The sequence below is a fragment of the Pinus tabuliformis genome, chromosome 2_2 (assembly GCF_031772625.1).
Source record: "Pinus tabuliformis cultivar Carrire ecotype Pingquan chromosome 2_2, CPIR1, whole genome shotgun sequence".
NCBI classification, from domain to species: domain Eukaryota; kingdom Viridiplantae; phylum Streptophyta; class Pinopsida; order Pinales; family Pinaceae; genus Pinus; species Pinus tabuliformis.
In genome coordinates, this window is record NC_142300.1 from 470325697 (window position 1) to 470397785 (window position 72089).

Below are 72089 nucleotides of genomic sequence, written 5' to 3' on the forward strand. Positions count from 1 at the left end.
ACCTGAATGACATTGGCATATGAACCATTATTTGACCTAAGACTCCTCAGAACCATTAGCAAAGCCTTCAACATTATAGAGATCGTGAATTGTAGCTAGTGTACGAGTAGTGGAAAATGTGGCCTTTACATCCTTGTAACATTTCCATAAAAGAAATAGATCCGTATTGAATGCCATGAATACTAGAAAGATCAAGATAACTTTAAATTATCTCTCAACTATTTCCCTCATTCCATATCCATTGATAAGAAGTTATGGAAAATAACATAATAGTATAAATAGGTACCTAGCTCATTATCTGAATCTAGGGGCATTATTTTTTTGTGGAATGTGAATCACATTCAAACCTGAGTAAACCAAGAGTTAGAAGAGCTATAACCATGTTATTTACACCAAATGATGTTATGTATAATTAATAGAAATGTGTTGCTAAGTACAGAATTGTGTGTCCAATAATTGATCGATGAAAACTGTGATAACCAAAAAAGTGACACAACTATGTCAAATGGACTAAATGTCCTATCTGAATGGATCATGTTTCAAAAAGAAACATTGAAAAAATTAGCATAGTTGAAAAAGAGCATAAACAACTATCAAATCCAATCATATAGAGAACACCAAAGAATTATAGAAACGTGATCTTATTATTAGTTGGAAATCTAAATTTCATTGTAGCCTAAAATCTATATGATTTGATCTAACCATATTCAACCATAGAAGCAAATTTCATAACATAATACATGTGAAGACAATGCCTAAAGCACAAGTAAAATACAACTTAAAATATCAAAAACTTTGTAAGCAAGAGACCAGGAGCTACTTCACCTTAATCCCCCTCCTCTTTCTTACCTTCTTGAGATGAGGTTCCCATGAGGCCACCATGAGACAATGGCTACTAGATGATAGCATCTGAGAGAGAAAAAAGATAAATTCAAATAAATAGAAACCTACTTCAAAGGTTATCAACCTTTAATAACCTTAGACGAAGTTGCTATGAAAAAGAAAGATTCCCAAAAATGAATATTTTAATTCCAAGCATTAAAGTTCAACATTATAATAGTTACACACTTATCTACAGTGGTTCAACATTATAATAATTACCCAATTATTTATAGTTAGTTTGCTTGACCTCTGAATAATGTTATATACTCGAGTTTGTACACCTTGTTCTTACAATTTCCTTGGAATTATGGGTTAAGTGTACAATAATTTAATGTGACATATAAATCTACACTGGCATAAAAATTATCCATACCATTCTTTAAATTTATAATGAGAATGGCACTTGCAATTCATTTCACAAATTCTGAGAAATATGTACTATATTGATCTTGGAATATCTATTGAAAATGAAGGTTGACATATAAATCTACATTGACACGAACCCTATCTATACCATTGTTTAAATTTATAATGAAAATGGAACTTGAAATTCATTCCACAAATGCTGAGAAATATGTACTATATTGAACTTGGAATATCAATTGAAAATGAAGGTCTCACAAACCCAAAGGAAGCTCATGTGTAGCTATGATTCATTCTTTCTTATTAATATTATCTATATGGAATGGTAATGCTTCTGAAAAAACTGAGGAATGTGAGTGGACACTACATTCATGAGACATCATAAGGAACAATTAAACATCATTTGTCCATAAGAAGAAATGGAGTGTCCAGTAGAAACATTGAACATTCCACAATTCTTCCAAAAAAATATTCTATATTAATTAAAACTATATTAAAAACTGGAGTGTCCACTAGAAACATTGAACATTCCACAATTCTTCCAAAAATATATTCAATATTAATTCAAATTATATTCAAATTATAAATACTTACACTCACTAATATTATCTATCAACTCATTTAAAAGAAAAAGAAAAAAAAATACCATGCCCATTTGATAAGAGTCAATTCTAATTAAATGTCGCACCCATTCGATAAGAGTCGATTCCAATTAATATCAATATTTATCTGAAAACCTAAATATGTTGCCTCCCCTTACCATATTTATAAAAAAAATAATTTATTTTTCTTTTAATATAATAAAATTGTTAAAATTTAAAATAAGCTTTTAGATGGTATAGATAAAAACTTCCTTGACCAAGGTAAAAGACTTATTTTTCTTAATATTAAAGACTTAATTTTTCATCGTATTCTATTTTAGTTTTTTCTTCTCTCGTAACAAATTATATTTTCAACGAAGTTTCCTTCTACTAAGGAAAATAATTCTTAATATTCGTACTCAATCTCCATGTAAGTTGTTCATATAGAAATTCTCTGCAATACACTTTTACAATTCTTTTGGAGTAATATTCATTTGATTTCTTGTCTAGGTTTAATTTCCTACTTTGTTTGTGTTTCTAACAAGACTCTCTTTCATTTTGTTGGATATGGCTGAAAAAATTCTAATTTCCATTGGGTTCCCTTCTGCCGAGTTGACAATAGATTTTCTAATTTTTCCTGAATAACCATACAACCAGTTAATCTAGAATTCTCTGCAACACTCCTTTGCATGTCCTTTGGCTTTAATTTCGCATTTACTTCCTATTTGTAACAACTCTATTTTCATTTTGTTGGATATACTTGAGAGAAGTAATACACGAAGAATTTACACTTCAAAAGCCTATGTTCTTAAATATTTTTAATATAGGCTGGAGTGCGTAACGGGGACTTCCAGAAGGTCAGCTTTGGTATGAGGTTAGAGGGACTATTAAGCTCAACTTTTAACTATAGGCATTTTTGGACAAACATAGGTAAAAACCAAATCAAAATGAAAAATTTAGTGTTGGAACTGCATTGTACAATCGCTGGTATGGCCCGGGAAATGCATTTCCAGCGACTGAAATGTGTTTCCAACATGAGGGATTTTTCAAGGATGTACAACACACGTTTCTGGAAACGAGCCTGGTATGGTCCTGTACTGTAAGTTTCTTGGAACATAGGTGGGAGGACATGATCCATTGCTTCATCTGTGAAAACCAACCATCAACAAAAAAAATAACAACCTTTTCCAGCTAAAAGTAGCTTCAACTACAACAAAGGCCTGTGATCTAGACAAATAGACTTATGATTCCTTTCCAAAAATGTATGAGGCTTCATAGAGTTTGGTGAGGCAATACTATGTGAGGGAACATCTGGCCAAGATTACCAACTACAGTGCCAAGATTACAATTTTTTTTACTTGTTACACCTGTCCTGAGTTTGATGAACTAGAATCATTTACTGTGTTGTCTATATCATCTTCAGAAAGAGAATCTGCTAATCTAGGTCAGTGAAAGTACATAAACATTAAAAATAAAACCATACAATATTTTCTTATTTCTGCTCATCTATGAACTCATAATAGCGACATTAGCATTCTGTGAGAAATCATTCCATAAAAGTCTATACTTGAATCTCTTTCCTGCTTTATTTCTTCATCTGAACTTTCTATATTATGCTTGCTAATGCCAAGTTTCGGCTTGAAATCGGCTTTGTCGCAGCAACACTTTTATTGTGCTATATCCTCTTTTAAAGTCAAACTCTACATGCTTCTCCTGAACATATGTAAGAAAAATAATGAATTAACAAAGATCTATTTTAATGTTCTCTCATACCCAATACTGAAAAAACTACCTGCCAAAGTGGGCATTTGAGAATTCGATCGCGAATTCCCAGAACCCGTAGCCTTCCGACCGCAAGCCTGCAAGTAGTACAGTGATGGTGTCGTGCCACTCTGGGTTCCAGACAGCCAAAACAAAATAAATGAAGGGGGAAACTAAGCCTATTACCATCTGAAATATAAACCCTATTTGTTCGATGGTTTCAAGTCTCAGATTTATAGAACAACTCAATCCAAACAAAATAAATGAAGGGGGGAAACTATGCCTATTACCAGCTGAAATATAAACCCTATTTGTTCGATGGTTTCAAGTCTCAAATTTACAGAACAACTCAATCTAATCAAAATAAATGAAGGGGGGAATTATGCCTATTACCATCTGAAATATAAACCCTATTTGTTCAATGGTTTCAAGTCTCAGATTTATAGAACAACTCAATCAAAACAACAATGTGTGCATTATGATCCAAACACAGAGCAAAGGGTTATAAAAATGCACACCAAAAACATAACCCATCCAATAAGATAGAAATAAATTGACCCAACAGCTCAATCACAATTTCTTTTTTATTGGGAATTTCTGATAATTCCAAAACAAAATGAATAGAGAATAATGCTTTGTTTTTAACACAGGAAACAGAGTTTTACACACAAAAGGAAACTTGTATTCATTAATAAGATTGTTGTTACAAAATTCATACAATCACTAGAGCCCTCTACCTCTGCACTGTTGTGCATTACAAAAAAAAGCACTCTGTCTTTCACTACAAAGATTTACACTGCTGTGTGTAAAATTTTTTCATTCGCGCCCTGCTGCGTATTGCATTTTCATTCTCAACAAAAAAGAACAGGGCATAACTTTACGTTTTACTTGTGCCATAAAAAAACAATAAAATTAAAGTCTTCACCTACGTTTACCAACCGCAGTAAGTTTCCATTAATTACTTCACATGGTGATATATATTTTTATTATTAACCGTAGATTTTACTCCACGTTAATCAGACAATTTTCAGTCAAAATCGCACATCTCTTTTTATCTAACTTTACGCGCCGAGGAAAGTTGTTTTTGAAAAACCACTCAGGAACGTGTCAGTTGAAGAATGTTCTCGCTACCCTCGGAGAAATACCATTGTTTCATAAACGGCAGCGCGGGGAATCCTCAGACGATTTTCCAAACAAAATGTTGTAGTTGAAAATAATGTTTCAACACTCCCCTTTAATTTCAATTGCTGGGTTATCAATCATACCTAGACATTTCCTCAAAAGCTCAAAACTTTTCTGCCCCAATGGTTTGGTCAGAATATCTGCAACCTACTCCTGAGTTCTGCAGTGTTCTAAAACAATTTCTCCATTTTTTACCAATTCCCTAATTTAATGAAACTTTGTGTCAATGTGTTTCGTTCTCTTATTGAACACAACATTCTTGGACAATGCAATAGCTGAACTATTGTCACAAAAAATCACAGTTCCTTTTTCTTGCTCTTGGCATAAACTCCTTAACATACTTCTCATCCAAATTGCTTGACACGTTGCTACTGTGGCTGCCACATATTCTGCCTCTACTATAGACAATGCTACAATAGGCTGTTTTTTAGAAGCCCATGAAATGGCTCCTAAACCCATGTGAAAAATAACCGGATGTGCTTTTTCGACCATCTACACTTCCAGCCCAATCACTATCAGTGTATCCAATTAAATCTGAACATTCTGAAGCAGTATATAAAATTCCAAACCTTTTAGTACCTTTAACACACCTCATAATCCTTTTTGTTGCCTGCCAATGTGCTTCTTTTGGCCTCTCCATGAATCTGGAAATTAAACTAACAGCATGCATTATGTATGGCCTAGTTGCAGTCAAATAGATGAGGCTGCCAACTATGCTCTTGTACAAACTACGATCAAAATCCTTGCTATTGTCCTCTTTGCTGAGTTTTAATCCCATCACTGTGGGAGTGATTGCTGCTTTGCTCTCCTGCATATTAAATCTTTCCAACACTTCATTAACATATTTCGCTTGTGAGATAAAAATCTCATTTCCATTTTTTTCTACTTCTATTCCTAAGAAGTATCTCAGCAAACCCATGTCAGTCATTTCAAATTCTTCTTTCATGACTATTTTGAAATTTTCAATAAGATAATCATCATTACATGTGAAAATAACCTCATCAACATATAACACAACAATTAGTATTTTACCATCCTTCTCTTTGATGTAGAGGGTGGGTTCTCCCTCACACTTTTCAAATCCATTTTCCAGTAGATAGGAATCTATCCTACTGTACCACGCTCTTGGTGCTTGCTTTAGCCCATAAAGAGCTTTCTTCAATCTACACACTTTGTGCTCTTGACCTTTCTTTTCATAGCCTAGAGGTTGTTCAATGTAAACCTCTTCAATTAACACTCCATTTAGGAATGCTGACTTCATGTCCATTTGGTAAACTTTCCACTTGTTTTGTGCTGCTATGGAAAACACTGCTCTCACGGTTTCCATTCTAGCAACTAGTGCAAAAGTTTCCTCATAGTCTCTCCCATACTGCTACTTATATCCTTTGACGACAAGTCTTGCCTTGTGTCTTTCTATTTTGCCTTCAGCATTACTCTTAGTCTTGTGTACCCATTTAACTCCAATGACTTCCTTTCCTTTTGGTAGTTCAACTAAATCCCATGTCTTGTTTCTTTCTATGGCATTGATCTCCTCATCCATGGCTTCTATCCATTTCCTATCCTTAATTGCTTCTTCAAAATGAACAGGGTCATCAACATGACAACATAAAGCAAATAAAGAGTTCATACCTTCATTTGTTGCCTCTTGTTCATAAATGTCACTTAAATTTCTGAACTTCTTACCTCTTTCATTTGGTGTACAAGTGCTTGAAGAAGCACTTGAATTTCCTCCTTATGGTGTGCTTGGAGAAGCACTTTCATTTCTCCTCAAGGGTGTCTCTTGCTGCCCTTGTGTTAGTGCTGCTGTTTGCGGATGTATTTCAGCCATCTCCTCATCATCTTCATCATGTGACAAAGAGTTTTTGACATTCACTATTTTCTCTATGCTTCCATCCCAAGCTTCCTCCTCAATGAACTGAACATATCTACTCAGAATAAGATTCTTGGTGGATGGGTTATACAACCTATAAGCTTTGGATTCCTCACTGTATCCAATGAAAATACATTTCTCCCCTTTGTTGTCCAACTTCTTCCTTAGTTGATCTGGAAAGTGTGCATAAGCCACACATCCAAAAACTTTCATGTGGGTGACTCCTTGCTTTGTCCCACTCCATGCTTCTTAAGGCACTCTGTTCATGACTACTTTTGTAGGGAATCTATTCAAAATGTATGCTACAAAGTGTACAGCTTCAACCCAATAATCATTTGGCAAATGCTTTGCCTTTAACATACTCCTCGCCATATCCATGATTATCCTATTCTTTCTTTTGGCAACTCCATTTTGCTGCAGAGTGTACCTAGTGGTAAACTATTTATGAATTCCATTTTCTCTACAAAAATGTAGAAATTCTTTGGACATATACTCACCTCCTCTATCAGTTCTTAGAACTTTGATATGCAACCCGCTTTGGTTTTCTACAAGTGCTTTGAAATTGCAAAATCTTTCAAACACTTCACTTTTGTTCTTCAGAAAATAAACCCAAGTTTTTCTAGTAAAATCATCAATAAATGTTAAAATATAGTGGCTACTTGCAAGTGATGGAGTTTGCATCAGTCCACATAAATCTAAGTGGACAATCTCTAAGGGTGCTTTTTCCCTTATGCTTTTCCTAGATGGAAAATTTTCTCTGTGTTGTTTCCCCAAGATACAACCTTCACAAAGGTTGTCTGGTTTCTCTAACAATGGTAATCCTCTTACCATTCCTTTTCTATTCAACAAGTTAAGACCTCCAAAGTTGAGATGTCCAAATCTCAAGTGCCACAACCAATTTTAATCTTTTGGTTCGCTTTGGAAAGCCTCTTGTGTCATTACTGCTATTTCTTCTCCATTTTTTAAATCTTCTTTCATTCTGAGAGGGAACATCCTGTTCTTTGTCATCTTCACTTCAGCAATACATTGTTTGTTGGGTGTTTTATCCATGATGTTACATACATCATCCACAAAGAAAACATTGTACCCTTTTTGAATAAGTTGTCCAATACTTATAAGGTTACATTTCATTCCAGGAACATAATAAACATCCGATATTTTTTTCTTTTCACCTTTCCTTGTTAAGACATTTACTTCTCCTATTCCCATAACATAAACTTTATTATCAGTCGCTAGTGTGACTTGTGACTTCACACTCTGATCTAAAATAGAAAACAGGGCTATGTTTCATGTCATATGGTTACTGCAACCGGAGTCTAGAAAACATATATCTTCACTCTTTGCTTCAGTCATATCATAGGCTAAAAACAAATTATCTTGGCTGATATTTTCTCTAGTGAAATTTGCACTAGCTCTATTACTCATATAATGCTACTTCTTCCTACATTCATTTGCATAATACCCATATTTTTTACAATAATGAAATTGGCCATTGGATTTATCATACCTTTGTCCTTGAGCATGATGTTGTCCACTTTGTTGGCTGCTACCTTGGCCTTGGTTCTGATTTAGATTATTGTCCCTTTCTTGAGCATTTGCTGGACCATTTCTTCCACCTCTGTTTTGGCTTCTGCCTCTTCCTCTCTTGTTTCCTCTGCCTTGACCTCTTCCTCTTCCAAAGAACATCTGGGTCTGAAAGGCATGCTCTAGAGATGAGTTCCCGTTTCTACTCAATCTCTGCTCATGTGTTATCAGTGACGCATGTAGTTCATCAACTGAGAAGTTTGTGAGATCCTTTGTCTCTTCTATGGTGGTGACAATCACATCGAACCTTGAGGATAGGATCCTCAATAGTTTCTCCACAATCTTCCTATCTTCAAGAATCTCTCCATGAGACCTTATCTGTGTGACCAGACAAATCACATGTGTGAAGAATGAGTCAATATTATCTGACTCCTTCATGGAGAGAGTCTCAAAGTCTCTCCTCAGGAACTGTAGTTTTGTTGTCTTCACTTTTTCCATGCCTTGATAGGCTATCTTGAGAGTTTTCCATGCTTCTTTGGATCTCTTAACTGCTGTTATCCTTGGAAACACACTCTCATGCACTGCTTGATACAAAAAGTAGATGGCTTTAGAATCCTTCTTCTTATTGCTATTCAATAGATCTTTCTATGCCTGAATCAAATTATTAAACTCATCTTCATCTGCTGGTTCTTCAAAACCATCCTCAACAAATTCCCATAAGTCTTGGGAAGCAAGCAAAGCTCTCATAGTTATTGCGCAATAGTCATAGTTTTTTCCATTAAATTGTGGGAGCTGAGTATTACAGATACCCATGCTAGTGCTAGCTCCAACCATTCTTGCACTCTTAACTATGCTTCAAAATACTTGGCTGTGTATTTAAAATAACTGACTGTCCTCAATAGTAATACAAAAAACTAACTTGAGAAATACCTTGGATTCTTTCTTGACTGAGTCTTCACTCTGCTGGAGAAGCTGCTGCAACAAGAAATCCTTCCTTCAGCTTCTTTGACACCTTCATAGAGCCTGGACAAGCTCTAATACCATGTTGGGAATTTCTGATAATTCCAAAACAAAATGAATAGAGAATAATGCTCTGTTTTTAACACAGGAAACAAAGTTTTACACACAAAAGGAAACTTGTATTCATTAATAAGATTGCTGTTACAAAATTCTTCCTCTCATAGAGGGATTCTTCTAAATAAAACTAAAAAAAAAAAAAAAAAAACTTTCAACCAACAAGTGAAACCCAAATCCTCTGAGCTCATGGAAGTAGCAAATAAAAAATCAGAGCGTTGCACACCTGTAAAAAAATTCATACAATAAATGAAGCCCTCTGCCTTTGCACTGTTGTGCATTACAAAAAAAACACTCTGTCTCTCACTACAAAGATTTACACTGCTGTGTGTAAAAAAATTTCATTCGTGCGCTGCTGCATATTGCATTTTCATTGTCAACAAAAAAGAACAAGGCATAACTTTACATTTCACTTGTGCCATAAAAAAACAATAAAATTAAAGTCTTCACCTACATTTACCAACCGTAGTAAGTTTCCATTAATTACTTCACATGGTGATATATATTTTTATTATTAACCTTAGATTTTAATCCACGTTAATCAGCAATTGTTAGTCAAAATCGCACAGCTCTTTTTATCGAACTTTACGCGCCGGGGAAATTTGTTTTTGCAAAACCACTCAGGCACGTGTCGGCTGAAGAATGTGCTCGCTGCCCTCGGAGAAACACCATTGTTTCATAAATGGCAGTGCATTGAATCCTCAGACGGTTTTCCAAACAGAACGATGCAGTTGAAAATAATGTTTCAACATTTTTCTCCATAATCTTCTACGACAACTAGTTTCGTAACTGGAAATTCACTCTTTTTATCATATGTTCTATTAAATAAATGGGGAAGCAAATGGAACAATCCATTCTATAAAATTTTAAGCTGCTTTGCAATAGTTTTACCTTTAATTTTTCATTAATAATTCACTGAAAATGTGGAAACAAAAGTAAGATCAAAATCTGCGCCCAACAACTGTAGATCAAAAGAGGTTTTGAAAGAATATGCATGTTGGTCTCCTCTTTACCGGATTCCATTTGGGATTGCGTGTGTGGGAAGACAACAGAGCACTGGAGGAGACATTCTTCTACTATCCACTTAAGTGGACTGATGATCTGAATGGAAAATGGCATCAACCCATGGTACTCATCCACCCATATTATTCATTGACCCATGGAATTTACCCATGGTATTGTAAATGGCATTCGCCCGTGGTATTGTAAAATCAACCCATGGTACTCATCCACCCATATTATTCATTGACCCATGGAATTTACCCATGGTATTGTAAATGGCATCTGCCCGTGGTATTGTAAAATCCACCCATGGTATTCATTCACCCATGGAATTTACCCATGGTATTGTAAATGGCATCTACCCGTGGTATTATAAAATCCACCCATGGTATTCATTCACCCATGGAATTGACCCGTGGTATTGTAACTAAAAAAAAACTATAAGTAACAAGTCACATTTTGTAAAAGGACAGATTGTCTGCCACAATGTAGCCTTTACAGTTCAGAAGCATGTAGCCACACATCTCTTCTCAGAGATAAGCTACCATCGCCTTAGCTCTGATACCACTGATCCGGATCTTGAGGGGAGGCCCCTAAGATCTAAAAGATTGAAATGGATCTTGGGGGGAGAGACCCTCAAGATCTGAAAGGTTAAAATGGATCTTGGGGGGAGAGACCCCCAAGATCTGAAAACTTGCAATGCCAGAAGAAAAAAGAGGAGAATGCCCAATAAACAAAACCACAAAGAAACTTTTATTTAAAATAGTAATGAAAATAAACCAGCTAAGGCGATGGTATCTTATCTCTGAGAAGAGATGTGTGGCTACATGCCTCTGAACTGTAAAGGCTACATTGTGGCGAACAATCTGTCCTTTTACAAAATGTGACTTGTTACTTATAGTTTTTTTTTTCAGTTACAATACCACAGGTCAATTCTATGGGTGAATGAATGCCATGGGTGGATTTTACAATACCACGGGCAGATGCCATTTACAATACCATGGGTAAATTCCATGGGTGAATGAATACCATGGGTGGATTTTACAATACCACGGGCAGATGCCATTTACAATACCATGGGTAAATTCCATGGGTCAATGAATAATATGGGTGGATGAGTACCATGGGTTGATTTTACAATACCACGGGCGGATGCCATTTACAATACCATGGGTAAATTCCATGGGTCAATGAATAATATGGGTGGATGAGTACCATGGGTTGATGCCATTTTCCATTCAGATCAACTGAATCTTTGTTTCCACTGGCAGAATATGGCGTGTTGTTACTCTGTCGATACAAAGAGATAACAGGAAGCAAGAATGCACCTCTGTAGCTCCTTAGAAGAAGAATGTGGAAGAAATAGAAGAAGACCACAGTCCTCTGTTGTCCTTGGGCACCACGCAAACCATAATGGAATCAAATTTCTCCCACGCCACTGGAGCTTTGCAAACCAGTCACTGATTCTTCTGAATACTAGCAGCATCATAACTCATCTCTTTCTTAATATTCTTCTCACACTGGACACTGATTATTCTGAATACAGGCAGCATGGAAACTCATCTCTTTCTTCATATTCTTCTCACACTATCGAGTAAACTTGTGGCTCAAAGTCGTCGAGCATGGACACCACAAGCTTAATCCTTCACGATGACAAACTATTCACATCGGTCCACCTATCTCTGAAAACCTTTACATAGATCTGTGCAATGAAATACAAAATCAAAAGTATGTCATAAGTATCTCATATTTATAGTAGGAGGATAGCTCATTTCAAGTGGGTCTAATTTACATTTTTTTAATTGGAAATCAACAAAAATACACTGAAACACTAATTTTTTGGACAAATCTATTTAAAATTTATTTAAAATGTTTAATTTGGTAACAATATCTCAAAGTACAGGGATAGGTTATTACAAATTGGGAAGAACATGGTCCAACTCCCACATTTGATTGGAAAACAACAAAATACATTGGAACAATAATTCCTTGAAATAATATATTTCTATGTTCAAAATATGCTCAAAAGGAGACTGATGTGTTCCATTTAGTAACAGTGTCCCATCATTATGGTGATGGGAAAAACATGGTTCCAACTCACACATTTTATTGGAAAACAACATAATAAATTGGAAGAATAGATTTCTATCTTAAAATTTTGCTTAAAAAGAAATTGATGTGTTCTATTTAGTAATAATATCACATATTTATAGTGATGGGATAGCTTATTGCGAACAACGTGGGTCCAACAACAATTTTTATTAGAAAACAACAAACATAAATTGAGACACCAATTCGCGAGAACAATCCCATATTTATGGTAATGGGAAGAATGTGGGTCCAACAACAATTTTTATTAGAAAAAACATTGAGACACTAATTGGTGAGAAGAATACATTTCTATGTTCAAAAATTGTTTGAAAAGCTATTGATGTGTTCTATCGGGTAACGTGGATCCAATTCACTTTTTATTGGAAAAAAAAACTAAATACATTGGAACACTAGTTACCAAAAGAGTACAATTCTATGTTCAGAAATTGCTTTGAAAGGGACTAATGAGTTCCATTTAGTAATAGTATCCTATATTTATAACATATAGGTTATTACAAATTGGGAGAAATTTATTGGAAAACGATTAAAATACATTGGAACACTAATTCATAGGAGAAACAAATTGCTTAAAAAGAGATTGATGTGTTCCACTCACAAATAGTATCACATGCTTTTAGTAATGGGATGTGGGTCGGATAAGATATTTACTGGAGAAACGATGCGGGGGAGGGTTCGATCGCGGAGGTTCTTGCCGGAACCAGGTCCTGACTGATCAGGGCTAGGGTTTACCTTGGGAGCGTCGACCGGAGGGCAAGTGTACGACGCGCAGGGTATTCAGAAGTGAGCGAAAGGAGAACGGGCAGCTGGAGGTATTATTTTACTGCTCAGGGTGGACAGCTGGGAACAAGGGTAAAAAATACTTTGACCCTTGTGCTGGCAGACAAAACTAGCTTTGCGAACAACCCTGTGAACCGCACAGTAACCATGGTAAACTCCAACGAGCTTGTGGATATGGACCCGGTTATGGAGGATATCCTGTCGGTATGGGGTAAAGACCCGACAACAAAGAACATTGAACGGTATTTTGGAGAGACTGGGTCTTTCAGATCTGGAACCCTCTCGCCAGAAACGCTCAGAATTAATTAATCTTTCCTTCAACTGACCCAGGGTTACGATGAGAATGCTCTGCTTCATCAAGATTTTCACGTCTCTCAGCAGCCAGCCAAACCAGGTGAGGGTTCACTGCATGCAGGTCTCCGCCATCCGAGCCATGGCAACAAAGGGAAATCGTCCGCTGTGGATCCAGTGCTATCGGGGGGTTTTGAGGACATAGTTAATTTCATTACAAGCTCCGAGCAGTTGGGTGAAAAGAAGGTTGGAAGAGTCTCAGCGTTAACAAGGGCTTCCATTGGGAAAGATCAGGGCATTTCAAAGGGAAATGGAGGTCGGCCGGAAGATGCGACTGTTTCATCCTCAGTTCCACAAAAGGCAACACTTGCAAAGGACCCGGGTCGTCAGGTAACTCATCTATCTCCTGATAATTTCTTCCGGGAGACTGTGGATATTCCAATTTCTTTTAGGCCCGAGTCTGGTTTCAATCAAACAAACCCTAGTTTGGAAGGGCCCGATTTTAACAGGGAGGTAAGGGAGGAAGACACTGGCGGAAAGAAAAGAGGTGAGAAGCGGAAAAAACAAAGACCCATAGGCGATCAGGAATTGGAAGGGAACCTGGTTTTGGGAATGGAGGTGAGAATTGAGGAAACTTTGGAGGTGGCAGACTGCACTGTGGTGGGTAGGGCGAGAGGGAAGAAATTTTCCTCTAGTTTCCTCCAAGAATGGGGAGAAAAGAACTGGATGTCAGGTCAAGAAAGGGCTTTCGAAGCCTCAACTTTGGCGAAAGGATGGTTTATGTTTCGGTTTGAGAAGAGGCAGCTGATTGGGTGACTGCAAGGAATTGGGTCATTGGGAATATCCCTGTTCTCATGAAGAAATGGACACCGTTGTTTGATGCTGGCCGTGAGAAAACGGATGTCTACCCGGTCTGGGTCAGGGCTCCGGGTTTGCCATCATTTTTATGGACCGAATCTGTCTTCAAAGCCATAGGGGATAGATTGGGAAATTTTCTGGAAGCCGACATGTCCTTTCTGAAAACCCGGAACAAAGCCATGGCACGGATTTTAGTCAGTTTGAACCCTGGCAAAGGACTTGCAAAGAAGATAAACCTGCAATACAAGGACATGGTGTTCGAACAGATTTTGGATTACGAATATCTGCCCTTCAGGTGCCACAGATGCCACGAGTATGGGCATCTGGCAAAGGAATGCCCCCTTGGAAGGCGTAGGCGGCGATTTCAAAGGGCATCGGCTCAGTGGGAGACTGTTTACAGTCCAATCCATCATTCTCAGGGACAGGAACTCCCAGCTGATCAGATAAATGCTGATAAGGAGACTGCGGCCCAGATGGAAGTGCAGCCGACGGAAAAAGCACAACAGGCTCCTCAGCCCATCTCTCCGGATAAAGAATTGGAACTGGAGAATGCCCCAGCAAAGGAGAAGCTTCATGAAGGGTCGACACTGCCTACCGAAGGAGCAATGGGTATGTGTTTTGAATCATCCACTCCTCCTGTTCAAATCTCTGAATCTATGGATGTTTGTATGGAGCAATCTCCTCCTCATAAGCTTGTTTTTTCTAATATAAATGATAAATTAATAAATCATGATGAAAACATTGAGGGATCTGGAATATAAGACATCTCAGCTGCTTTGCCCTCCCTAGACCTGAACAGTGAAGGTGTTTCTCTTGACCCTGGCCCCTCGGCCATTTTCCCTTCATGCCCCTACAATCTTCGATCCCTCGACCAAAAGCCTGTTATTTCCGACTCTGTAGGAGGTATTGGTCCGCTCCCCTCCCAAAGCCAATCAAGGAAAAAAAGAGGTAGAAAATCCAACCTCTCCATGGCTCAGATAAAAGCTAAGTTTGATGTAGCCGATGGAAAACAACAGTCTATCACTGGGGCTCTTAGAGCAGTGCAGGCCCCGGAAGAGGTTATAAAATGATCTTGACCTCTTGGAACTGTAGGGGTTTAGCCAGTAAACCCAAAAAACTGGCCATTCGGGAGATGTTTCTAAATTCAAAAACAGACATCCTTTTTCTCCAGGAGACCCTTGGAAGTGGAGTTGAAGTGGAGACAGCGTTAAATGCTCTGTTGCCTGGCTGGAGATTCATAGCAATTGATTCAGAAGGTCACTCTGGAGGATTGGCAATAGGCTATAGGGAAGGAAGAATTAAGGTTTGCAATCAGTGGGGGACGAAACAGGCATTGGGAATGGAAGTTTAGTCCACGGAGTTTGCCTTTCCCCTATCCATCTGCAATGTATATGGCCCCTGTCAGGATAGGGTGTCTTTCTGGAATGATCTGATGTCAAAATCCTTCTTGAAGGGCAAAAACTTGGTGCTGGGAGGGGATTTAAACTTCTCTATAGGTAGAGCGGAGGCATGGGGTCCTTCGGCCAGGGAAGACCCCTTGACAGACTTTTTCTTAAATATGTTCACTGTCAACAATCTAATCGACATAAATTTGCTCAAATTAAAGCCGACTTGGAGGAACAGGAGAACAGGGGATGCTAGAGTGGCAAAAAGGCTAGATCGTTTTCTCATAAATGATGAGTTAGCGGCCAGGATTCCTATGTTTCGCCAATGGATTGAAGAAGGAGGGCTCTCAGATCACTTCCCTATATTCTTAGAATTCTCCACTCCCCCCCCAAAGCCCCCTGCACCCTTTAAATTTAATTCTTCTTGGTTACAAGATGAGTCTTTTATCAATCTTTTCAAGCAAACATGGAAGCACCCGGAAGCCAATGCACAAGAGGACAAAGGCTTCTTGTTTATGGAAAATCTCAAAAGACTGAAGAAAGCCACCATAAGCTGGGCAAAGGCTAGGAAGGAAGCCCAGAACGAGGATTTCATTAAGATATGTGAGGAACTTAGAAAGCTGGAAAGCATAGAGGAGGATGGATACTTGTCACAGGCTTCAAAGGATAAAATTCTTCATCTTGAGAAACTCAAGATCAAAATTCTTCTGGATAAAGAAGAGGAATGGAGACTAAAGAGTAGAGCAATATGGCTTAAAGCTGGAGATGAAAATACCAGGTTTTTCCACAACTATGCCAAAGGGAGGAAATCGACAAACACCATCTGGGCCCTAAAAAACGAAGAAGGAAGGGAAGTGCAGACTTTCAAATCCTTGTCAGAGTTAGGACAAAGACACTTCCAAAAGCTATTTGCAGATCCAGGAGAGACCACTATTGCTGAGGTAATAAAGACTGCTCAATGCTTCCCAAGATTCCTGGAGGAGGATGAAGCGGAGGACCTATATTGCGAGGTATCAAAGGAGGAAGTGGAATCTACAATAAAATCTATGGCAAAAGAGAAAAGCCCTGGACCAGATGGATGGTCTATAGAACTATTTCTCCACTTCTTTGACCTTATAGGAGCTGAAATCATAGAAGTGGTGGAGGAGGCCAGGAAAAAAGGTGAGGTCTATAGCCCTTTTAATGCTACTTTTATAGCCCTCATTCCAAAGAAGGAAGTCCCGGATTGTTTTGAAGACTTCAGGCCAATTTCGCTATGTAATAGTATCTACAAAATCATAGCAAAAGTGATAGCGAACAGAATCAAACCAATCTTGTCGCGGCATATCTCAATGGAGCAATTTGGCTTCTTATCGGGAAGACAAATTCATGAAGCCATAGGAGTTGCTCAGGAGGTCATGCATAGCCTGAGACAGAAGAATAAGAAGGGTGTTGTTATTAAAATTGACTTATCCAAAGCATATGACAGGATAAATTGGTTATATATCAGGCTGCTTCTAACTCATCTTGGTTTTAAACCTGACTTCATCAGCTGGATTATGGGCTGTATCTCGAATGTAAGTTATGCAATACTCATCAATGGAGCAGCTACTCCTTTTTTCAAAGGTCAAAGGGGCCTGAGGCAGGGATGCCCCTTGTCCCCTCTTCTTTTCCTGTTAGTTGCAGAGGGCCTCAGCCAGCTGATCCACAAGGCCAGAAGGGAGGGGAAGGTAAAAGGTATTGAAGTAGCTACTAATTTATTTATCTCACATCTCCTTTTTGTTGATGATATTTTGATCTTCACAAATACTGAGCAAATTGAAATAAAGGAATTAAAATCTATTTTAGATCTGTTTCTGAAAGCAACAGGCATGCAGATAAACTACAGGAAATCCCAGCTGATAATGATAGGTATAGCAGCACAGCAGAGGGAAAGGCTTCAATCTGTCTTACCTTTCCAGCCTAGTACTTTGGATCTTCCTTTCAAGTACTTAGGTTTCTGGCTAAAACCAAATGCTTACAAGAAGGAGGACTGGAACTGGCTGATTGCAAAGATAGAATCCAGGATTTCGCATTGGAGTTTCAAATGGCTCTCTAGAGCGGGGCGATTGACTCTTATAAAATCAGTGCTTTTGGCCATACCAGTATACTGGGCAGCACTAACGTGGGTTCCCAAGGGTATCATGGAGAAGATCAGAAGACTATGTAGCAGATTTTTATGGGATGGTTCCAAGGAAAACTCGGTGCTTCCATGGGTTGGCTGGGACAAAGTGGCAAGGTCTAAGGAGTGGGGCGGTTGGGGGATTAAAAATCTTCCCGACTTTAGCCTCTCTCTGGCAGCAAAATCGGGTTGGAGACTTATAAAGATGGAAAACCTATGGACCAGAGTGGTAAAAAGAAAATATATAGACCCGGTTCCATTGGAGGATTGGATAAGAAATCCGGATAAGAACAAGCAGAATGCCTCTGTTATATGGAAGGCAACGGTGGAATCTTTCAAGGTAATTGAACAAGGTTTGGCATGGAAGATCGGGAATGGAAGGAATCTGAAGATCGGGAAAGATCCTTGGATAGGATGCAACAAAAACTATGCCTTATCACCTGGATTAATCAGGCATTTAGAAGGAAAAAACATATTTACTCTAGACCAGGTGGAAAAGGTAGGTCATTCAAGCTTGTGGAGTCAGGCATGGAAAGATGGAGGGGACCTTCAGCTGGATCATAGGTGGTGGAATGAATGGCATTCTTTCACTCAAGAACTTGTTCGCTCCAATGTAAGGATAAAAGACAGTCCGGACAGTCTGATTTGGGCCCATGGAGAAACTGGAGATTATTCTCCAAAAGACGGATACAAGTTCATTCTATCCAGGAAAGGATGGGGAGAACCAGAGTGGTGGTCAAAACATATTTGGAAGCTTAAATGTCCAGCAAAGGCCAGACTCTTCTTCTGGTGCCTTCTCAGAAGGAAAATTCCATCCTGGGACATCCTCCAGGCCAGATACATGTATGGTCCTGGGAGGTGCACCCTTTGCAAGAATGAAGAGGAATCAATCAACCATCTTTTTCTATATTTCTCTGAAACTACAAAAATCTGGGGGGAGGTAGAGAAACTGATGAATAAAAAGTTTCAGTGGGGAAATGGGAATCTGGACGAGGCATGGTCAAAATGGTGGCAGCAATATCCGGAAGGGAACTTGAGAAACCTTCCGCCCATCATCTGCTGGGGAGTCTGGCTCGCTAGAAATAGAAATATTTTCCAAGATAAGGGAACCCCACCAAATGCCACTGCCATTCAAGCGGTTTCCATATACACTTCTATCCCAGAACCAGAGGAAAAAAGACCTCAAAATATAAATAAGACAGTGCAAATCAAAGAAGGCATTCCCTGGGCGTTCTTTGACGGAGCCTCTCAAAACAACCTAGCAGGTGCAGGAATCATCATCCATCTAAATGCAAACCACTCCCTCAAAGCCTCAGTCGGATTGGGGTCAGGATCAAACAATTTTGCCGAATTGTCAGCACTGAGACTCCTCCTATGTTGGCTTATTCAAAGAAACACCTTCACTATTCAGATCTTTGGAGACTCTCTCAATGTTATAAATTGGGTCAATGGAAAAAGCTCTTGCAAAAACCAATTCTTGAAACCCATGCTGGAAGAACTGCAGGTATTAAAAACATCTTTTAACATTTTCTCTATATGCCATATCTACAGGGACAGCAATGACGCCGCGGACAAGCTTTCTAAGGAAGGTTTGCAGCAAGCTTTGGGAGGGTGGAAAATAGTGGAAGACTGTCAAGGACAGGTTCTATCATCAGATGTGCCGCCATATGCATAATCTTGAGTTGTTGTTTTTGCTTATCTTTTTATCTTTTTTTCATGCACAGTATTATACCACAGACTTCTCTTTATTTTAACCAACTGATCTTTATGGTTCATTATACTTTTTGTGGGTTGTTTTCCTCTCTGTTGAGGAGACCCAAAAGATATGATGTATGTTTTTATATGTGTTAAAACTGCCTCTCTAGGGGAGGACATATTTGGATCATGGCTGTAAACATTCACAGCTGATTACTACAGCAAAATTTTGCTCTGAAAACAGTGGAACAAAAAGACAGTAAGGAGGTTTTTGACTGATTGCATGGTCAATCAATCAGCAGTATTGGAAATGCTCAACATATGCAATGTAACTTTTTATTTTCTTAATAAAAAGTTCGCTTTTTCTCGGAAAAAAAAATGGGATGTGGGTCCAACTCACACATTTTATTGGAAAACAATAATAATACATAAGAACACTAATTCAATGGAAGAAAAAAGTTGCATAAAAAGAGATTGATATTTTCAACTCACCAATAGTATCCCATATTTATAGTAAACGTATCACTGATTATGAGTTGCGAAGAATGTGGGTCGAACTCACACTTTTTCTTGGAAAACAACAAAAATACATTGGAATACTAATTCATCGGAAAAATAGATTTAAATTTTCAAAAATTTGTTATTACAAGTGAGTTGATGATGTCACCAACCATTTTCTTTGAAAACAACAAAAATACATTGGAATAGTAATTCATGGGAAAATTAAATTTAAATTTTCAAAACTTTATTATTACAAGTGAGTTGATGATGACACCTACCTCACAATGCCTCATTTTTAAAACAATAATACATTGAGGAAATACATTTCTTCACATTATCTCCAACAACATAGAGAACCACTCCACTAAATCCTCCAGCCTTTCTTATGATGTGGTTGAAATGATTCATTGTTTTCGCTTTTAGAATTTTTTAGAGATTGTAAATAAATTAATGTATGATATGTATGAAAGTAAGTGAGTTACTCCACAAATTCTAAAAGTTTCTACATAGAGTATTCGTTATGTTGAAATATAATTGCCTTAAAAAAACATTGAAGTAGAAAGTGAGATAGGCCTTCGCTTGCAAGTCTGTGGTCAAAAGTAGTGAGCCATTCCATTTGGCTCATTACCAATTTACAATTAAATTTTACACATCCTCATACCACCCAAATGTGACAAATTTAATTCCAAATTTGTAATGCCCCATGTTCTACCTCCACGTGGGATGACCAACAAATTTTGGCTGCAAACCACTAAATATTACAATGATTATAAAATATCATATATGTTATAAAATTTTATCGAGAAAAAATTAAAATTAATATAATTATTATACTTTAATTCCTTTTAATAATTTATTTCATTTTTATTTTATATAGAAATTAGTTAACATTATATTTATAGAGAAAAATCTTGTCATCTTTCATGCAAAACCTTGGATCAGGTAAAGGTGTGTACAATGCTCATGTGGGTCTTTTCTAAACACAATTTATAGAGCATATAAGAATAATTCATACTACTTAGTTTGGTTTTGCTATCTTAGTTTCACTTCATAGTTTTAAGTTCAACATTGTAATTTTTTATTATTCAAAAACATTTAGGGCGTTGATAGTTGGATTGTCAGCACTAATTTGGAAATATTGAATAATAACACTAATAGTAATATTACCAGTGCTAGTTTTTAAAATTATCCAAGAAAACCCCAGATGCGGGTGACATCAGGGACGAAGGAGGGGAGCCACATGGAGGCCATGTGTGGCCTCACGCCTGAGACAGGTTTTTAATGCGATCCGCTGCCGATGATTTTAAGTGTGGGTACTGGGACGGAATTTCAATGCATAGTCCGGAGTTCAAGTGTGATCTCAGAGCGCAGTTATGGCGTGTAGATTACGAGGAAATGCTGAAGAGGTTAAAAATGATGAGGGGATGGATCGCTCTATGTTGTTTAGAGCTCAGAAATTGGAGCCTGGCTCATGGTTCAGGAAGAGTGCCTCTGTTGTGTTTATGGTTCGCGGAGCTGCTGCTCACGCCATTCCTCTGTCAAGTAACTGCGGCTTCCAAGTGGAAAACGCGAGAGGTGGACGCCTCAGTCTCCCCAATTCCTCCCTTGCGATTCTGTTCTTCCCTCCGGGTATTAGTGGGAATATGGTTCGGCCACGGCAGTGCCTTCTCAGCCGGCGCGGCACTAGCCGAGGCGGGTCTTCACGCCCCTCCGAGGCTTCAGCCCAATCAAGCTGCTGTAGATGCCTCTGCCACAGAGTTGCAGAAGCTCACCCCATTCAAGCGAGTCAATTCTTGGACTCGAATAGCCCAGAATTGGAAAAGGCACCTCTACCAGTGTTTGGCACGGCTGTCTTCTCTTTCAGCAGCTCCCAAGAGAATTCCCGCATCAACGCCCATGTCTCGGTCCTTTTCCTTGAGGAACCGAAGGATGAGAGCGAGGATCACCCCAGCAAGAAGAAGCACCAGGCAGGAAGCTCGAGGGATGTTGAGGGACCACCAGAGGCTGCTCCAGAACAGGCTGCCAGTCCACCTCTGTCTCAAGCAGTGCCTTCTACAGCGGAAGACAAGAAAGAACAGGACCCGCTCCCTGAGGACTATGGCTGGTATCCAATTGTCGAGGAGGAACCGGAAGATTAGCCGTCCTCTTACTCAGAATCGCTGTTCAGGTTCTCCTATGTTATGCTATGTCTGCTTAAGCCTTCTGTTTATTTTTGCTGTTTACGTTTGGTTCGAAAGAAGTTTTGTTAAATGGTTTTTGAGGCCCCTGCGCGGGTTCCTAATGAAGGTCTCCCTTTTCCCTTTAGAACCCCTGCGTGGGTTGTCAAGTCTGGCTCGGATAACACTTCCTTGGTTTAGAACCCCTGCGCGGGTGGTTTGTTTCAGTTGCGGTGCCCCTGTGTGGGCTGCTTTTGCTGTTAAACTCCAATCCAAAGTGCCATCCATGGCCTTGGACAGTATGACTCAACGGCTGTAATTGTTTTCCTGTTTTGTATATAATAGAATAGCATAGTATTAACGATAAAAAAAAAAAAAAAAATTGTCCAAGAAAAGCGTTGACAACAAGATTATCAACGACAATTGTAAAATTGATTTATTTTTATCTCAAAATCAAAGTCAATACAACTCACATGTCAGCAAAGGAGCAAACACATGATAAAGAGAGCACTGGATAAATGAATGGTGACATGTTGTTTCATTACTTCACATTGGAATATTTTCGCCACTGGATTTGGTTTGCTACAACATGACTACCAACCTAAGGTCACTATTATTTTATTGCATTCCTTTAAAATAAGTTGCAAACCATTCATTTTCATATATAATATTTTTTTAATATTATTTCATTTCCTCAAAACAAGTTGCATATCATTCACTGCCATCTATCTAATTGATCTCTCTGAGCAAAGAAAAGAAAAGAAAATCAATGACAAGTGACAAGTGAGTTGCCGCAATTAGCCTTCACCTCTAACAACCACTACTAATAATAATGCTCCACAACAATGACTAGTGTTGATGTAATGGTGGCCCAAATAAGTGTCATAGCGGAAACTAACTGGTCACCATTGCTACAACTCTCCGGAACAACATCCCAGAGCAACATTTGAGGTAAAATGCATATAATTTGTAATTTACAACTCTAAAGATAATTTGTAAATTTGAGACCAAAGAAACAGTAAAATTACCTCTCCAAATGGTCACCCTGTCTCACTTGGCAGAAGAGAAATGCGCTCGACAACATTGTTGGAAACAATAGGAAACTCGCCCTTTGAAAATAGTGGGCGACCCTGATAAGTGTTGTAGTAGCAACACATTGGTCACTGTCGCGGCAACTCACTTCTCACCCTTGCAGCAAATACTAGCACAACATCTTGGAGCAAAAATTCTCAGCTAAAATGCATATAATTTGTAATTTATAGCTCTAGAGCTAAATTGTAAATTCTAGAGCTAAAATATAGTAAATTTACCTCTACACATGGTCACCTTGTCTCACTTGGCAGAAGAGAAATGCACTTGGTAGGATTATTGAATGTAGTACGAAACGTTCCCTCTAAAAAAAATAGGCAACCCAGATAAGTGTCGTAGTGGCAACTCACTGGTCACTGTTGCAAAAAATCACTTGTTGTTTTTGCGAAAACTCCTAGAACAACATCCTGGAGCAAAAATTCTCAGGAAAAATGCATATAATTTGTAATTTATAGCTCTAGAGCTAATTTGTAAATACTAGAGCTAAACAAATAGTAAATTTTCCTATGCAAATCGTCACCATGTCTCTCTTGGTAGAAGAGAAATGCACTCAACAGGATGCTAAAAATAGTAGGAAACTCTCCCTCTGAAAACAATAGGCAAAAATAGGCCTTTGGGAAAATCCATGAAGTCCACCTGCAACTCTCCCCTGTTTTTCTCTCGCTCGACGGAACTCTCCCCAGTTTCAATGGAACGGTTGTACTCGTAGGTTTCCTCTTGACTAAATGGTTGCACTCACCCCTGCTTCCTATCAACAGAATGGTCGCACTCTCCCTTGCTTCTTCTCGAGGAAATGGTTGCACTCTCCCTTGTTTTCTCTCCTCACTCGACAGAATGAAAGGTTGTCTACCTCTCCCCTATTTTGAAATGAAATGAATGCACAAAAAATTGACTGTACGTGGCATTATTTGACCTGCCACGTGCGATTGGATTTGAGGATTTACAAACATTTACGGTCATTTAATCCCCACTCTCCTCTAGTTAATGGGGTTAATTGTTGATGGATATTGGTGGATTTTCTTATTCAAATTTGAAATCCATTCGAAATTGAAGTCGTCACTCCTATCCCTCTATATACATATCGTAATTCACCAATGGTGTAGATAAGTTACTTGTGACTTCGGCGAGTGTGTGGTTGTGTTCCTTCGGTGAGCTGTCGTGTCATAACTGGCATGGAATTAGGTGTTGGATGAAGAAACTTGAAAAAATTGTTAAATGGCAATGAGATCTGGACACAGATGTTAACATTAATGTTTGTGACATTAGTTGCTTGTTGTTAACATTGGGACCGAGTGGCCAAAATGGCCTCACTTGTGGTGAGGGGGTGCAAAAAAGCGTGTTTCATCGACCCATTAGTCCACTCCACTTGATTTACAGAAAAACTCAATCAAAACAACAGTATGCACACATTATGATTCAAACACAAATCAAATGGTTATACAAAAGCACACCAAAATCATAACCCATCCGATAAGATAGAAATAAATTGAGCCAACAACTCGACCACAATTTCTCTCTCCATAATATTCTACAACAATGACTAGTTTCATAACTAGAAATTTGCTCTTTTTATCATGTGTTATATTAAGGAAATGGGGATGCAGACGGAATAACCCATTCTATAGAATTTTAAGCTTCGTTGGATTAGTTTTACCTTTAAATTTTCATTAATAATTCACTGAAAATGTGCAAAAAAAAGTAACATATTTGGTTTCTTCATATGTTAGTGACTGTAGATAAGAATTTGTGCCCAACAAGTGTAGATCATAGGAAGCTTCAGAAGAAGCTGTAGGTTGTGTTCTACTCTTTACCAAATTCCATATGGGATTGCGTGGTGCGTGAAGACAACAAAGCACTGGACGAGACATTCTTCTAATATCCACTTAAACTTCTAGCTGCTAGAGGTGCCAAAGTGGGTGTGCTTCTCGTTAAGTGGACTGAATCTCTCTTTCCACCAGCAGAATCTGGCGTTTTTTACTTTTTCGGTCCAAAGAGATAATAGGACACAAGAATTCACCTTTGGAATCTCGTAAGAAGAAGAATGTGGAAGAAATATAAGAAGAATTCCAAACTCTGGCGCTCTATTATCCTTGTTCACCACACAAACCATAATGTTAGAAAAAGAAGAAGAATGTCGAAGCCAATAGAATCAAATTCCTCCCACGCCACTAGAGCTTTACAAATTGGGCACTGATTCTTTTGAATACTGGGAATGTGATAACTTATCTCTTTTTTCATATTCTTCTCACACTCTCAACAAACACTCAATTCTACTCTCACATACTACTAGAAAATGTTATTCATAAACATTCATTTCTATGGGCCCTCTAGAAAGAATTTTGAACTTGTTTTATTGGAAATCAACAAAATTATATTGAAACACTAATTCATCTTTCCATGTTCAAAATTTACTTAAAATGTTGAATTTGATAACAATATCTCAAAGTACGAGGATAGTCTATTACAAATTGGGAAGAACCTGGGTCCAACTCACACATATTATTGGAAAACAACAAAATACATTGGAACACTAATTCATCCAAATAATAGATTTCTATGGTCAAAATTTTCTTAAAAAGAGAGTATTGTGTTCCATTTAGAAATAGTATCCCGTATTTATAGCCATGGGATAGCTTATTACAATATGGGAACGTGGGTCCAACAAACACATTTTATTGGAAAACAACAAAATATATTGCAACAATAATTCATCAAAAGAACAAATTCCTATGTTACAAAAATCCTTGAAAAGAAATTGATGTGTTCCATTTAATAATAGTATAAGATATATATAGTAATGGGATAGCTTATTAGAAGTTGCAAAAAGCATGGGTCCAACTAACAATTTTTATCGAAAAACATAAAAAATACATTGAGACACTAATTCATCATAAGAATACATTTATGTGTTCAAAAATTGTTTGAAATGGTATTGATGTGTTCAATTGGTTAATAGTAATGTGGGTCCAACTCACACTTTTTATTCGAAAAAAATACATTGGAACACTAATTATTGAAAGGATACATTTCTATGTTTACAAATTACTAAAAAAGGGAGTGATGTGTTCCATTTAATAATAGTATCTCATATTTATAGTAACGAATGGGTTATTACAAGTTGGAAAAACATGGGTCTAACTCATACTTTTATTGGAAAACAATAAAAATGCATTGGAACACTAATTCATCAGGAGAAATAAAAATTGCTTAAAAAGAGATTGATGTGTTACATTCACCAATAGCATCCCATATTTATAGTAATGGTATAGCTTATTACTAGTTGGGAAGAACATGGTTCCAACTCACATTTTTCATTAAAAAACAACAAAAATAAATTCGAACACTAATTCATTGGAAGAAGAAATTTCTAGGTTGAAAAATGGCTTATTATAAGTGAGATGATGATGACACTTACCTTACAACACTTCATGCCTATTAGAAAATAACACTTTAAAATAATGTGTTAAAACAATAATACATTGAAGAAACATTTATTCACATTATCTCTAACAACATAGAGAACCACTCCACTAAAGCCTTTGGCCTTTCTTATGATGTGGTTGAAATAATTAATTGTTTTTTCTTTTAGAAACTTTTGAAGATTGAAAATAAATTCATGTATGATATGTGTGAGAGTAAGTGAGTTACTCCAAAATTTTTGAAAGTTTCTACAAATGCTATTCTTTATGTTAAAATATAACTAGCAATTGCACTAAATGTTGCAAAGGAAATGTCGTAAGGCCATAGCATATAACATTAATTTATGATTCTTTGATAACTATTGAAAGACAAAGAAATATCAAGAAAGAGACAAGACATGAAGCCAAAGAGATCATAACTTCAAAGCATGAAGAAGAGGAAACTTCTGCCTAGGTATCAAATGCATGTGCTATTATTGTGGAAAACCTGGTAATTATGAGAAGGATTGTAATAATGAAGTATGGATTTTCTAATGCAAAGTGTGAAGAGAAGAGAGATCTTAAACTCTTTATTACTTCACTATTGACCAAACATATGCTCAAGGAGATATTAAATAGCCCACATGACACTAAAAAAATGAGTGGTTTGCCTAATTGAATGAAAATAAAATTCATCAATAAAGTATTACTTCAGAGATAAGAAGACATGGTGAAAGGCAAAGGAACAAATCGAATGAAAGTGCATAATGGAGGTGTTAAGGATATGGAGTATATATGTAGTGGGCCTAAAGAAGAAACCATATCCAACAAATGTTAAAGCATCATTCCAAGATTAATTATAGTGGAAAGTTGTACCACCAAAATAGGCTACATAATTATTTACCAATATATTTATAACTCGACAACTAACCTCTATATCAATATATCTATCACTTGACAAGAGACTTCTACAGGAGCATGATGAGTGCTACCATAAAGAAATGTGATAGAAGCAAGATAGGCTGCCATTTTATTTGTGGGGTCCTTCACTGTAGCTGCAAAGAAGTCTTCCATTTTTCCACTTCTTCACACAAAACAAGGAAAATCATTATTGATCCCTACCGGTTACTTCATAATTTGACCAAGTGTGGGAGGAGAAACATAATCCCAATGTGAACAATCCTTTAGATCCGACATCATAGGTTATTTTAATTAGAACTCCAAAGAATCATCATTGATCATGCGATCAAATGCTCCAGCCTTTTACATAGGCTCAACACTCAAAATTGAGTACATTGGTACAGATGATTCAATTAAATCTTAAGGACGAGGTGACACCTCACAATCATTCCCTTTAGATACATGAGAAATCCATGCCTATTGTACAATATCAGGAAGTGTATTTACAACTGAAATAAATAAAAAGTGAGAGCTCATGCTATTAAGAAAGATTATTGAAGCCCTTAGAAACAATGTATATCTTTTTTTTATGTCTTTTTTGGTGATCATGGTTGTTTCTAGTATTGGTAAACACGAGTGCTAGCGTGTCTCTAACATTTTCATTTAGGAATGACTCCAACGCCCTTGACATGTTCTACAATGAATATATGAATCGTTTATAAGCCTTCTTTCAATATGGGCTTTTACAAGTTATCTAATAACTCTTTTGCAAAGTATTCTTTAATTATTCCTTGCAAATGAGAGCAATGATGATGGAGGTCGTCTGGATGTAACACAAATGGTAGTGGTAAATAAATTTTCTTATTATTGATATAATCACATTTCCTTCACCTGAATGACATTGGCATATGAACCATTATTTGCCCTAAGACTCCTCAAAACTATTAGCAGAGCCTTCAACATTAAAGAGATCATGAATTGTAGCTAGTGTACGAGTAGTGGAAAATGTGGCCTTTACATCCTTGTGACTTTTCCATAAAAGACATAGATCCATAGTAAATGCCATGAAGACTAGAAAGATCAAGATAACTTTAAATTATCTCTCAACTATTTCCCTCATTCCATATCCATTGATAAGAAGTTCTAGAAAATAACATAATAATATAAATACAAACCTAGCTTGTTATCTCAATCTGGGGCCATTATTATTTTGTGGAATTTGAAGCACATTCAAACCCGAGTAAACCAGGAGTTAGAAGAGCTATAACCATGTTATTGAAACCAAATGATGTTATGTATAATCAATACAAATGTGTTGCTAAGTACAGAATTGTGTGTCAAATAATTGATCGATGAAAACTGTGATAACCAAGAAAGTGACACAACTATGTCAAATGGACTAAATGTCCTATCTGAATGGATCATGTTTCAAAAAGAAACATTGCAAAAATTAGCATAGTTGAAAAAGAGCATAAAAAACTATCAAATCCAATCATATAGAGAGCACCAGAGAATTCTAAACACGTGATCTTATTATCAGTTGGAAATCTAAATTTCATTTTAGCCTAAATTATATATGATTTGATCTAACCATATTCAACCATAGAAGCAAATTTCATAATATAATACATGTGAAGACAATGCCTAAAGCACAAACAAAATACAACTTAAGATATCAAAAACTCTGTAAGCAAGAGACCAAGAGATACTTCCCCTTAATCCCCCTCCTCTTTCTTAGCTTCTTGAGATGAGGTTCCCATGAGGCCACCATGAGACAACGACTACTAGATGGTAGCATCTAAGAGAGAAAAAAGATAAACTCAAATAAATAGAAACCTACTTCAAAAGTTATCAACCTTTAATAACCTTAGACGAAGTTGCTATGAAAAAGAAAGATTCCCCAAAATGAATAGTTTAATTCCAAGCATTAAAGTTCAACATTATAATAGTTACACACTTATCTATAGTGGTTCAACATTATAATAATTACCCACTTATTTACAGTTAGTTTGCTTGACCTCTGAATAATGTTATATACTTGAGTTTGTACACCTTGTTCTTACAATTTCCTTGGAATTATGGGTTAAGTGTACAATAATTTAATGTGACATATAAATCTACACTGGAATAAACATTATCCATACCATTGTTTAAATTTATAGTGAAAATGGCACTTGCAATTCATCACAAATGTTGAGAAATATGTACAATATTGATCTTGGAATATCTGTTGAAAATTAAGGTCGACATATAAATCTACATTGATACGAACCTTATCTATAGCATTGTTTAAATTTATAATGAAAATGGAACTTGAAATTCATTCCACAAATGCTGAGAAATATGTACTATATTGAACTTGGAATATCAATTGAAAATGAAGGTCTCACAGACCCAAAGGAAGCTCATGTGTAGCTATGATTCATTCTATTTTATTAATATTATCTATATGGAATGTTAATGCTTCTGAAAAAAATAAGGAATGTGAGTGGACACTCCACTCATGGGACATCATAAGGAACAATTAAACATCATTTGTCCATAAGAAGAAATGGAGTGTCCAGAAGAAACATTGAACATTCCACAATTCTTCCAAAAAAATATTCAATATTAATTCAAATTATATTAAAGAATGAAGTGTCCACTAAAAACATTGAACATTCCACAATTCTTCTAAAAATATATTCAATATTAATTCAAATTATAAATACTTATACTCACTAATATTATCTATCAACTCATTTAAAAGAAAAAGAAAAAAAATCCCATACCCATTTGATAAGAGTCGATTCTAATTAAATGCCGTACCGATTCTAATTAAATGTAGTACCCATTCGATAAGAGTCGATTCCAATTATTATCAATATATCTCTGAAAACCTAAATATGTTGCTTCCCCTCACCATATTTATAAAAAGATAATTTATTTTTCTTTTAATATAATAAAATTGTTAAAATTTAAAATAAGCTTTTAAATTGTATAGATAAAAACTTCCTTGACCAAGGTAAAAGACTTACTGGACTTATTTTTCTTAATATTAATTAAAGACTTAATTGTTCTTCGTATCCTATTTTAGTATTTGCTTCTCTCGTAACAAATTATATTTTCAACGAGGTTTCCTTCTACTGAGGAAAATAATTCTTGAAATTAGTCCTCAATCTCTATGTAAGTTGTTCATATAGAAATTCTCTGCAATACTCTTTTACAATTCCTTTGGAGTAATACTCATTCGATTTTTTTCCCGGGTTTAATTTCCTACTTAGCTTGTGTTTCTAACAAGACTCTCTTTCGTTTTGTTGGATAAGGTTGAAAAAATTATAATTTCAATTGGGTTCCCTTCTGCGGAGTTGACAATAGATTCTCCGATTTTTCCTGAATAACCACACAACCAGTTAATCTAAAATTCTCTGCAACACTCCTTTGCATGTCTTTTGGGTTTAGTTTCGTATTTACTTCCTATTTGTAACAACTCTGTTTATATTTGTTGGATATAAACGAGAGAAGTAATACACGAAGAATTTACAATTCAAAAGCTTATGTTCTTAAATAGTTTTAATATAAGGCTGGAGTGCATAACAGGGACTTCCAGAAGGTCAGCTTTGGTATGAGGTTTGAGGGACTATCAAGCTCAACTTTTAACTGAAAAATTTAGTGTTGGAACTGCGTTGTACAATCGCTGGTATGGCCCGGGAAATGCATTTCCAGCGCATGAAATGTGTTTCCAACATGTGCGATGTTTCAAGGATGTACAACACACGTTTCTGGAAACGAGCCTGCTATGGTCCCGTACTGTAAGTTTCTTGGAACACAGGTGGGAGGACTTGATCCACTGCTTCGTCTATGCAAACCAACCATCAACAAAAAAAGAACAGGCTTCTCCAGCTAAAAGTAGCTTCCACTACAACAAAGGCCTTGATCTAGACAAATAGACTTATGATTCCTTTCCAAAAATGTATGAGGCTTCATAGAGTTTGCTGAGGCAATACTGTGTGAGGGAACATCTGGCCAAGATTACCAAGTGCAGTGCCAAGATTACAATTTTTTCTTTTACTTGTTATGCCTGTCCTGAGTCGGATGAACTAGAATCATTTACTGTGCTGTCTATATCATCTTCACAAGGAGAATCTGCAAATCTAGGTCAGTGAAAGTACATAAACATTAAAAATAAAACCATACAATACTTGCTTATTTCTGCTCATCTATCAACTCATAATAGCGACATTAGCATTCTGTGAGAAATCATTCCATAAAAGGCTATACTTGAATCTCTTTCCTGCTTTATTTCTTCTTCCAAACATTCTATATTGTGCTTGCTAATGCCAGGTTTCGGCTTGAAATCAGTTTTGCCGCAGCAACACTTTTATTGTGCTATATCCACCTTTAAAGTCAAAATCTACATGCTTCTCCTAAATATATGTAAGCAAAATAATGAAATAGCAAAGATCTATTCAATGTTCTCTCATACCCAATAATGAAAAAACTATTTGCCAAAGTGGGCATTTGAGAATTCGATCGCGAATGCCCAGAACCCGCAGCCTTCCGACCGCAAGCCTGCAAGTAGTACAGTGACGGTGCGGTGCCACTCTGGGTTCCAGACAGCCGAAACAAAATAAATGAAGGGGGGAAACTATGCCTATTACCATCTGAAATATAAACCCTATTTGTTCGATGATTTCTAAGTCTCAGATTTCCAGAACAACTCAATCCAATCAAAATAAATGAAGGGGGAAACTATGCCTATTACCATCTGAAATATAAACCCTATTTGTTCGATGGTTTCAAGTCTCAGATTTACAGAACAACTCAGTCAAAACAACAATATGTGCATTATGATCCAAACACACACAGAGGAAAGGGTCATAAAAATGCACACCAGAAACATAACCCATCCGATAAGATAGAAATAAATTGACCCAACAGCTCGAACACAATTTCTCTTTCTCCATAATCTTCTACGACAACAACTAGTTTCATAACCGGAAATTCGCTCTTTTTATCATGTGTTCTATTAAAGAAATGGGGAACCAGATGGATTAATCCATTCTATAAAATTTTAAGCTGCTTTGCAATAGTTTTACCTTTAATTTTTCATTAATAATTCACTGAAAATGTGGAAACAAAAGTAAGATCAGAATCTGCGCCCAACAACTGTAGATCAGACGAGGTTTCGAAAGAATATGCAGATGGTGGTCTCCTCTTTACCGGATGCCATTTGGGATTGCGTGTGCAGGAAGACAGCAGAGCACTGGAGGAGACATTCTTCTACTATCCACTTAAGTGGACTGAATCTCTGTTTCCACCGGCAGAATATGGTGTGCTTTTACTCTGCCGGTACAAAGAGATAACAGGAAGCAAGAATGCACCTCTGCAGCTCCTCAGAAGAAGAATGCGGAAGAAATAGAAGACCCCGGTGCTCTGTTGTCCTCGGCACCACGCAAACCATAATGGAATCAAATTTCTCCCACGCCGCTGGAGCTTTGCAAACTGTTCACTGATTCTTCTGAATACTGGCAGCGTCATAACTCATCTCTTTCTTAATATTCTTCTCACACTCGACACTGTTTATTCTGAATACAGGCACCGCAGGCTTAATCCTTCAAAATGACAAACTATTCACATCGGCCCACCTATCTCTGAAAACCTTTACATAGATCTGTGCAATGAAATACAAAATCAAAAGTATCTCATATTTATAGTAACAGGATAGCTCATTTCAAGTGGGTCTAATTTACATTTTTTTAATTGGAAATCAGCAAAAATACACTGAAACGCTAATTTATTGGACAAATCTATTTAAAATTTATTTAAAATGTTTAATTTTGTAACAATAACTCAAAGTACAGGGATAGGTTATTACAAATGGGGAAGAACATGGTCCAACTCCCACATTTTATTGGAAAACAATAAAATACATTGGAACAATAATTCTTTGAAATAATATATTTCTATGTTCAAAATATGCTCAAAAAGAATGTTGTGTTCTATTTAGTAATATAAACAATAAAATACATTGGAACAATAATTCCTTGAAATAATATATTTGTATGTTCAAAATATGCTCAAAAAGAATGAATGATGTGTTCTATTTAGTAATATTGTCCCATTTTTATGGTGATGGAAAAACGTGATTCACACATTTTATTGGAAAACAACATAATACATTGGAAGAATAGATTTCTATCTTAAAATTTTGCTTAAAAAGAAATTGATGTGTTCTATTTAGTAATAATATCACATATTTATAGTGATGGGATAACTTATTGCGAAGAACGTGGGTCCAACAACAATTTTTGGAAAACAACAAAAATACATTGAGACACCAATTCACGAGAAGAATCCCATATTTATGCTAATGGGAATAACGTGGGTCCAACAATAATTTTTATCAGAAATCAAAAGAAAACATTGAGACACAAATTGGTGAGAAGAATATATTTCTATGTTCAAAAATTGTTTGAAAAGGTATTGATGTGTGTGTTCTATCGGTAACGTAGATCCAATTCACTTTTTATTGGGAAAAAACTAAATACATTGGAAAACTAATTATCAAAAGAGTACAATTCTATGTTCGGAAATTGTTTTGAAACGGACTAATGAGTTCCATTTAGTAATAGTATGCCATATTTATAATAACATATAGGTTATTGCAAGTTGGGAAAAATTTATTGGAAAACGATTAAAATACATTGGAACACTAATTCATGGGAAGAAATAAATTGTTTAAAAAGAGATTGATGTGTTCCACTCACAAATAGTATCCCATGTTTACAGTAATGGGATGTGGGTCCAACTCACACTTTTTATTGGAAAACAATAATAATACATTAGAACACTAATTCAATGGAAGAAAAAAATTTCATAAAAAGAGATTGATGTTTTCAACTCACCAATAGTATCCCATATTTATAGTAAACGTATCACTTATTACGAGTTGCGAAGAATGTGGGTCGAACTCACACTTTTTCTTGGAAAACAACAAAAATACATTGGAATACTAATTCATCAGAAAACTAGATTTAAATTTTCAAAAATTTGTTATTCCATGTGAGTTGAGATGCCACCTACCATTTTCTTTGAAAACAACAAAAATACATTGGAATACTAATTTATGGGAAAACTAAATTTAAATTTTCAAAACTTTATTATTACAAGTGAGTTGATGATACTAATTCATCAGAAAACTAGATTTAAATTTTCAAAAATTTGTTATTCCATGTGAGTTGATGATGCCACCTACCATTTTCTTGGAAAACAACAAAAATACATTGGAATACTAATTGATGGGAAAACTAAATTTAAATTTTCAAAACTTTATTATTACAAGTGAGTTGATGATGACACCTACCTCACAATGCCTCATTATTAAAACAATAATACATTGAAGAAATACATTTCTTCACATTATCTCTAACAACATAGAGAACCATTCCACTAAATCCTCTGGCCTTTCTTATGATGTGCTTGAAATGATTCATTGTTTTCGCTTTTAGAATTTTTTAGAGATTGTAAATAAATTAATGTATGATATGTATGAAAGTAAGTGAGTTACTCAACAAATTCTGAAAGTTTCTACATAGACTATTCGTTATGTTAAAATATAATTTGCTTACAAAAACATTGAAGTAGAAAGTGAGATAGACCTTCGCTTGCAAGTCTGCGGTCAAAACTAGTGAGCCATTCCATTTGGGTCATTACCAATTTACAATTAAATTTTACACATCCTCATACCACCCAAATGTGACAAATTTAATTCCAAATTAGTAATGCCCAATGTTCTACCTCCACCTAGGATGACCAACTAATTTTGGCTGCAAACCTCTAAATATTACATTGATTATAAAATCTCATACATGTTATAAAATTTGATCGAGAAAAAAATAAAATTAATATAAGTATTATACTTTTTTTTTTTTTTGTAAGGCTGGGGTGGGACTCTCCGATTTACATGTCCATTATGTACCCCTCTACGGGGGCAGGGTAGCCCAAGATTTGAACCCAAGACTTCCGGTTCGGTGAGACTTCATTTCCACGGCCCTTGCCGCTTGAACTAATATAATTATTATACTTTAATTCCTTTTAATAATTTATTTTATTTTTATTTTATATAGAAATTAGTTAACATTATATTTGTAGAGCAAAATCTTGTCATCTTTCATGCAAAACCTTGGATCGGGTAAATGTGTGTATGATGCTCATGTGGGTCTTTTCTAAACACACTTTATAGAGCATATAAGAATAATTCATACTACTTAGTTTGCTTTTGTTATCCTAGTTTCACTTCATAGCTTTAAGTTCAACATTGTAATTTTTTATTATTCAAAAACATTTAGGGCATTGATAGTTGGATTGTGAGCACTAATTTGGAAATATTGAATAATAACACTAATAGTCATACTACCAGTGCTAGTTTTACAATTGTCCAAAAAAAGCGTTGACAATGAGATTATCAATGAGACTTGTAAAATTGATTTATTTTTATGTCAAAATCAAAGTCAAGACAACTCACATGTCAACAAAGGAGCAAACACATGATAAAGAGAGCACTGGATAAATGAATGGTGACATGTTGTTTCATGACTTCACATTGGAATATTTTTGCCGCTGGATTTGGTTTGCTGCAACATGAGTACCAACCTAAGGGCACTATTATTTTATTGCATTCCTTTGAAATAAGTTGCAAACCATTCATTGTCATATATAATATTTTTTTTAATATTATTTCATTTCTTTAAAACAAGTTTCATATCATTCACTACCATCTATCTAATTGATCTCTCTGAGAAAAGAAAAGAAAATCAATGACAAGTGACAAGTGAGTTGCCGCAATTACCCTTGACCTCTAACAACCACTACTAATAATAATGCTCCACAAAAATGACTAGTGAGTTGTTGTAATGGTGACCTAGATAAGTGTCATAGTGGAAACTAACTGGTTACCGTTGCGGCAACTCTCTGGAACAACATCCCAGAGCAACATTTCTGAGGAAAAATACATATAACTTGTGATTTACAACTCTAAAGATAATTTTTAAATTCGATACCAAAGAAAAAGTAAAATTACCTCTCCAAATGGTCACCCTGTCTCACTTGGTAGAAGAGAAATGCGCTCGACAACATTGTTGGAAACAATAGGAAACTCGCCCTCTGAAAATAGTGGGCGACCCAGATAAGTGTCATAATAGCAACTCATTGGTCACCATCGCGGCAACTCACTTCTCACCCTTGTAGAGAATAATAGAACAACATATTGGAGTAAAAATTCTCAGGTAAAATGCATATAATTTGTAATTTGTAGCTCTAGAGCTAAATTGTAAATTCTAGAGCTAAAATATAGTAAATTTACCTCTACAAATGATCACCTTGTCTCACTTGGCAGAAGAGAAATGCACTCAGTAGGATTATTGAAAATAGTACGAAACGTTACCTCTAAAAATAGTAGGCAACCCAGATAAGTGTCGTAGTGGCAACTTAGTGGTCACTGTTGTAGAAAATCACTTGCTGTTGTTGTGAAAACTCCTAGAACAACATCCTTGAGCAAATATTCTCAAGAAAAATGAATATAATTTGTAATTTATAGCTCTAGAGCTAATTTGTAAATTTTAGAGCTAAAAAAGCAATAAATTTTCCTATGCAAATCGTCACCCTGTCTCTCTTGGCAGACGAGAAATACACTCAACAGGATGCTAAAAATAGTAGGCAACTCTCCCTCTGAAAACAATAGACAACAATAGGCCTTTGGGAAAATCTATGAAGTCCACCTGCAACTCTCCCCTGTTTTTCTCTCGCTCGATGGAACTCTCCCCTGTTTCAATGGAATGGTTGTACTCGTAGGTTTCCTCTTGATGGAATGGTTGCACTCTCCCCTGCTTCCTCTCAACAAAATGGTCGCACTCTCCCTTGTTTCTTCTCGAGGAAATGGTTGCACTCTCCCCTGTTTTCTCTCCTCAGTCGACAGAATGAAAGGTTGTCTCCCTCTCCCGTGTTTTGAAGTGAAATGAATGTAGAAAAATTTGACTGTACGTGGCATTATCTGACCTACCACGTGCGATTGGATTTGAGGATTTACAAACATTTACGGTCATTTAATCCCCACCCTCCTCTAGTTAATGGGGTTAATTGTTGATGGATATTGGTGAATTTTCATATTCAAATTTGAAATCCATTCGAAATTGAAGTCCTCACTCCTATCCCTTTGTATACATATCGTACTTCACCATTGGTGCAGATAGGCTACTTGTGACTTCGGCGAGTGTGTGGTTGAGTACCTTCGATGAGCTGTCGTGTCATAGCTGGTGTGGAATTGGGTGTTGCACGATGAAACTTGAAAAAATCATTAAATGACAATGACATTTGGACATAGATATGTCGGTGACTATAGATAAGAATTTGTGCCCAACAAGTGTAGATCATAGGAAGCTTCAGAAGAAGCTGTAGGTGGTGTTCTACTCTTTACCGAATGCCATTTGGGATTACGCGGTGCGGGAAGACAACAAAGAATTGGAGGAGACATTCTTCTAATATCCACTTAAACTTCTAGCTACTAGAGGTGTTGAAGTGCGTGTGCATCCTGTTAAGTGGATTGAATCTCTCTTTCCACCAACAGAATCTGGCGTTTTTTACTTTTCCGGTCCAAAGAGATAATAGGAAGCAAGAATTCACCTTTGGAATCTCCTAAGAAGAAGAATGTGCAAGAAATATAAGAAGAATGCCAAACTTCGGTGCTCTATTATCCTTGTTCTCCACACAAACCATAATGTTAGAAAAAAGGAAGAAGAATGTCGAAGCCAATGGAATCAAATTCCTCCCATGCCACTAGAGCTTTGCAAATTGGGCACTGATTCTTTTGAATATAGGCAGTGTGATAACTTATCTCTTTTTTCATATTCTTCTCACACTCTCAACAAACATTCAATTCTACTGTCATATACTACTAGAAAATGTTATTCATAAACATCCATTTCTATGGGCCCTCCAGTAAGAATTTTCAACATCTTTTATTGGAAACCAACAAAAATATATTGAAACACTAATTCATCTTTCCATGTTCAAACCTTACTTAAAATTTTGAATTTGCTAACAATATCTCAAAGTACAGGGATAGTCTATTACAAATTGGGAAGAACATGGGTCCAACTCACACATTTTATTGGAAAACAACAAAATACATTGGAACACTAATTCATCCAAATAATAGATTTCTATGTTCAAAATTTTCTTAAAAAGAGACTAATGTGTTCCATTTAGTAATAGTATCTTGTATTTATAGCCATGAGATAGCTTATTACAATATGGGAAGAACGTGGGTCCAACTCACACATTTTATTGGAAAACAACAAAATATATTGCAACAATAATTCATCAAAAGAATAAATTCCTATGTTCAAAAAATACTTGAAAGAAAATTGATGTGTTCCATTTAATAATAGTATCAGATATTTATAGTAATGGGATAGCTTATTAGAAGTTGCAAAAAACATGGGTCCAACTGACAATTTTTATCAAAAAACATAAAAATTACATTGAGACACTAATTCATCATAAGAATACATTTCTGTGTTCAAAAATTGATTGAAAGGGTATTGATGTGTTAAATTGGGTAATAGTAACGTGGGTCCAACTCACACTTTTTATTGGAAAAAAAATACATTGGAACACTAATTATTGAAAGGATACATTTCTATATTTACAAATTACTTAAAAAGGGAGTGATGTGTTCCATTTAATAATAGTATCTCATATTTACAGTAATGAATAGGTTATTACAAGTTGGCAAAATGGGGTCTAACTCATACTTTTATTGGAAAAAAATAAAAATACATTGGAACACTAATTCATCAGAAGAAAAAAAATTTCTTAAAAAGAGATTGATGTGTTCCATTCACCAATAGTATCCCATATTTATAGTAATGGTATAGCTTATTACTATTTGGGAAGAACATGGGTCCAACTCACATTTTTCATTAGAAAACAACAAAAATAAATTCGAACAATAATTCATTGGAAGAACAAATTTCTACGTTAAAAAATGGCTTATTATAACTGAGATGATGATGAATCTTACCTTACAACACTTCATGCCTTTTAGAAAAGAACACTTTAAAATAATGTGTTAAAACAATAATACACTGAAGAAACATTTATTCACATTATCTCTAACAACATAGAGAACCACTCCGCTAAAGCCTTTGGCCTTTCTTATGATGTGGTTGAAATAATTAACTGTTTTTGCTTTTAGAAACCTTTGAAGATTGAAAATAAATTCATGTATGATATGTGTGAAAGTAAGTGAGTTACTCCAAAAAAAATTAAAGTTTCTACCTATGCTATTCTTTATGTTAAAATATAACTAGCAATTGCACTAAATGTTGCAAAAGAAATGTCGTAAGGCCATAGCATATAACATTAATTTATGATTCTTTGATAACTATTGAAAGACAAAGAAATATCAAGAAAGAGACAAGACATGAAGCCAAAGAGATCACAACTTCAAAGCACGAAGAAGATGAAACTTCCACCCAGGTAGCAAACACAAGTGCTATTATTGTGGAAAACCTGGTCATTATGAGAAGGATTGTAGAGATGAAGTATGGATTTTCTAATGCAAAGTGTGAAGAGAAGAGAGATCTTAAACTCTTTATTACTTCAGTATTGACCAAACATATGCTCAAGGAGATATTAAATAGACCACATGACACTAAAAAAATGAGTGGTTTGCCTAATTGTATGAAAATAGAATTCATCAATAAAGAATTACTTCAAGAGATAAGAAGACATGGTGAAAGGCAAAGGAACAAATCCAATGAAAGAGCCTAATGGAGGTGTTAAAGATATGGAGTATATATGTAGTGGGCCTAAAGAAGAAACCATATCCAACAAATATTAAAGCATCATTCCAAGATTAATTATAGTGGAAAGTTGTATCACCAAAATAGGTTACATAATTATTTACCAATATATTTATAACTTGACAACTGAATTCTATACCAATATATCTATCACTCAACAAGAGACTTCTACAGGATCATGATGAGTGCTACCATAAAGAGACATGATAGAAGCAAGCTAGGCTGCCATTTTATTTGTGGGGTCCTTCACTGCAGCTGCAAAGAAGTCTTCCATTTTTCCACTTCTTAATACAAAACAAGGAAAATCATTATTGATCCCTTCCGGTTAGTTCATAATTTGACCAAGTGTGGGAGGAAAAGAATGATCCCAATGTGAACAATCCTTTAGATCCGATAGCATAGGTTATTTTAATTAGAACTCCAAAGAATCATCATTGATCATGTGATCAAATGCTCCAGCCTTTTACATAGGCTCAACACTCAAAATTGAGTACATTAGTACAGATGCTTCAATTAAATCTGAAGGACGAGTTGACACCTCACAATCATTCCCTTTTGATACATGAGAAATCCATGCCTATTGTACAATATCAGGAAGTGTATTTGCAACTGAAACAAATAAAAAATGAGAGCTCATGCTATTAAGAAATCTTATTGAAGCCCTTAGAAACAATGTATATCTATTTTTTTGATGTCTTTTTTGGTGATCATGGTTGTTTCTTGTATTGGTAAACACGAGTGCTAACGTGTCTCTAACATTTTCATTCAGGAATGACTCCAACGCCCTTGACATGTTCTATAATGAGTATATGAATCCTTTATAAGCCTTCTTTCAATATGGGCCTATACAAGTCATCTACTAACTCTTTTGCAAAGTATTCTTTAATTGTTCCTTGCAAATGAGAGAAATGATGATGGAGGTCGTCTGGATGCAACACAAATGGTAGTGGTAAATAAATTTTCTTATTATTGATATAATCACATTTTCTTCACCTGAATGACATTGGCATATGAACCATTATTTGACCTAAGACTCCTCAAAGCTATTAGTAGATCCTTCAACATTACAGAGATCGTGAATTGTAGCTAGTGTACGAGTAGTGGAAAATGTGGCCTTTACATCCTTGTGACTTTTCCATAAAAGAAATAGATCCATAGTGAATGCCATGAAGACTAGAAAGATCAATATAACTTTAAATTATCCCTCAACTATTTCCCTCATTCCATATCCATTGATAAGTTCTGGAAAATAACATAATAGTATAAATACATACCTAGCTTGTTATCTCAATTTAGGGGCATTATTTTTTGTGGAATGTGAAGCACATTCAAACCTGAGTAAACCAAGAGTTAGAAGAGCTATAACCATGTTATTGACACCAAATGATGTTATGTATAATTAATAGAAATGTGCTGCTAAGTTCACAATTGTGTGTCAAATAATTGATCGATGAAAACTGTGATAACCAGAAAAGTGATGCAACTATGTCAAATGGACTAAATTTCCTATCTGAATGGATCATGTTTCAAAAAGAAACATTGCAAAATTTAGCATAGTTGAAAAGAGCATAAACAACTATCAAATCCAATTATATAGAGAACACCAGAGAATTCTAGACAGGTGATCTTATTATCAGTTGGAAATCTAAATTTCATTTTAGCCTAAAATCTATATGATTTGATCTAACCATATTCAACCATAGAAGCAAATTTCATAATATAATACATGTGAAGACAATGCGTAAAGCACAAATAAAATACAACTTAAAATATCAAAAACTCTATAAGCAAGAGACCAGGAGCTACTTCCCCTTAATCCCCCTCCTCTTTCTTAGCTTCTTGAGATGAGGTTCCCATGAGGCCACCATGAGACAACGACTACTAGATTGTAGCATCTGAGAGAGAAAAAAGATAAATTCAAATAAATAGAAACCTACTTCAAAAGTTATCAACCTTTAATAACCTTAGACGAAGTTTCTATGAAAAAGAAAGATTCCCAAAAATGAATAGTTTAATTCCAAGCATTAAAGTTCAACATTATAATAGTTACACACTTATCTACAGTGGTTCAACAATATAATAATTACCCACTTAATTACAGTTAGTTTGCTTGACCTCTGAATAATGTTATATACTTGAGTTTGTGCACCTTGTTCTTACAATTTCCTTGGGTTAAGTGTACAATAATTTAATGTGACATATAAATCTACACTAGCATAAGCATTATCCATACCATTGTTTAAATTTATAATGAAAATGGAACTTGAAATTCATTCCACAAATGCTGAGAAATATGTACTATATTAAACTTGGAATATCAATTGAAAATGAAGGTCTCACAGACCCAAAGGAAGCTCATGTGTAGCTATGATTCATTCTATTTTATTAATATTATCTATATGGAATGGTAATTCTTCCGAAAAAACTGAGGAATGTGAGTGGACACTCCACTCATGGGACATCATAAGGAACAATTAAACATCATTTGTCCATAAGAAGAAATGGAGTGTCCAGTAGAAACAATGAACATTCCACAATTCTTCCAAAAAAATATTCAATATTAATTCAAATTATATTAAAGAATGGAGTGTCCAATAGAAACATTGAACATTCCACAATTATTCCAAAAATATATTCAATATTAATTCAAATTATAAATACTTATACTCACTAATATTATCTATCAACTCATTTAAAAGAAAAGAAAAAAAAAATCCCATACCCATTTGATAAGAGTCGATTCTAATTAAATGTCGTACCCATTCGATAAGAGGTGATTCCTATTATTATCAATATTTCTCTGAAAACCTAAATATGTTGCTTCCCCTCACCATATTTATAAAAAAATAATTTATTTGTCTTTTAATATAATAAAATTGTTAAAATTTAAAATAAGCTTTTAAATTGTATAGATAAAAACCTCCTTGACCAAGGTAAGAGACTTATTTTTCTTAATATTAAAGACTTAATTTTTCTTCGTATTCTATTTTAGTTTTCGCCTCTCTCTTAACAAATTATATTTTCAACGAGGTTTCCTTCTACTGATGAAAATAATTCTTGAGATTAGTCGTCAATCTCCATGTAAGTTGTTCCTATAGAAATTCTCTGCAATACTCGTTTACAATTCCTTTGGAAAAATACTCATTCGATTTCTTTTCTGGGTTTAATTTCCCACTTATTTTGTGTTTCTAACAAGACTCTTTCGTTTTGTTGGATATGGTTGAAAAAATTATAATTTCCATTGGGTTCCCTTCTGCGGAGTTGACCATAGATTTTCTGATTTTTCATGAATAACCACGCAACCAGTTAATCTAAAATTCTCTGCAACACTCCTTTGCATGTCTTTTGGGTTTAATTTCGTATTTACTTGCTATTTTCATTTTGTTGGATATACTTGAGAGAAGTAATACACGAAGAATTTACACTTCAAAAGCTTATGTTCTTAAATATTTTTAATATAAGGCTGGAGTGCATAACAGGGACTTCCAGAAGGGCAGCTTTGGTATGAGGTTTGAGGGACTATTAAGCTCAAATTTTAACTACAGGCATTTTTGGTCAAACGTAGGTAAAAACCAAGTCAAAAAGAAAAATTTAGTGTTCGAACTGCGTCGTACAGTCGCTGGTATGGCCCAGGAAAAGCATTTCCAGCGAATGAAATGTGTTTCCAACATGTGGGATGTTTCAAGGATGTACAACACATGTTTCTGGAAATAAGCCTGGTATGGTCTTGTACTGGAAGTTTCTTGGAACACAGGTGGGAGGACATGATCCACTGCTTCGTCTGTGCAAACCAATCATCAACAAAAAAAAATAAGAGGCTTTTCTAGCTAAAAGTAGCTTCAACTACAACAAAGGCCTTGATCTAGAAAAATAGACTTATGATTCCTTTCCAAAAATGTATGAGGCTTCATAGAGTTTGGTTAGGCAATACTGTGTGAGGGGAACATCTAGCCAAGATTATCAAGTGCAGTGCCAAGATTACAATTTTTTTTTTTTACTTGTTACACCTGTCCTGAGTCTGATGAACTAGAATCAGTTACACCTGTCCTGAGTCTGATGAACTAGAATCATTTACTGTGCTGTCTATATCGTCTTCAGAAAGAGAATCTGCAAATCTAGGTCAGCGAAAGTACATAGACATTAAAAATAAAACCATACAATACTTGCTTATTTCTGCTCATCTATCAACTACTAATAGCGACATTAGCATTCTGTGAGAAATCATTCCATAAAAGTCTATACTTGAATCTCTTTCCTGCTTTAGTTCTTCTTCCAAAAATTCTATATTGTGCTTGCTAATGCCAGGTTTCGGCTTGAAATCAGTTTTGCCGCAGCAACACTTTTATTGTGCTATATCCACCTTTAAAGTCAAACTCTACATGCTTCTCTTGAATATATTTAAGCAAAATAATGAAATAGCAAAGATCTATTTTAATGTTCTCTCATACCCAATAATGAAAAAACTACCTGCCAAAGTGGGCATTTGAGAATTCAATCGCGAATGCCCAAAACCCTTAGCCTTCCGACCACAAGCCTGCAAGTAGTACAGTGACGGTGCCCTGCCACTCTGGGTTCCAGAGCCGAAACAAAATAAATGAAGGGGGAAACTAAGCCTATTACCATCTGAAATATAAACCCTATTTGTTTGATGGTTTCAAGTCTCAAATTTACAGAACAACTCAATCCAAACAAAATAAGTGAAGGGGGGAAACTATGCCTATTACCATATGAAATATAAACCCTATTTGTTCGATGGTTTCTAGGTCTCATATTTCCAGAACAATTCAATCCAATCAAGATAAATGAAGGGGGGAAACTATGCCTATTACCATTTGAAATATAAACCCTATTTGTTCGATGGTTTCAAGTCTCAGATTTACAGAACAACTCAATCAAAACAACAATATGTGCATTATGATTCTCTCAAAAACTCCCTCAAATTGCCAAAATCGCTCAAAATTTGCAGTGTACAAGTAAGTTAAGCCCTCTCATTGCTAGTAAAAGAGTTTTTCTTGGAAATTTATGGTGTTCGTGTGAAAGAAATCAAACCCTAATACCTTGCAATTTCTCCAAAGCCATTGCCTAGGGTTTGTACTTGTCATTTTGCTACCAAGTTTATTCTACCCCTCCTTCACTTTTTCACTCCTCCATTCATTTTCTCAGCTTATCCACCCATTCCCTAACTCCCATATTCAGTCATCCCTATCCCCAATTCCCATTTTCCAAAATCCTAACTACAAATCCACAAACCCTATTTATTGTCCCTAAAGCTTACATATTACTCCCTAATCCCCTATTTCCCAAACAAAACCCTGTCCTAAACAGTCCCAAAACCCCTCATACTCTCTCCCCCCACAGTCCATCATATATTTTTACCCTTGGTGGAAAAAAATAAAAAACACCATAAATCTCCTATTACTCATCAAGAAAACTCACCCACTAGCAAACATGGAGTCTGATCCTTCATATGACCATGATGAAGAGACACACAGTGACTCTCCTACAGAGGTACATGCACCAAGGAGACCTCATAAGGGTGGAAAACATATACGAGAGGAAGCCTACTACACTCGCCGAGCTGCAGGCCTGCCCTCTTGCTATCACATGCTGCCAACACCAATCCTGCTATGAGTTCTTTGAGATGGTTGTTAGAGTCCAGTATCATCATGAGTTGGCCCGGTTGTTTGTGCTTTATCTACATAATGGCCAAACCACCCTAGCTGGTGTAACATTCACTTTAACACCAGAGTCTATTTCTCTAGCAACTAGCATTCCTAATATTGGAGAGCAATGGAACAAAAGGCAGCAAATTGACAAGAAACATTATGAACCATACATCAAGCTCGGTTATTTGTGACAACTCAGCAAAGATTTTCCCTTTTGGTATCTGAAAGATTCATATGCTCCTTTGATGAAACTGATAATGAAATATTTCAGCTGTGAGGGTCGGTTTTCATGCCTATATGCCTACCATCAGACTATTGAGGCACTTTACCAGGGTGAGAATGATGAATCTCCCCTACTTCATGTGCCGAAATATTGAGAAGATTACTACCCTAGTACAACAAAAGACTCCTCAGCAACAGTTCAACAGTATATATCATTTTGCTCTCATTAAGATTGTGGTCATGCATCAGCATGGTTTGCAGGGCATCTCATGGGAGGATTTCATTTCTCATGAGTTCTTCAGAGCTCCTTAGGGACCTCCAAAGGATTTTCATGAAACAAGTGGACCTTCACATTAGCTGGAGGGTCCTGAGACACAGATCGCTAGTGTGCGGGTGTTTGTCACCTATCAAAAGGGCACTAGACGGTTGTTTGCAACAGCGAAGCGGGTATTATCTCCACCCAGGGTGGAAGGGGTCTCGCTTCCTTCATCAACACAACAGATTCAGGACAAGGGCAAGAGGCCATTACAGGATGAGGGGCCTTCAGGTGAGTAGGAGACTAATTTCATTCTCATTGAGGGTGATGATATTGAATTGGGCCCACAAAGCTCAAATCTCAAAGAAGTCATCCAAGAGCGACAGGCGGACATCAATGCTTTGTCCCTCAACTTAGAAAGAGCTAAGTAGATAATAAAGTACCTGGAGTAAGGAAACAAGCAGCTTGAGGATCAGCAAGTGATTATGGAGTTGCAAAACATACGAGAAAACTTCCAAGCTGCCATAAATAGGAAGGTGAAGCTCACATCGCTTGAGCAAGAAATCAATTCCGATCAAAAATCATGGCTTGAAAGAGCTAATATCCACTTGGAAAAGTTGTTAGATAAGGCCAACAGGGAGAAGACATTGTTGAGGTATATGGCTTATCATTACATGGCGAGAAACAAAGTCTGCAAGGCAAGAATCAGGAGCTTGAAAGCAAAGTTGAAAAGGGCATCGAGGAGGTGAAAGGAGGAAGATAGGCTTCAGATATTGGCTGAGGCTTCCTTGGCCCAACACAACACTTGATGGAGGACACGCAGCCCAAATTTCAAAAAATTTGGGACACTTTTTGCATTTTTGAAATTTTTGGACTAAAACACAGAACTTTTTGCCCTATGCACCGCGCCACCTGGCGCTCGCTTTTGATGGGAGCCTCCAAATGAAAAAAAATCACCATTTTTGGATTTGGCATGAAAAAATATGATTTCCTACCAATGGCCAAGAAATTTTGACAGGTTTTGAGCCCTAAATAAGGTCAAAAACACTCAAAAACTGACCTTACTGCCCCTATTTTGACACACAGGAAGCAGTGTTGGGAGAACTCCGTTTTGGAGGGGCAAATGGAGGCCAAATCCAAAAATTCCACTTTTTCTAGAAATTAGATAGGCAGACCTTTCGCACAAGCACACTTGGAGCAAATTTGGACACCAGGAAGTCCTCCAAAGGTGGCAGAAAATAGGCGCTACACATAGGGAAATCAATGTGGTGCATCGGGGAAATTTTGCTCAGTTTGACCAAAAATACTCTGTTTTTCGCCTAGTTTCTTGACAGTTTGACTTTTCTCCTTCTTAATGTCAAACTCATGATGTTATTTAATGTAACTTGATGTATTTTGATGTAATTATGTCAAATTTTCACTCATGGAGGTAGATTCATCTATCAAAAAGTTGTTTGCAACTGAATGAATCGGTTCCCTAGTTTCTAGAGGCAAGTTGTTCCATTGCCTAATTTCTAGTTCTCAGTTTAGAATTAGTTGGAACAGATCCTAAACTTATGAGCTCGACCCCTAGAGGCTAGGATGAGTTATGTTTTGTCTATATCTTGTGATTTTTCAGTCATTAGCATGGTTGGACTTTTGAGAAAGCTTAGAGCTTCATTGTATACTCATCTTAGCAGTTTTGGCTAAGGAATAGACCAGGGTTTGCAGCACCTTATGGGATTCATGTGGAATATTTCTTTGGTATTGTGTTTCCTTCTGTAATTTTGAGTTTACTTATGTTTTATGTATGCTATTATCTATCTTGTTTCTTCTTAACTAAAACAAACAAGGATAAAGGTAGAATCCATTGAAATTACAGTGCTCTACCTAGGGTTTGCTTAGTTATTGATGTTTTCAGCTGTTTGAAGAGGATCCTTAAGTTTCCTTGCCCTCTTCAACTCCTCACCTGTCTTATCTCTCCATCTCATTCAATTTGAAGTGCCAAATCAGTTGCCCACCTTGCCCCATTGAGATCTCTGCAAAACTGAGCCTCAATCCCTGCACCCAAAATCTTTCCATTTGAGCCAACAAAACATCATTATATTCAATCAAACTCTTTTGCACACATACCTAGCCTAAGATCGGTATTTACATCAGTCATCTCAAACCCTATTGACTATATTTTGCTGAGATTGACAAGGAGAGAGCCCTCTCTTGACCTAGTAGGGCTAGCTACCAGGTTAAGCGTGGTTTGATGTTATCCTAGATCCTACCTTTCTCAGCCTGAGATAGATTTAGGCACTAACATAGTGGCGACCATACTGGGGAAGAAAATTTTATTTGTTTGTTAGTGTTCTTGCTTTATAAACTACAGATGGAGCCTAAAGTTAGCTAGGTAGCCTTCGAAACGCTCTTGCTTTGCATTAGCAAAAGTAGATGAATGTTGCTTTAGTCAATCTCCGGTCTAGTTTATAAACTGAACATCTGATCTAAATAATTGCCCCAGTACATGTATCAAGTTAGATCTGATTGTTGATGGTGGACATCAGTCAGACACATATGAAGGCTGAAATCATTCACCTGGTGACTCCAGTGTTGAAGAATCCCAAGGTTCATAATTTTAATGGCGACTCTACCCTTCAAGAATCAGTAGCCTAAAGAATTTCTTGGTGAATTCATTGTTATCAAAATGGTTTCACTGGATCGAAGGTATGCTCCCATGAGCCGAGATCAGATTCCATGTTTTCCAAATAAAATTCCGAAGGTAAATTGGCAAAGGAATTTGCCTATGTTTAAAGATGATGATAGGAATAATGCTGCTTTACATCTGGTTAGATTTCACATACATATTTGCAAGTTGAAGGTTGATTTTCCTGAATATTTCTTGATGAAGATATTCATGGCCACTCTCGAAGGTGAAGCCTGATCTTGGTATGAAAGTTTGCGGCCTGCTAGTATTTACTGTCTGAAGGATTTTCATGCCATGTTCTTTGAGAGGTATAAAGAATATTATCCATCCTTAACCTTAGTTTAGGACTTTTGTAGCCATGTTCATAATTTTATTGAAAATCTTGAGAAAGTTTATGAAGATGATGACTTCATGGATGATGAGATCATGGAAGCCCTGTACGAAAATCCATTTCACCAGCATAAAGAGGATACTTATCAGGTGCGCAGGAAAATTTGCAGCTAAATCAAGATCTTAGTACAATGGAAAATGATGAAAGAGAAGGTTTTATTTAAGATCTGTCCATAGAAGAGGACAGCGTGCATGAAAGTCAAGTTTCAATTTCAGAATGTGATAAAGTCAAGTTAGCTATTTTAGATCGTGATGATGAAGAATACCTTATTTTGAATCCCATGAAGGAGAGATCTGCTATTGAGATCATCTGGAATGAAGAAGATAGAGTTATTGACCCAAGCCTTCATGAGGAGGTAATCTAGTCATTTCATGAAAAACAAGATGAGATCTTTGTTCAAGTAAGTGAAAAATATTCTTTCAATAACTCAGTGGTAAATGATAATTTAGATGGTTTGATTGCCATGTCATATGAAGATGATCAACAATGTTTTCAAATTTCAGAAGACCAGGGAATCAAGGACTGTCATTCAGGAATTTCATGTTTTGAAAAGTTATTTCAAGAAGACAATAATTGCTTGAGAAAAAGAAAACAAAAAGTATTATCTCCTTTGTCTGAAGATGAAATAGATCTACTCCTGAAAGGTCAAGTTCTATCCCAAGCTATTGCAGGTCTGCAGTGTGCACATGGTTAAGAAGGTGCTGGCGAAACTTCTTCTTCTTTTGAAAATGATGACAGTCTTGATATTATATTTATAGATCAACAAACAGATAATATTCTCTTTCATGAAAATGATAAGGTTGTCATGTTTGATAATCTTGAAGATTGTTTTCTATTTAAGAATGACCTAGACCATGAAATTGAGGAATGTGAGTCTGAGAGACACAGTATGCCAAAATTCAAGTCAGTTACTATCAATCTGCAACCCATTGTTCTTTTAGATCATAATAAAGGGAGTACTTGTATTTTCGCTGCTAGATCTCAAGACAAGATAGTGCTTTGGGATTATCAAGATCCGTTTGGCATTCTTTTGCAAGCATTAGAGAAAATGAATGTTGACTCGTTTGTTAGCATAAGCCTTGGTTTTAGTTGTTATTATGCGTTGCCTACATGTACATTGTTCTACCTTCTCAGGGAAAGTTAGAGCAGAATTTCAGTATGTAGCCAGCTGTTGGATTGGTTACATTGGAAGGCTCACTACACATGATTGTACAAAAATCATCAATAGGCACGTGGTTATCATCATCATTTGAAGCCCTCAAATCTCAATCCTTTGCTGCCATTCAAAAAGCTTTGTAAGTAGTTGTTTCAGTTAAGTAATTCTTGAGTCATTTTTTGTTTTAGTCAGTTGTTTGAGTCAATTTTGAGTCATCAGTATTCAGTCATGTAATTTCTGCTTGAGTTTTTTATCCATAGCCCAATGCACGAAGGCACTACTTGCTTTCCCAGAGATCTGTAGTTCTTGGAACCTCCAAGGAGCTACAATCCCCATTGGAGCCAATGTTAGTGTCGGTATCTTCATCCCTCTGTCAGAGATCAAATTCTCTTGTTGCATTGCATGTTAGGTGTCTCGCTCGGTCAGCTGCATTCCATTAGGATTATGGATCATCTGATGGTAGTGGCTTGTTGTACATTTACCCTCATGTCCTTTACCTGCTAGCCCATTTCCATTCATCAAGATCATCTGCAGTTACTTTTTGTCTTTAAAATTCCAAGAGTCACTTTTAGGGTTCACTTTCATTATGTCTAGGGTTTCATCAAAAAGTTTTCAAAATGTATAATAATAGTCGGCAGACGCATGAGGAGGTTCAATAAAGTTCCAGTTGCAAAAAATTTCATAATTAATTGCTCAGAAATGTGTTTTTCCTCAAAAGTCTGTTTTGAGAAAAAACAGAGTATTTTAGACTTTTATTGTATAAATTAATGTAATTTCAATTCTTTCATATGTAAATCACTTCAGTGGAAACCCTGGTCACCTTGCCAAACCTCAGTAGCTCCATCCCCTGCAAAGAAAACAAAAATCAAGATAAATCAAGTCATTCAGTTCATCAAAAGGCTCAAATAAAGTAAACTGCTCAAAAAATAGAGTTGAAAAGTAAAGTCACATTACAAACATTATAAAAGTGGGTTTTATGAAACAAAAATTAAAATCTCTTGTGTATAAATCATTCTTCTCAATTCAAAAGCTCATTTTCATTCAAAGAACAAAGTCTGAGCAAAGTGAAGGTCGTGTTGAGCAAAGGGAGCGAACTTGGAGAAAAACTGTGCAAAATTGAGGCGCGACGCACTCGGTGAGAGGTGCGATGCATAGGGCCGCCATCTCTAGTGTTAATTTGTACTGGCGTGGCACACACAGGAGGCGCGACACGTTGGGTTTGAGGCATGGCGCGTAGAGCTGCCAAGCCCGATTCTCTCAAAAACTCCCTCAAATGGCAAAATCACTCAAAATTTCCAGTGTGCAAGTACGTTAAGCCCTCTCATTGCTAATAAAAGAGTTTTTCTTGAAAATTTATGGTGGTTGGGTGAAAGAACTCAAACCCTAATACCTTGCAATATCTCAAAAGCCATTGCCTAGGGTTTGTACTTGTCATTTTGTTGCCAAGTTTATTCTACCCCTCATTCACTTTTTCACTCCTCCATTCATTTTCTCAGCTTATCCACCCATTCCATAACTCACATATTCAGTCATCCCTATCCCCAATTCCCATTTTCCCAAATCATAACTACAAATCCTCAAACCCTAATTGTTGTCCCTAAAGCTTACATATTACTCCCTAATCCCCTATTTCCCAAACAAAACCCTGTCCTAAACAGTCCCAAAACCCCTCATACTCTCTCCCCCCATAGTCCCTCATATATTTTTACCCTTGGTGGCAGAAAATCAAAAACACCATAAATCTCCTATTACTCATCAAGAAAACTCACCCACTAGCAAACATGGAGTCTAATCCTTCATATGACCATGATGAAGAGACACACAGTGACTCTCCTACAGAGGTACATGCACCAAGGAGACCTCATAAGGGTGGCAAACATATATGAGAGGAAGCCTACTACACTCGCTGAGCTACAGGCCTTCCCTCTTGCTATCACATGCTTCCAACACCAATCCTGCTATGAGTTCTATGAGATGGTTGCTAGAGTCTAGTATCATCATGAGTTGGCCCAGTTGTTTGTGCTTCATCTACATAATGGCAAAACCACTCTAGCTAGTGTAACATTCACTTTAACACCAGAGTCTATTTCTCTAGCAACCAGCATTCCTAATATTGGAGAGCAATGGAACAAAAGGCAGCAAATTGACAGGGAACATTGTGAACCATACATCAAGCCCAGTTATTTGAGACAACTCAGCAGAGTTTTTCCCTTTCGATACCTGAAAGATTCATATGCTCCTTTGATGAAACTGATAATGAAATATTTCAGCTGTGAGGGTCGGTTTTCATGCCTATATGCCTACCATATCAGACTGTTGATGCACTTTACCAGTGTGAGAATGATGAATCTCCCCTACTTCATGTGCCAAAGTATTGAGAAGATGATTACCCTAGTACAACAAAAGACTCCTCAGCAGCAGTTCAACAGTATATATCATTTTGATCTCATTGAGATTGTGGTCATGCATCAGCTTGGTTTGCAGGGCATCTCATGGGAGGATTTCATTTCTCATGAGTTCTTCACACCTCCTGAGGGACCTCCAGAGGCTTTTCATGAAACAGGTGGACATTCACATCAGCAGGAGGGTCATGAGACACAGACCGCTAGTGTGCCAGTGTTTGTCAACTATCAAAAGGGCACTAGACGGTTGTTTGCAGCAGCAAAGCGAGTATTATCTCCACTTGGGGTGGAAGGGGTCTTGCTTCCTTCATCAGCACAGTAGGTTCAGGAGAAGGTAAAGAGGCCATTATAGGATGAGGGGCCTTCATTTGAGTAGGAGACTGATTTCCTTCTCATTGAAGGTGATGATACTGAATTGGGCCCACAAAGCTCAAATCTCAAAGAAGTCATCCAAGAGCAACAGGCGGACATCAATGCTTTGTCCCTCAACTTAGAAAGAGCTAAGTGGATAATAAATTACCTGGAGTAAAGAATCAAGCAGCTTGAGGATTAGAAAGCGATTATGGAGTTGCAAAACATACGAGAAAACCGCCAAGCTGCCAAAGGGAGGAAGGTGAAGCTCACATCACTTGTGAAAGAAATCAATGCCGATCGAAAATCATGGCTTGAAAGAGCTAATATCCACTTATAAAAGTTGTTAGAGAAGGCTGATAGGGAGAAGAAATTGTTGAGGCATATGGATTATCATTACATGGCGAGAAACAAAGTCTGCAAGGCAAGAATCAGGAGCTTGAAAGCAAAGTTGAAAAGGGCATCGAGGAGGTGAAAGGAGCAAGATAGACTTCAGATATTGGTAGAGGCTTCCTTGGCTCAACACAGCACTTGATGGACGAGACACAGCCCAAATTTCAAAAACATTGGGACACTTTTTGCATTTTTGAAATTTTTGGACTAAAACATAGAATTTTCTGCCCTGTGCACCGTGCCACCTAGCGCTCGCTTTTGATGGGAGTCTCCAAATGAAGAAAACTTAGAATTTTGGATTTTTCATGAAAAAATATGCTTTCCTACCAATGGCCAAGAAATTTTAACAGGTTTTGAGCCCTTAAAAAGGTCAAAAACACTCAAAAAATGACCTTACTACCCCTATTTTGACACACAGGAAGCAGTGTTGGGAGAACTTAGTTTTGGAGTGACAAATGGAGGCCAAAATAAAATATTCCACTTGTTCTAGAAAGTAGACAGGTAGACCTTTCCAGCAAGCACACTTGGAGAAAATATGGACATCGGGAAGGCCTCCAAAAGTGGCTGCAAACAGGCGCTATGCATAGGGAAATCAGTGCGACACATTGGGGAAATTTTGTCAGTTTCACCAAAAATACTCTATTTTTTGCCTAGTTTCTTGGCAGTTTTACTTTTCTCCTTCTTAATGTCAAACTCATGATGTAATTTAATGTAAATTGATGGATCTTGGTGTAATTATGTCAAATTTTCACTCATGGAGGTAGATTCATCTATCAAAAAGTTGTTTGGAACTGAATGAATCAGTTCCCTAGTTTCTAGAGGCAAGTTTTTCCACTGCCTAATTTCTAGTTCTCAGTTTAGAATTATTTGGAACAGCTCCTAAACTTATGAGCTCGACCCCTAGAGGGTAGGATGAGTTATGGTTTGTCTATATCTTGTGATTTTTCAGTCATTAGCATGGTTAGACTTTTGAGAAAGCTTGGAGCTTCATTGAATACTCATCTCAGCAGTTTTGGCTAAGGAATAGACCAGGGTTTGCAGCACCTTATGGGATTCATGTGGCGTCTTTCTTTGGTATTGTGTTTCCTTCTGTAATTGTGTGTTTACTTATTTTTTGTGTATGCCATTATCTATCTTGTTTCTTCTTAACTAAAACAAACAAGGATAAAGGTAGAATCCATTGAAATTACAGTGCTCTACCTAGGGTTTGCTTAGTTATTGATGTTTTCAGTTGTTTGAAGAGGATCCCTGAGTTTTCTTGTCCTCTTCAATTCCTCACCTATCTAATCTCTCCATCTCATTCAATTTGAAGTGCCAAATCAGTTGCCTACCTTTCCCCATTGAGATCTCTGCAAAATTGAGCCTCAATCCTCGCACCTAAAATCTTCCTTTCCATTTGAGCCAACAAAACATCATTATATTCAATCAAACTCTTTTGCACACATACCTAGCCTAAGATCAGTATTTACATCAGTCATCTCAAGCCCTATTGACTATGTTTTGCTGAGATTGACAAGGAGAGAGCCCTCTCTTGACCTGGTAGGGCTAGCTACTAGGTTAAGTGTGGTTTGATGTTATCCTAGATCCTACCTTTCTCAGCCTGAGGTGGATTTAGGCACTAACATTCAACATCCTCCCATGCTTCCTTGTAAATTTCCTTAAGTCCAAGTAATGAGGGGCATTGTTTTATGGAGTGGTTCCTCTCATATATGGTATAGATGTTGAGTGGGAATTCCCTCAAAGGATGTTTCTTTCTACATTGAGAGCATAAAATAGCCAGATATTTCTCTATCTCCATCTATTTTTTCCTTGCTTGCTATGCATCCAACTGAGAGGAAATCGAGCTCATAATATTAGTTTAAAATTCTCCATCATGTTCCCAATATCTGCTCATTTTTCTCCATTGTTAGTTGAATTAAAATCCTGGTAGAGGCATCATGTGTCAAGGTCCAATTTCTTGTTAATCCTCTAGAACTTCCTCGGAAAAGTTGAACAATTTCATCATAAGGTTCCTTGGATATATCCCCTTTCCCCAGAATATTTATCATGCCAAGGTAGTTATCCCTCACTCCTTTAATGAATATTTTCTTGATTATTCCCTTTCATAGATTTCTATGTCGATATATTTGTAAGTTATACTAAATACATTCAACATATTCTTCCAAATTTTCATCTAGTGTCTAGATGATTCGGAATATTTCATCCTTGTAATCTATAGAATGACAATAATCTTGATAATTTTCTTAAAAAATTTTCTTCATCCCATCCCAGGAGTTAATGGATGCCCCACTGAGTCCCATAAACCATCTCAGTGCTACTCCCTTTAATGTATATAAGCTGGGAAAAAATTTAGTTTTTTATCATCAATGGTGTAATCATAACTTTTAAAGAGGACATCAAATTCGAAAAGAAATGTGTCTCGATATTTTGTGGTCATGCCTTCAAAATTATGGAGTGCAGATAAATAAATGCTCTTGGGTTAGTCGCTAGAGATTCCCAATAGGGAAATCAAAAGTAGCGAGTGAGCTTCCTACCATTTAATTTTGTTGTGTATTTTGTACAATTGTTACAAATGGCTTCCCTAGTGAAGGAGATTCCTCTCCTTTTGGTGATGGGGGTTTCTCAAGATGTTCAAGTTTTTTAGGTTTCTCATATGGTTTAGGTAGTCCTAATGAGTTTTTAACACCCTATGTAATAGCAGTTTATTTCACTACACTACTAAATTCCAAGGTATACTGATTAAGTAATCATTATTTAAGGCTCAATTCCCAATCATTTTCATATGTATCCCTCTATCCTTCTTTCAAATCTAGATTCCCACCCTCTGCTGATACAAAGGGGCTAGAAACTCTAGGACTAGTCTTTGAAATTGAAGGTTCACAAAACTTTGTCTCCTTAATATGTGCACCCAACACAAATGTCTCAGGAGATGTTGGCCTCTATAGCGTAACATTTCCTGATTCCTTCTTCTTTGTCACCTTTCCTCGACTATATTATTCCGCTTCAGCTTTTGAAATGATCTCATGTATGTAATTTACTTTTCCCAAGTCTCAATTATTCTTCTTCCAAACTTGTCATCTTCCACCTGCATGATTAGTCTATTTGGGTGCACCATATTTTTATTCTTCACTACTCATGAAATGTAGTCCTATGTTTCTTGGTTTCTTTGAGGTCGAGCCCACTTCAGTATGTTTAAGCAATGAGTAGCTTCTTACCTCTCACCTTACCGCCCAAAAACCTTAGAGTCAGGAACACATATACCACACTTTCAATCAATGTGTGCAAATAAACTAGTCACACATATGCACCTCTAACAGCCTTCCCTGACAATGGTGCCAAAATGTTGGGTTTAGTTAGGCCTTTTTATTTCAATTCTATCATCCAAAGTATATGCAAGGACAAATGGTGACCCAATTGTTGTAATAACACTCTCAAATGTTGCTCATGCTTTGAGAAAATAAACGCACATTGCAGAATAAACCACTTTGTCACATAGACGCTCTTATTCATAAGGAAACAACACTGTTGGAACCCATTCACTCAAGTAAATGTAGAAACATGCATTCAAATAAAATAAACACACCACCAAATTGTAACAATAATTAAATAATTTCCACACTAACAAAGGGACCAATCCACGACCTATGTTGTTACACGATACAGAGGTTATAATTTTGCAATCATTAAAGCATGAACAAGACCAATAGTAATAGTAACAATAATCATACATGGATCATAATTGAGAGGAAATAAAAAAAAAATCTATAGTATCATCCTAATTGGTGATCCCTGCTAAGAAGGAAAGACCTTCCTCCCTATCAGGGGTTGGTACACGTAACACTACACAACACACAAGCTAATCAACACAAAGGTATGGTGATGTTTGGCCTTGTAATTGTTTCATTTCTTATATTAAACTCCTTAGTCTTTATATCAATTCATTTTCCTTTTTAATCGACATTTATATTATTCTTCTCATTATGATCTAGACCCGAGTGAAATTCATTTATTTATGAAAATACAATTTTATGAGAACAACAAGGTTGTTTTACATATAATTGAGCTAACAATTTGTGGAATAAGACTTCGTTATAAATAGGGACTTCGAAGGTGGGCATAGGCCAGTTGCATCCACGATGATTCTCGGTTGATTCGGGCATGAGCTATTCCTATAATAAAGAGTTAGTTGCAAAAACATAGTTCCTAGTCTCTCTGTCAAATATAGAAGACTTATATTAATTTAGAAAGAACATCTTGAGAATTTCTTTTTCTCAGGGCATTCCTCATTTTGCAACATTCCATTGTAATCTATTTTTTTAATATATAAACATAGGAAGATGCATCTATGTGAGATGAAGAACAATTATTAAACTTGAGATGGGGTTGTGAACTAAGTTCTTACTGTATTTAATTTCTGAAGAACTTTAATGCAGAGAGCTATCAGTTAATTTAATAGTATGTGTACTCATATTTTCATCTCAGTTTCTTCTAAGGATAGACTAAATCCTAGGTAATTTGGTCCCACTCCCCTAGATGAAGTGTTATCTCCCTTGTGTAAAATACATTAGATTAGTTTTATGTTGTTCCTTCTTAATTAATTGTTGTGGATTTCTATGGTAAATAGTTATTTTGGGTTTTAGTTATACTCTCTATGTTTAATAGAGATTTAGTTTATAGTGTACTCATTCCTTGATAAGTTATTTCTTTGGATATGTAATTGTTGTTCCCTTAGTTTCTTAACTTTTTTTTGAAATATTGTTGTTACTTAGTTACATATGTTGGTTTATCCTGTAACAATTAAATAGATGAAAGCATATTAGATTAGGATTGATGTTTTTATATGTTGTTCCTTGAGTGAGCACTTATTTAGAGTAGTACAATTGATTAGTTTTGCATTCAAATTTCATTTTTACCAGCAAGTTTTTTATTTAGTTAAGACATAGAGCTAATTTCCAATCTTGTCGTTTGATTGTCCACATTTTACCTTCTTGATTATTAGTGCTACTAGATATGAAAATTACAAGTGAGCATATGATAGATTTTGTTTTAGTAGAAGGATTAAGACCTTAGATTGTTTCATGTAGCACAAGTATTAGTATTTGATAGTTCCCTACATACATTTTTCCGAAAACCTTGAAATAAAAATATGCTTCCTAGGTTGATAAGATTAATATTTAGGTGATTAGTTGTTTTATTTGAGTAATAAAAAGCCCCAACATTTTGGTGTCATTGTTGGAGAGGTTGTCCAAAGAGTACTACCATACTAATAACTAGTTGTATATGCATTCCTAACTCCTATAGGGTTGGATATTAAAGACAAAAGGTAAGAACTTACGCATGCCCCCTGGATAAGCTTGTGGTGGAGTCTACCCTCAATTCGTAGTTTTAAGTCATATAGTATGCATGTCTAGAAGAGAAAATTGAGGTAAAAATAAAAAAAGAAGCAAATCCAAAAACCAACCTTGTGAGTAACAAAACACAAGGCTAGAAAGCCTTGGGAGACCGACATTTATAGACGACATCATATGGAAATAAAAATATCAAGCTGAAATAAGACCTCGACAAGTATCCCTAAAAGGATCTACTATTTTCATTAACCTTGTGGCAAAATCCTCTGCTACAGTGGAAGTTGAGATTCACAATAAAACTTCGAGATCAACAACAAGAGAGGAGGAGAGTTTTCAACCCTCATGAACAAAACATCTCGATATTCATAATAAGAGTGAGGGTCACTCTTATAACTTGAGAGGAGGAGGATCTTAAACAAGTAATTATAACTTTAAAACATATGAACAATATCCTCCTATAACACTAATATGAAGGGAAGGGATTGTGATCCCTAACTTGGGTAGTGTTGTGAGACCTAGATACACTCCCCCAAATCCAAAACAAGGATCTCAACACTATAATGGTCCTTATCAAATAGTATATCCTAACTTTGGGATCCTAGGAGGTTATGAGCAAATTTTTTACCAAATGGTGAGACAAGTGGATACATCAACCATAACAACCTCAACAATAAAATTTCCTATTGTTGACACACAGGAAAATGCACTTATGAAAGCCATACCACTGAAAGTTCTTCCACAATTCCATGGATTAGCCTCAAAAGACCTAGATGAAGTCCTGTTTGAATTCAATGTCCCGTGCAGAGGATATGATTGCACCACCGATCCACAAAAATTGAAGCCATTCCCCTCTACCCTAAAGGGAGTAGCATTACGATGGTTTATGGGATTAGGAGGTGGTACCATTAAATCTTAGAACAAAATTAAGGAATCTTTTCTAAAAAACACCAGGCCTACTGTCAGTCTAAAGATTTGAGAGAAGAAATATTTAAGATTACTTACAAAGAGGATGAGAGTTTAGAGTACATAGAAATGTTTCAGTATAACCCGCAGAGATCACCATACACTTCTCTTCCTAAATAACTGTTAAAATACGTCCTTATTATGGGAATGGAAGATGAATGGTTAGAAACACTTAATCTAATGGGACAGGGAGATATTTCCAAGGAAGAATATGATGATATTATTAAGTTGTGTATCAGGTGTTCCCAAGGAAGCACAAGGAACAAGAATGGAATATGAGATCGATTGAGAAGAGCTAGCATAACCACTGGTGAGGGATTTACTCGAGCATAAATTGATAATTTGTTAAAATATTTTAAAATTGATCTTCTTAGTACCTTGACTACACAGTTGGAGGATTTGCAGGTAAAATAAAAATACGAAGATATGGAACAAGCATTAGTAATATTTTGTCCTTGTTTTCACTGGAAACATGGCCACAAGGAATGCCCATTAGATGTGATTGAAATTTTTGTAGTCCGTGCAAAATATCACTCAATTTATGATTTTGCATCCCTTTCGGGATTAAAATCTATCCACAAGGAGGTTGTGGAGGAACTTGTACCCGTATACCTTGTAGCTTAATGATGACAATGGAAATCTCATCCTCCAAGTATGGCCCAAGCCCTTCTACATTTTTTACTGGCCAATATTATCAAGAACAATACAATGGACAATCCTGGTAGAGTCAACAATATCCTACACCATATTGGCAGAGTCAATAATACTCTGTACCCTCTTGGCATAATCAATAGTACTCTAAATCCCCGTGGTCAGACCAACAATATTTTGGATCATGTTGGAAAGCCTGGAAAATTCACAATATCCTTCCCAATGGAAAAATCAAGTCATTCAAGGGTCTCCATGTCCTCAAAATTGGCAACGCCCTCCTGGTCCAACTAATCAATCTCTAGGGTCATTACCCCAATCATAACCACCACAATCAAAACTACAATTACCCCTTAATACTTCAGCCTCATTACACCCTCAATTTCCTGCACAACCAAATTCCAATCTAAAGAGAAAACTTGTTTAACTTGTAGAAATATTACAATGCGATGAAATATAGTTGAGATTGGGGCAGACAATTTTTACATAAAATTCTCTAATAATCTATGGGCAACCATAAAATGAAGGATATAATATATAGAAGACTGAAACTAAACTTGAAAACTTCTCAGCATTTGTAAACTATGGTGGGTCAAATTCATCCTCACCACCAACAACAAATTCACATGTTGTACCTAGTAGAAAATAGGAATCAATTAACGTTATAATTGTCGCTCCACCATTTCAGGAAAGATTGATTGTAATGAAACAACCAGTATACTCTGAATTTGATTTAGTAGGGGAATTATGAAATATGTGTGTTAAGATTCCTCTCTTATAGGATATCAAAGACATGCCCATTTATGCAAAAATTATTAAATAAATGTGTGTTAAGAATCCTAGGAGTAATCCCAAGGATCCTCTCACTATCCATGTAATTGGGAAACTGTCTGATTTAATTTTAGGAAAATGGATTCCCATGAAATATGAAGACCCTGGGAATCTTATAGTCATTGTACAAGTGCAGGGTATCTGTTTTCTGAATACTTTGGTAGATTTGTGAACTACTATTAATATTATGACATTGAAGGCTTATTCTTTCCTTAGACTACATAAGTTAATACCAACCCCTACTATGCTTGAATTAGCTAATAGATCTGTAGTTAAACCAAAAGGAGTACTTGAAGATGTAACTATTTCACTCGACTCTTGGGAGTACCTTGCTGATTTCTTGGTTCTTGATCTTAAAGACAATTTAGAAGGACATCCCCTTATCCTGGGTAGTCCTTGGCTTTCTATCATCGATGCATACATCGAATTTCAGATTGGGAATATGATGATTGCTCAGGTAACAACCATTAAGAGTCTTACTATATATCCACCTGCTAAACCCAACATTGAATGGTAACTCAATGTCGTTCTATCTTGATTTTGAAAAATAGAAGTTGCATCCAATATTGATGCAGAATTGAAAACCATAGGTGATCAGGGGGTTTCCCCCATAACTGTGAATGGGTAAAAAAAAAAATAGTTAATTTTTTTACTACACACACACATATGTATATATTCTTTAATTCTAATTTGATTTTTTTTTTGAGATTTTACTAACCATGGAGACTGGCTAATTTAAAAAACCAAAATAGTAGCACTACAGATTACATTGATTTTTCCCTTGTTGAGTTTCTTCATATTTTTCCCTTGCTGATTTTTATTATTGAATGGACTTGGTTCAATCATTTTCCTCAATAAACCTTATCTATATTATATATTTCCACAATTCAATTTTAAATCATAATGCAATATAAAAAATAAAATTTAATTAACAATACAATAAATAATATTTTCTCTTGTGTCTTCATAACTTTAATCATAACCTAAAAATAAAAATAGAAAATTAAGAATCTTTTGCACTAGCACTAAAGCTTTTGTGTATCTAAATTTTTTATTTTAATATACTAGAGATTGTAATATTTTACATTAGATATTTTATTACATTTGCCACGCTATTAAAACAACATGAGATACTTCATATCAATTTGATTTTTTCTATATAGAAATTTTACCATAGACTATTTATTTGTCATTGAATTAAGATGATTATAAATGTAAAGTTAAATAAATAGTTTGTTACAATAATTAGATTTTTTTAATATTTATTATATTTATATTATATATATACATTAAATACTAGACATTGTAATTTCTCTTTTTATTTGTCCTATAAGCTAAATATAGAATAAAATGTGAATAAACACATTTCAATAAACTCTTAATGTTTGCAACAAATGATGATGTTGGGGCTAATGTTTCATCCAAAATTATCAATGCAACTATCTCTATTTTTCTCCAAGATTATCTAGTCTCTCAATTACTTCCCTTACTTCCCCAGATAGTATTCAAATGTGTTTTATTATTCAAACATTCAATGATTGCTATCTATTACTTTTTGCATAAAAAACAGGTACTAAACAACAACATTTTATATTACACTTGTATAAGTATATATCTGCATATTACACTTATATAAATATATATTTATTTTTTATTTATTTTATACCATGATAAATTTAATTATAAATTAATAATAAAAATTAGTTATTGATTTTTATTCAAAGATTGATTGTCACTGAAAATATGCATGGTTGTTTCTTATTTAAATTTTATCTATCTTTCTTTCAAAAATGTGATGTGATTTAGTTTTTACTAGGTTCAAAGAAATTGAAAATAGATATCATCTATTAATATTTTTTTCTACTTAATAACAACATCCCAAAAATAATTAAAAAATAAAAATATAACTAAATTTTAATTATATAATTTTTTAATTCACCCCTTTGTAATCCATAAAAATATTAATATAATATTTAATTTCAAATTGCAATGTATATCAAATTTACCATACACATTTTTAACAAATTCTTTCACATGTTATAATATTTCTAAAATAAATATAAATTCTTGAGATATAGTGGGCACACATTAAACTAAAAGCATAAATGGCCAACGCAGGGAGAGGATGGGAAAGAGCAGGAAGTACCCAAAAGAAAGCAAAGAGTCACCGACGTAAGAAAGTCATTGGGTTCAAAGTCGGTTTAAAAGAATTTGTCTACCTAAAAGAGCACATATATCCAGTAAAGAGCAAATACAGCAGGGAAAATTATGACTTGCAAAATACGTTTGGCCTGTGAATCACACGTTCCATATTTCCTTTGCCGGTACAACTTTTACTGGTAAAATCCACCCCTCCATTTCTCTTCATGAATGACAGGGGAGCCCAGCGTTCTGCAAGCCTTTCGACGCCGACGTCGGATTGCAAATCAGGCTGTTATTTACAAATGTCCCCATGGAGCTAATCGTCCCGAGATAGATGTCATTATTATTCTAACTACAATGTTGTTAAAGTTAAATGGAAAAATCTATTGTTCCATTAATATCCAGTTCTTTTTTCTACAAAGGGTTGTTTTCCCATAAATAAATGTGAGTTGTACTTACATGGTGTCATTATCTTACCAGCTTATTATCCTATTACTATCATCATGAGATATCGTTAAAGAATATAACACATTCTTTTATCAAAGCCCACGGTAAAATATAAAATTGATAAAATAAAGTGGATGCTTTTCTTAAAACCCCACGAGAAAATAGTACATGAATTATTTACATAGTGGAGACTTTAGTACAGCAAAGCCGACGAAAAATCTGGTCACAATTAAACCCTTGTGACTGGTACTTATTACTACAGTATGGATGCTTTTGCCAAAAAGCCCATGTGAACCGTCAGAACACTGTCAATCCAGGGAATCTATCTCTTTTATACAACATTTCATCCCAGGCTTTTGTGTAGATCATGCAGACAATCATCGGTTTCCCTAGAACAATCTGATATTGGACTTGGTTAATACAAGCCATTCCAAATGTTCTCTCATGTATTCTTCAAGGGAATGATTATAAGGTAATGACCTGTAAGTTGACCATTCACCTTCTGTCATTTCTTTAACAGCTTTGTAAACAGGGTGAATGCAATCTGTAAGACATTGCTCAATACATGGTTTGCAATGGTTTTTACAATATTGTTCATGCCATATTGGGTCCATTGCAGTTCTGCTCACACCATAATCAGTCCACCAATCTCTAAACCATTTACACTGTTGATATCCTTGATAATGGCCAATGGTGCCGAACTTTAATTTGGTGTAGTGAGTTCCTACCTTGTCGTCAACGTTGAGGAAGTCCCATCAGAGCTGTTTGTATTCTGCAAAATTGTACACTGTATTTGGAAAAATGATCTTTGGGTTATTTCTTGGCCATCTAGCAGCGGGTTGAGTCCGAACATGTCTAGGCTCATTCCAAAGATCTCTTGTCCTATAGATGCAAACATATTTTTCATGTATTCCTGTACTGGTCCTCCATGATACCAGATAGTGGCAATATCATGAAAATTATGTTTTAGAGCTCTCTGTGCAATGTCAGCATCCCTCCTGGCTTTATCATATATCATGTCATGAATCCACCTACTTCCCTGAGGGTACACTTTCCGTTTTGGGACAAAGTGTTGGATATCAGTGTGAGGTTGCAAATTGGCAACCAATACTTTTGTATTTCGAAGCTGCTAAGTGGGTTTCCAATTTCTTTTGTATTCTTCCCAGTCTTGGTCATGTGGGACAGTCCTTAGCACCTCCTGTTTCTGATTTTGGTCCCACTCTGTGATTATCATCATGACATGGTTATGTTCTTGTGCTTCAATATATTCTCTGCTAAGAAAATCAGGGAGACTATTTTCTGTACCTTTAATGTGCTCTACTTAGAAATCAAAGTTTGCAAAAAGAGCTTGCCATCTGGCAAACTTTGCTTCTCCGACCTTCTTAATGTCCTTTGTTAACACCTTCTGCAAAGCTGATGCATCAGTTCTTAATAAAAAGGATTTATTAATAAGATAAACTTCAAACTTATTAATGCAGTTCCATGCTGCCTTGACTTCTTTTTCGATTGTGGAGTAATTCTGCTCAGTTGGATTCCATACTCCAGATGCAAATTGAACTATTTAATCGTCCTTTCCAACCTTTTGTTTTAAAACTCCACCCCATCCAATATTACTTGCATCTGATTCTACAATTTTATATGCAAGATCATCAGCAACATATAAAATAGGCAAAGATTTTACCTTGGCCTTAATATTCTGGACTGCTTTTGTATGGGCCTCTGCCCATTCTAAAGGATTCTTCTTCAGTATTTTATTCAATATCCTTCTGTCACTGGCACAGTCCTGATAGAAGTTGCTGACATAGTTGAGGCAGCCTAAGAACCTTTGCAATTGGTTATTGTCTGTTATGACATCTGGAAATTTGTGTGCAAATTCTAATGCATGTTTCTACAAAGAAATCTACCCATTACAGATTGTATGTCCCAAAAATTTGATAGTGGTCTGGAAAACCTCTATCTTCTTTTTACTAAGCACTAAGCCATTGTGCTTAACTAAGTTCTTAAATATATTTACATGCTTAAAATGCTCTTGAATATTTTTGGAAAATATTAATACATCATCTATATATACAATAAGCCAGTCAAAATGTGACTTAAAAATACTATCCATTACCTTTTGGAATTTTGATGGCGCATTCTTGAGACCAAAAGGTATGACATTCCATTCGTAATGTCCCGCTGGTACACTGAAAGCAGTTTTGAATTTGTCTTTTTTAGAAATGGCTACTTGCCAAAACCCTACTTTCAGATCAAACTTGGAAAAAATCTTAGCTCCGGCTATCATTCTGATTAAATCTCTTTTATGTGGTATGGGATAGGTGTCATCTACTAAGACTGAATTTAGAGGCTTATAATTGATTACTAATCTCATAATACCTCTGATCTATTCAACTCTCTTGTTCACATAGAAACCATAACAGTTCCAAAGACTATTTGATTCTCTGATTAATTTTCTGCTAAGGAGCTATTGGATTTCTCTCTCGCAAAGATCTCTATATTCTTTGCTCATAGGAATAGCTCGGCTCTTACAAGGCTTACCAGCATATTCTTCCTTGTAAAGGAGCTCAACTGTGTGCTGCTTCCTATGCCAAAATGCATTAGGTTCCTCCGAGCAGCATTCTTTTTCTATTTGGTTTTTCAAATCCCTAATTTTGCCCTTTATCTGGGGCAGTTTGAGCTGTTCTTCTATTCTCGGAGTAGATTTCATATCTTTTAGATGTAACAATCTGGCTTTAGCTCTATCCAGATCTTGCACAGTTTGTACCATTGTGGAAACTCTCGAATTGGAGATGTATGGGAGCTCAATTTTCTTTCTTGTCCCTTTAGATGTGGGGACAGATATGAAATATCCAGCTTTTCCTCCTTTGAGTCTAAGTGACCCATGAGGTTCTACTACTGCCAGAAACACATTGCCAAGTATGCACTCTACTGGAATGTTAGCTACTGCAAATTTCAAATAGACACAATGAGTATCAAAACAGAGAGAGGCTTTGGGTACCTCATATTGGAGATTTTTGTTACCCAAACCTACTACCTTTCTTTCTGCAGCAACCCAATATTTTGCTGGAATGTTCTTTATATTGAGGATATTTATGTCTGCTCCAGAATCTAAAAGAGCAGCCATTTCAAACATTTGCCCTCTTATGCAAACATTCACTTTGACATGATGTTGCTGATAAGAGATGGTTAATAATCTCATATCTCTAAATTCAAAATTTGAATCTTGCATTCCTTCAGCAACTTGGACTTTCTGATTACTGTTGTATTGAGCAGTATCCCATGGCTGATCATCATCTTCTTATTTTGCCATCTATTTACCTTTCTTTAACTCTGCAATTTGAGATTTCATTGTAGAAATTTTTGCCTTGAGATTGTGAATCTCATGACTTACCTCTCCTAGAGTGAGTGATCTCACTCTATCAGTTTTTTGGTGATGCCTTTGAAATGATTTTGTATTTCTTTCATACGAAGCATCAATGAATAAAGACTTCTTACCTAAACTATTTGAAGCTTTGGATTTGAGTTGATCCATAAAGGCTTCAGTCAGGTGATTTTTCATCTCTCCATCCTCCATGGCTCGTATCTGGGATAGGATTTTCAGCTCGTCTTCTTCTGTTGTGGCCATGAGGACTTTTTCTTTCTGGGGCTTAGGATTTTCCCCTTCTTCACTTGATTCACTATAATATTCAGAATCAAAATCATATTGAGCTTGACAGGCACATTCTTCAGAGTCAGAACATAAGCAATCTGAAGAACAAGAATCTGAATATTGCTCCATATGTGCATGGAGTTCTTCTGTAGAAGAAGAACTGAATGAATCATAAGAAGATTCTTCTATCTGATGCTGCTGAGCTATATCTCTGATTATAACATTTGGGCAGCGTTCTATTTTGTGTGTATGAGAACCACATTTCATGCATATTATTGGTCCTCTTCCTTATTGCTTTACTTGTTTGCCTTTTTGAACAAAGGCTTTAGATTTATTGCCTATGTTTAGCTTTGACTCTTCGCCTTGTGTACATCTGGAGGATGTATGTCCATTTTTCCCACATAACCAACAAGTAATTTTATTCCATTTGTCTTGCTTGAATGTATGTAGATGAATATTAGAGGGATTATAATAGTGTGTTCTAGGAACATACTTATAATACCCTTTCTTTGCTCTGAAGGCTTGGCCTCACACTAGTTTGAAATATATTTTCTTGTCCTTTGGATACTTTCTTTTGTTCTTGTAGAAAGTTTCTTTAAACTCTCTTTTTGCTCTTTTCTTAGCTTTTCTCCTTTTCACCAAAGGATCATCCGCTGTTAGTCCATACTTGCTGTAAATGGACTTTTTGTCTGGCAATCTGGAAAGTTTTTCCAGAGATTTATTTACCTTTGAGCTTGTACAAAGACTTACCAATGTCTTTGTAATGTGAGCATATATCTCTCCCCATGTATATGACTCAAAAGGTAACTGGAAGACTTCTTTCATTCTAATATAATCTACAAATCTGGATGGCCAAGGCTGCAAGATATACCTGTTTCCATAACAGGTTTTTAGAATCTTTGACTTCGTAGATCCTCTGCATCCAATCTTTATGGAATTATTCATATTGGGACATTTTGTGGCACTTCAGTTTCATTAGGATAACTTCATTTTTATCAGCAATTTCTGTTTCTCTACCACACCAATGTTCTAAGATCATTGATGTTAATACACCTATCATATTGCTGGTAACTGTGCCATCAGAGTTGTGAATTACATCTCCTTTCTAATCTTTAAGGAATTCTGCGTCCATTATTTCAATGAGTTTTGGAGAAGATTATGTTTCCCACCACCTGAGGAGTGTCCCTGTAAAACACTGAATAATAGTCCTGTAAGCATCAATTTCACCTTTTCCTCGAAAACACGTGAGTTTATATTTTGTATACATCATATCAATCATTTGCCTGATTTGGCCAACATTCATGTTATCTATGTTCCACTCTCTGTGGGAATCTGGGAAAAATGTATGTGTTTCAGGAAGCTTTACTTTTCCTTCAATATCAGGTGCTGGATATTTGGTGAACCTATGCTCAAGGGGTTCATATATGGGAAAGATCTGTGTATCATGATCTTTTTGTTTTTTCCCTTTTTGTTCTTCTTCATCCTTAAATAAGGATGCAATAGTTATTTTTTCTGTAGCCTCAGATTCTGAAGATGTGGCTACCTCTTTGGGAAATAAAGCTAGAAACCTGTTGATGTTTTTAACAGGATCTTGGATTTTTATACTTCTTTTAACAAGAAAGGAGTTAGGAACTAGTTTTTCTACTTTTGACAAATTCATCTTTTCAACTTTATCTGTTAAACCAGTTATAAGATTCTTAGTTGCATCCAAATGATCAACTAATTTTTCTTCTACTCCTTCTATCTTGGATAAAGAATCTCTTGCATAAGAATGAATAAGACTGGAATCAAATTGTACATGATTCATACATTTATTTACACCATTAATTGATACTTGAACAGTATCAATCTGTTCTTTGACTTCTGTTGATTTTGCTACATTCATTTCTAGACCTTTTAATGCAGTATTCATCTAGTTTAGCTATTCACTGGCTTTCTGTATTCTTCCATCAATGCCTAAGGCACTGTCATCCTTTTGTACCAGTGGGATGGCTTTAGCTACATTTTGATTTTCTCCTATAACAATTCCTTTGTAGGGAGGAAATGTTGAAGGAGTTTCAACCTTTGTTCCATCCAATGCAGTCCATGCATGTTTATTAGTTGAAGGGGATGATGTTGAACCAGTTAAAACATTTATGGGAGCAATATTATCCTTCCAAGAATAAAAGGATATCCATGTATTATTTACTTCCATATATCTTTTCCAATCCTCAACTAATTTTTGTTTCTCTTGAGGAGAGAAAGTCTGATCAAATTCTTCTACTTGGGGATTAGTGTATAAATCCCAATTAAGCAATGCTTTTATCCATTTGGCACTAATCTCAGACTTAAAACATCCATCCATTAAAGAAAAGAATTTATGCATTTCCATAACAACAGGCTTCTTACAATCAGTAGGTATTGAACCAAATCTACATGGTGGTATAAGACCTTTGGCTTGCTCAAGATATCCTAGACCATATCTAGGCTTAGCTGGCCTCATGGGACTCATTATCTCAATGAATCTTGGATATTCATCTTCCAGAGTAGCGATCTCATGCATCATGAGCACATGGTCAGACTCTTGTTCATGGGGAAACGGGATGTTTGAGCATTTAGGATTTGGGCATGGATTCACAGATGTCGAAGGAGGAGCTATGCCATATTTGGGATTATGATTGGCATGGATAGCAGTTTTAGCAAGCGTAAGCAGATTGATGCTATCTTGACACTCTGGACATTTTACTTCTAAAGAGGAAAAATTTACGAGCTATGCTAACTCATACAAAGAATTATGTCTACAAGAATATGAACTAGAACAAGCAGTATCTACAGTGGAGGGGTCTCTGTAATATTTTGATTGCTTACAGGCAATATCAATTCTTCGGTGGTCAATTGTGGATCTTCTGGGAAAAGATATGATAGCAGAAGACAGATTTTCTGTAATATCAGCAAAGGTAATATTCTTCGGTAGAAGAGGCTTAGGATTATTTATCACCCAATGCTCTGGAAATGTCAAGTCCTCCCAATGAATTGTCTGATACTCAATTTTCTGATTTTTGGCATCAGTGAAGACAACAACACTTGACTTTTAATCTCGACTAGGTGTATGGCGAATGGCTGGCCACAAGGTATTGTTATGATGAAAACTACCCTTGGTTTGAATGGCTATATTATTTCTCTTTTTGTTCATATCGAAAACAGTGGTCTTGACCTGGGGCTGTAAAATTTGGTCTATGGTTTCATCAAATGTATAAATAGAGAAATTTGGATAACAGTGAAAACAGACTGGGCCATTAGATAGAGGAGCAACTATTCCGCCTATTAAAGAATCAGTATACTTATTGTGTGTTAAATCTCGGATAGTAGCTAACACAAAAGTATGTAATCCTTTATGAATCAAAGGATTGATCCCTACTCTTATGCATCCTAAATGCAGATATTTTGTTTTCAATCTTTTAGCCTCAGCCTGTAATTCTTTTGGATTTAATAGAGAAATAGTCTGGATATTATCTGAGTTTTCTTGGATCTAGCTCACAGACTCTTTAATACTAATCCTAGTAGCGGCTTTTAAATGGAAAACAGACAAATCACTATATACTTCTGAGGGAGCTATGGTAGGTAGTTCCCATTGGGCAAAACGCTGGGGTTCTTCATATTCAAGTTCAGCAGAATTCAAGACACGACTGGAACTTGATGCAAACATATCCCTTAAAGGGTTTTCTTCGGCCTTAGAATATCTCTCTTCTAATTCTCGAAAAGAAACTAATTTCCGAAAAGAATCCATTCTTTATGAGTATAAGATTTTGAATACCGACCTTCTGAACCAGACGTTACTGGGTCTAATACCAATTTTAAGCAAGGGCTTTTGTCACAAGCTTGCTACTTGTTGCATCTCTTCGTCTGCCTTTGATAGCCAACTCCTAGTGAACCAATGGTGAACCTACTTAGAATTTTCACACTCTTGTGGCTTCAACAATGGCTTCCTCGCCTAACAACAGCCTTGGTGTCCTTGAGTTGGTTCACCACTGGTTCACCACGAGTTGGCTATCAAAGGCAGATGAAGAGACGCAGCAAGTAGCAAGCTTGTGATAGAAGCCCTTGCTTAAAATTGGTATCAGAGCCAGTAACGTCTGGTTCAGAAGGTCGGTATTCAAAATCTTATACTCATAAAGAATGGATTCTTTC

General features: G+C 36.0%; 1 protein-coding gene across 1 annotated transcript; it reads left to right on the plus strand.

The window, feature by feature from the left end:
• Positions 1-14273: 14273 nt before the first annotated feature.
• Positions 14274-19477, plus strand: LOC149193363 (uncharacterized). Its single transcript, XM_089407291.1, has 4 exons — positions 14274-14886; positions 15049-15335; positions 15449-15580; positions 15683-19477. Exons 1-4 carry the CDS (start codon positions 14274-14276, stop codon positions 19475-19477), a joined length of 4827 nt encoding a protein of 1608 aa, XP_089263417.1.
• Positions 19478-72089: the final 52612 nt, after the last annotated feature.

Bases quoted from the DNA above. Each gene is read 5' to 3' on its own strand.
- LOC149193363 (XM_089407291.1), top strand. From the start codon at position 14,274: ATGAAGAAATGGACACCGTTGTTTGATGCTGGCCGTGAGAAAACGGAT. The intron at 14,887-15,048 runs GTATGTGTTTTG...AAGACATCTCAG, and splicing joins GCCTACCGAAGGAGCAATGG to CTGCTTTGCCCTCCCTAGAC. The intron at 15,336-15,448 runs GTTATAAAATGA...CTTTTTCTCCAG, and splicing joins CAGTGCAGGCCCCGGAAGAG to GAGACCCTTGGAAGTGGAGT.